At 36.4% G+C, this 55720-nt stretch overlaps 5 protein-coding genes across 5 annotated transcripts; 2 read left to right on the top strand and 3 right to left on the bottom strand.

The window, feature by feature from the left end:
- Positions 1–3249: 3249 nt before the first annotated feature.
- LOC124167938 lies at positions 3250–14324 on the bottom strand. The gene is made up of 5 exons (XM_046546004.1): positions 14183–14324; positions 13856–14032; positions 9970–10137; positions 7352–8254; positions 3250–5154 (listed from the first exon to the last, which is right to left on the bottom strand). The coding sequence occupies exons 1-5, from the start codon at positions 14235–14237 to the stop codon at positions 4976–4978; spliced, it is 1482 nt and encodes a 493-aa protein (XP_046401960.1). The 5' UTR covers positions 14238–14324; the 3' UTR covers positions 3250–4975.
- A 16-nt stretch (positions 14325–14340) lies between these two features.
- LOC124167939 (CDAN1-interacting nuclease 1) lies at positions 14341–19029 on the top strand. Its single transcript, XM_046546005.1, has 8 exons — positions 14341–14486; positions 14563–14667; positions 15022–15161; positions 15233–15312; positions 15395–15444; positions 16732–16865; positions 16958–17063; positions 18376–19029. The coding sequence occupies exons 1-8, from the start codon at positions 14356–14358 to the stop codon at positions 18530–18532; spliced, it is 903 nt and encodes a 300-aa protein (XP_046401961.1). The 5' UTR covers positions 14341–14355; the 3' UTR covers positions 18533–19029.
- A 4352-nt stretch (positions 19030–23381) lies between these two features.
- Positions 23382–31750, bottom strand: LOC124167737. Its single transcript, XM_046545750.1, has 6 exons — positions 31475–31750; positions 31271–31396; positions 28169–28297; positions 25895–26198; positions 25202–25309; positions 23382–25113 (listed from the first exon to the last, which is right to left on the bottom strand). The coding sequence occupies exons 1-6, from the start codon at positions 31564–31566 to the stop codon at positions 25036–25038; spliced, it is 837 nt and encodes a 278-aa protein (XP_046401706.1). The 5' UTR covers positions 31567–31750; the 3' UTR covers positions 23382–25035.
- A 47-nt stretch (positions 31751–31797) lies between these two features.
- On the top strand, positions 31798–35068 carry LOC124167738. Its single transcript, XM_046545751.1, has 3 exons — positions 31798–32030; positions 32274–32358; positions 32514–35068. Exons 2-3 carry the CDS (start codon positions 32275–32277, stop codon positions 33021–33023), a joined length of 594 nt encoding a protein of 197 aa, XP_046401707.1. The 5' UTR covers positions 31798–32030; position 32274; the 3' UTR covers positions 33024–35068.
- A 4585-nt stretch (positions 35069–39653) lies between these two features.
- On the bottom strand, positions 39654–53988 carry LOC124167739 (WD repeat-containing protein 27-like). The gene is made up of 14 exons (XM_046545752.1): positions 53670–53988; positions 53445–53583; positions 53034–53155; positions 51766–51909; positions 51013–51247; positions 47027–47299; positions 45932–46133; positions 45481–45815; positions 43988–44136; positions 43654–43871; positions 43454–43545; positions 42411–42642; positions 41207–41309; positions 39654–39980 (listed from the first exon to the last, which is right to left on the bottom strand). The coding sequence occupies exons 1-14, from the start codon at positions 53814–53816 to the stop codon at positions 39834–39836; spliced, it is 2538 nt and encodes an 845-aa protein (XP_046401708.1). The 5' UTR covers positions 53817–53988; the 3' UTR covers positions 39654–39833.
- Between the last annotated feature and the right edge of the window lie 1732 nt (positions 53989–55720).

Genomic DNA, 55720 nt, shown 5'->3' on the forward strand with positions numbered 1-55720 from the left:
ATTGACCGGTTGTAACTTCATCCATCTTTTATGGACCGCGAAGGCCTAACATCTAGTATTATAAGCCTCGGTATAATTGGCATTGGGATTAAGGAACCTAGATAGCGTAGTAAAGTATCCGAGGTTCGATTCCCGGTCCAGGGGAATTTTTTTAGGGCGATTCATGTAAATTTCGTCGCCGTTCACGCGGCAGGCTCGAAAGATTACAAATTTCCTTGAATAGTGTGTCCTTGCTACCTTCTAAAACTTAACGTTTTATTATAATCGCTTTCTTGCCTGTTATAGTCTTTCCGGGAAAAATCTAACAACTCAAATTGCGACCAATTCTTGATGAGCTAGAGCGCTGAATTGTTCTGGATAGCTCAGAATTTGAATGACGAAGCAATTTTCTTACACATTTCCTATGATCTAAAACATCTCAAGTAATATTCAGAAATAAAAATTAAGCATAGAGGTTAGTTTCAAAAGCGTTGGAGCCCGGATCGAGGCTCTCTTGAAGCCGTTTAATATCCGCCGGGTTTAGATCTTAGCCGTTTTTATTTATTTTTTTTATCCGTGGTCGTTTTTTCACTCTAATATAACTAAAAAGTCTAAAATTGCATTACAATACAAACATATCATTTTTATAAAAAGCCGCGTTTCATTAAAAAGAGGAAAATTGCGGCCCCTAAAATACCTAAAAATTTCAAATATGTTTGATGAGAAATTAAATACAATCTATAGTAAAACAGGCCAGATATCATAAACGAAAGATGTGGTGCGCAATAAGATTATAAATGTATACTTGCTAGTCAATTGATATCATCCTCGTCTATTAGCGCAAGCAAATATAACCTTAAATGCGCATTACGTTTTTCGTTAATGATATCTGAAATGTTCTTTTAAAACTTATTGTAACTTTCTCATCAAACATATTTCGATAAGTTCTAACAACACTTATCTCAAAAAATGTTCAACACTTATATGTCACATCTTTTCAGAAGAGCAAAAAAACGATTAATTTTTTCTAATTGTGCGTTAAAATTAAAACCAAAAATTCATGAAACTGAAAAAGAAGCATACACCTGCCAACAAAGTTGTTTTTTTTGCTTGAATTTTATTTTTCAATGTGATTACACTTTGTTTAAGATACCTGTGTCAACTCGGCCCAATTTTAAGATACGTGTTGTTAGAACTTAGCCGTCGATTTGTATTATATTTTTTCATACGTATCCTAATATAATTTGCGCTGTTTTCTTAAAGATACGTCCGAGGCGAAAGCAAGGAGGAGGAACTCGCCCGTGGTCTCGGTAAAGTTCGCCTCGCAGCGGGAAGGAGAAAACGACATCGGATCTGGCTGCTGCGGTCTGGTGTCAGCGATTTACGGAAGAAACACGGAGAGGCACTCAAAAAGGCCTCGAGAGGAGGGGAGGGATTCCTGTCCGCCTAGAGTAGGGGGGAAGAGGAAGTGAAATATCAGATCAACTGGAAAGAGACGGAGTAGGTTAACGAGTTCGACTGAAGCTTAAAGGGCGAGGAAATGGTATTGGGGAACGGGGGAAAGTGCATTAGAGTAGGTTTTGGGGAAGCAAATGAACAGTTCAGGGTCCGCCAATAGAATAGGATGTTTAAATAAAGTAACTGATTGTTGAAAAAAGTTTATAGTTCTTTCTAAATAATTAACTGAATGCACAAAAACAGCCGTTTTGAATAAAGAACGAGAAAAAAATATTTTCTGAACACTATGTTCACTAAATGTCCTCCATCACTGTTAAGGTATTCTTGCAGCCTGGCCTGGAAATTTTGCATAGCCTCTCGTCGCATTTTGACAGGTATTGTCACCATCTCGTCTGCAAGTTATTAAAATAAGACTTTGCAATATTTCCACTGAGTTTTATTATTACACAATGCGTTTCGTTGTTACAAACAACATTATCAAGTCGACGAAACATGTTGTGTAGCAATAAAACTCAGTGGAAATATTGCTATGTCTTATTTTAATAATATTAAGAACTTCCACCATATGGTGCCCAACATCATACAAGATATTCATCTGCAAGATTTTGTTTGAGAGCGTGGATGGTGGTGGTTGGATAGCTCAGTGGGTTTGGGGGTCCCAGGGCGGGCCCCGCAAAGGTCCTTTTCCCTCTCCTCATGACTCAAGGAGAACCAACTTTCCCTCCTTGGAGTAACTCCCACTCGTGCTAGTCTGTTTCTTGCATTGCAATCGGCAATTGCATTGTTTCTTGAATTGCAATCAGCAATTGCATTGTTTCTTGCATTGCAATTCATTGATGTTCAGATGTCACCCAAAAGTTGCTGCACACTGGCCAAGTTTCGCTCTTGTATAGTGTAAGGGCCATCATATTCTAATCATAGTTTGTTCTACTTGTTGTTTAGGTTTTGGAAATATATTGCCTAGTTAATTTTTCTATTTGGTTTTGTTTGTCTTTGTGGAATTTTCCAATTATGTCACCGACAGGAAGAGAGTTCTTGTTCTCGACGGGGCATACGTCGGTCTTGTGCAAGTCTCTAACATTTCTACGGGAGTGATGTTCAGACCTCCCCCACAATCACCGCACACTGGCTAAGTTTTACTCTTGTCTAGTGTAAGGATCATTATTTTCTAATGTTGGTTTGTACCACCCATTCTTTAGTTTTTGCAAATATATATCCTAGTAAATTTTTCTATTTGGTTTTGTTTACGTGGAGTTTTCCTTCATTTGTGTCACAGACAGGTGGGAAGAGCTCTTGTTCTCAACAGGGCCACTCGTGCAAGTCTCCCTCTTGCGTTGCAACAGGCGTGATGTTCAGACCTTGCCCACAATCACCACACACTGGCCAAGTTTTACTACTGTCTAATGTAGGGTCATCATTTTCTTATGGTTTGTACTACCCGTTGTTCAGTAAGTAAAAGTGTATTGCCTAGTAAATATTTCTATTAGGTTTTGATTGCCTTTGTGCAGTTTTCCCTCATTTGTGTCACCTACACTTGAAAAAAGAGTTCTTGATCTTTATAGGGTGAACATTAATAACCTCCCTTTGAAAACTTTGCGCCACAATCAGGATATTAGGATTTACCCCATACTTAATGCTCCATAAAATGCAAAAATATAAACAAAGAACACATAAAAACCTAATCTCCCACTCATTCATCCCTGATGATTTATAAATTGAAAACTAGAGAGAATGATAGGATTTTGATAGTACAAATATGTATTCACAGGGAGGATAATTTTTTCAACCCAAATATTTTAATAAAACCCAAGGTAACTTTTTCATTGTATTTTATTTTATAAATTCATAAAAAAGTACCAAACTTTGTACAACATCATTCTTTCTTGAGCATTTAAAATTGAGTTCCATGGAAACCACAATTTGATACTATTAAATTAAAAATTGACTCAGAGTCAACACTATAACATGTGAACAACTCAAAGCCGTCTTCATCAGATTTGAAGGAAGAAATTTTTGTACCTAAAGAAAACCTGGCCACCAATACTTGAAACAGCTATAAAACTGCCTAAAGACATGGAAAGGCCAGAGCTGTGTCTGGTTAAATGACAATGTTAAGATTCAAGTGAAATAGAACCAAAGCTCAAGTCACAGAATAACCTTCAATGAGACGATTTTACTAAGAAAAATGTCATCAAATGAAATACCATAGGGTGTACAGCTTGATGAGTCTCAAATAAAAAATGCACTTCCAGTAATTAGCAAAGCAAGAAAATTTTTTTTCACATATTCCTCTAAAATCAGACTGAATCATCAAGCTACCCAAAACATTCATTTCACTTTACTTGGGACCCGTAAGACATTTCAAAATAACTACGTGCAATGATTTCAAAAACTGATGCATGAAATGTCTGAAATAAAATCAGGTCTGTAGGAACTATATGCATAAAGAGAACAAGTAATTGCAGAAAACAACAAGAAAAAATAGCTAAACTCTAAAAATTATCTAATTCTTGGAGAAAACTTTCACTTAAAGTCTAATATAAGGACATAAAAACCTCACATCAACTAAGGTAAGGTAGAGAGCTAAATAAGAACTTCTTTTCATAAACTTTTAGCGTGTGATTCCAGCTGCAATGTAGTGCACCTAATAAGGCTAGATGCAACAAAAACAACTAGAAAAAATGTGCCAAAAATAAGTATTTTAACGGTCTACAATTATTTGCAAAAGAAAACACATCTCAACATATAATCATAATCGTCGCAAAAAATCTGCTGTACTGATAGTATTTTTCCACTGAACTTTATAATACTTGTGCACCTTTTTCATGTAAGAAATGCGGATCTACAGTACTTCAGTGGCATCAATTAAAAGCTTGGAGTATGGCTCAACCAATACAACAACTGAATGGATACTTGGTGAGATACTGTCAGTGTACTTTAATTCTAGGTTCTGTCACTAACTGAATATGAATATTGGTCAATTATAACACATGGAATACATCACACTCCCAAACTATTAACATTGCTCTTGTATGACTAACTTACAATGGCAATTAAATTTAAACTTACTTTTAACAAGAGTAATCATTCAGACAATGCTCATGGCACTCCTTAAGGGCTTCCAACCAGCCAATTCTACTTAAACAATTCCTTTACACCAATGTGATCAATGTAACTTAATCAAAATGAAACATGCATTAACATATTCACAACAATTTCTTAACAATGATATGTTTCATGCTGGTATCTAATAATAAACTTTTACCCTAACAAGAAATCATTCATTCAAATACACATTTTTTTAATATTATAAAGCAGTTTTGTATTTTGATGAATTAATAATCATAATTAGTGCAGAACTACACCCCTTATATATCTGACAGAAATGGAAAAAAACATATAGAAGAGCACTTCAAAGGACAGTAGTTAAAGAGAGATAGAGTAAGAGAGTAACTTCCTTTTGCTTAATATAAGCAACAGTTACGCCTTTAATCAAATGTTGATAATGGGCATACTGAAGTTAATCATAGCAGCACTTTTACTTCGCACATTTACTTTGCTTTTGATTCCCCAAAACCACAGGTTGCACCCCACTGTTCTTCATTTGAATTCTTCGTTTTCTCCTTGCAAGAGCCAACTTCTTCTTAGCTTCCACCATCTTCATTTTTATTTCTTCTGGGGTGCATTTTATGGGCTGAGATGCAGCTATAGCCTGACCTAAAAGAAAAAAAATTGTGGCACTTAGAGGACCTTATAGTACATTGTTGGACACTACAACGGTAAGATGGAGGAAATTTTTTTCTATAAATCATGTGCTACAACAATGGATTTCTTCAGTATTTTTTTATTGCTATTTTTGATAACATTTGAAAAAGGAAAAAGACCCTAATTTTTCAAATTTTTGATCCATCGCTTGCTTCTTGAACCATTCACAGTAAAATTTATGGTGTTCACCTTTTTGCCCAAAATCTTATGACATCACATGCTTCTTCCGAGTGGGTCACCACTTCTCAGCAAATAGCAAAGAAGTGCCTCTCATTTACTTTTTCACCAGGATAAATTAAATAAAGGCCTTTATTATTTTGGGAAAAAATTAATTTTTATACCTTTCCATTTGGCAAAATCTCTCTCTAATGTTTTCTTTTCTCCCTTCCTTGCATCAACCTCTCATGGTTTCTTTATATTAACACTATAGCGATTCCTTCCCATGATAATTAATTCTCCCTGAATGATTAGGAGAACCGGAGGTTTGATGACGTCACCAACTCATGAAAATAGGGTGGCAAATTAAGTGTTTTTTATTCTAAAATTATAATAGAATAACTGAATGAGGTTCCAACTAATCTCTACCTTGCATCTATCAAATTCTTATGATTTGACAATTGACCAAATTCTTATAATATAACACCTTTAACACTCTCACATGTTATGTAATAATAAATAATAAATAAATGGTGAGCAACCCTTGCAGTGAGGATACCTGATGGTATCGTGACTGAAAAAATTAATACAAAGCTCATTGGCGATGGAATGCTCAGGAACTATTTGAGGATGTGAGTCCTCCGAAATTTTGTCCTCATAATGTTCTCATACATTAAGAGAATTTTCAAACTACATTGCCCTTAAACCAAACAAATTCAGTCACATACGTAGTAGTAAGACAATACAGAAAAGACCCAACCATGAATGCAGGTGCCGATAAATTTCAAGCAGATTGCCTTAGAATCCTTATTAATAATTGTATTTCTGTAATGCTTCATCACAGACTTGTTGTTTCTGACCACCTTCACAGCTTTCACAGATGAGAGAGAGAAAAAAAAGGCCAGGAAAGAGGAATGAAAGGGGAGGGACTTTTGGCGAGAGAGTTCTTAAGAGCGTTTCTAAGGAATCAATAGAAAATTATCCAGTGGGAGGCCGATTTTGTGTTGCACCTCTTACATTTTGGTATTTGAAAAGAGGAAAAGAATTTTCTGCACCACACTTTAGCCCACGTTTCACCTAAAATTGATTTTACTCCTGTTGGGATATCTGCAAACACATCCGACATTTTGGGCATAGCAATTGCTTAAGAATACAATGTTCCAGTGGTGTAGTGGGTACAGTATCACCAGAGGTACTACGTATTCAATATTGCTGACAGATGACTGGGTGCTGCACACACAATATGACATTTTTCTAACCTCAAAAACTTTGCAGAATCCATAATGAGGTGCTAGGGGTGCAGCTGGAATTAAGGCCCAGGGGGGGGGGGGAAGCACCAGGGTAAGCGGGAGGTGTGGGGGCCCTCCCCCAGAAAATTTTTAAAATTAATGGTTCAAAATGGTGAGTTTTACGGCTTTCTGATGGATATTTTATTAATCCTTTACTACTCTATAAGTAATATTAGTCCAATTGAGTAAAATGGATTAAACTTTAAAATTTCTCTAGGATTTGGGGGGGATTGTCCCCCAAAATGCCCCCCTCACTGCACCAATGTGAGGTGGTGTATAGTCGCATGACTATTGAATTCTTAAGTGCTTAGCTACTAGTTAAAATTAAACTACTACCTCGCATAACCATTTGGACAGTTGATTTAAGAATTAATATTGACCACCTTTTCCACATTGTCCCACTTCAGTCCCTCTAACCATTAGCTTCATGTGCGATGTATCATGGCCTCTGCTTCCTTGGTGGCATGCAATGCCTCTCGGCAATAATGTGTTTTTGACTAGTGGCTTTTAAATATTTATCAATAATTTTCAAACTTTTGTTTCTTAAGCTAGTGAAAAAAAGCTTACATTGGAGCAGTGCCGTAACAAAGGGCGAGGTCTGGGGGTTCCGGATACGCTTCCTTGTGGGACTCTAGTTGTCACTTTAAATTCATCAGAGCTATTTCCATCAATAATTAAAAACTATTATTATGTAATATACTTACTTTCTACAGTGTCCAAGAAGTTCAAAACATCAGGCTTGCTCAGACTGTCATCCTCCAGCATCCCTAATGAGTCCTTTGGATCACCATCTGCTTTTGGTGACCTTGTAGCTATGACTTCATTTGTCACTCTATTCACAGTGTTCTCCTTGTCTCGGGGGTCGGGAGCAAATTGCTCCTTGGGCTCACCCTGGACAACCATCTCAAGCATTAAGTTATCCAACGAATCGTCAGCTAACATGCCGGTAACATCTTCATCAACAACAGACCCAAGCTTCACAACACCGGGCAAATTACATTCACCATTCCACAACACATTTCCTTTTAATCTGCCTGACCTCTTTGCTGGTGAAGGGGAGTTCTTTTTCAAAGAAAGACTTCTCCGGCCAATAGCAGGACTACTTGGTGATTTGGGACCACTAGAGGGAGTTTTTGGGGTTTTGATTGATATTAATTTCTTATTCACCGCACTTATCTTCGGACTCTCTTCTGCATTAGGAGTTGATGTCATATTTCCTTTCAATTTTTCTAGGGTTATAAGCTCCTCTTCCATTTGTTGAGTGAACCTCATCATCTCCTCTTCCATTGAACTGTCTTCCATCAACACGGTAAAGTCACTGGTATTCATGGCTGATTCCAAATTAATTTTTGGCACCTTTGGAAACTTGTGACCGGGAGGGAATGACTTTAGACTGGTGCAATCCCCCGGGCTGAGTTCCACAATAAAAACATCCTGCTGTTCTTCTTCAGAAGCTTTCACTGTTTCCGTCTCTGGTGCCGGCTTCTTAGTCTCAGAGATTGCAATATCACCAATTTCTTTGAAATCATTACCGAGCTCCTCTGATAATACTGCTTCAGCAACTGCATCAGTCGCATCAACTTTGATCCCTTCTGAAGGCACACTCCCTAAAAAGTAAATAATTAGATGCTTCATTAGCCAAAGGAAATTAAAAATATCAATTCATGACTGTTCTACGGGTGTGCATTAGATGAATAAAATGAATTACCCGAGGTCGCACTCATTGTTGGGCAAGTTAAGGGATTAAGTAAACGAAGAAATTGGCCAGATTGGAAGGCAATGGAGTAAATTAGGACAGAAATATAAGTGCAGATGGAAAAACACAGTCACTCACCCTGCAGCTTTGCTAAAATGAACAAAATTCAGCGTAGATAACAAGCACTCACACACCTATGTTGGCAAAGGTTTCTATTATGCCAGTGATGACATGATAAAAGATACTGAAAATATAAAAGAGGACTCAAGAATGCACGCACCTGAGACCTATAGGGAAATTTGTTCCCGAGAGCAAATCTTTGAGGTGTCTGAGTATGAGGGTGATTTTTTCATTTTGTATATTCATGTATTTTATTGGGACATATCTGGTAACTGGGATATTTGAATACCTTGCAAACCTGAGTGAGTACATCTTCGAGAACTGCATGGAAATTTGTTCCTTAGGGCAAATATATGAGGCACATGAGTAAGTGTGCCAGCAATTTAATGTAAAATTTAAGTCAGGCTTCATTCCAGCAATTTATTCTACATAAGAAAAAGTACCGAAGAGAAATGACTAATACTGGTCAGATGCTCCCTGTTTTCTGTGAAATACATTTGCATCCAGACAATTTGCACCAGTAACTGGTGAAAATTATCAGTTACACATCGTTTTCTTTCCCTCTTTCTGTATCATTTTAACCAAAACTGAGGTTGCTTCACTATTTCCTTACCAGTTAATTCACAAGTTTAAATCATTATTTCAGCGCAGACTACAGGGTGTCCATTCAATCAAAGCGGAAAAACGCATGCATAATTCCCAGTTTTCGAGGGAAATTTTAAAAAATCCAGGTCACTCTTATGATATTACTGAAATGGATACTAAGAATTTCAAATATCCCAAAATTACTTCAGTACTTTTAAGTAATATTACATTTTTGAGTAAACAAGGACAAGGAAAAGGTTAATTAGCACACATTGTACATAAAATTTAAATTTATTCAATGCAAGCCAAGAAGCTACTTCGACCTCGTACGTAGATGTTGACTTCACCTGGCATTGTGTAATGCTTCATGTTTTTTAATCTTACTTGAGTAAAGAGTGCTAGACATTTCGATTCTGTTGTCTTGTCTGACATTCCACATTTTGATGCAGCAGTAAAAATTCTGCTAAGCTACCGCACTTTAATTTACGATAAACACATCTTAGGCCAGAAAATGGGTGTTGAACTGCCAATATTTTATGTGAAATTAATTGGAAATAAAAGATTTTGAAATTCCCAGTGATAACTAATATTCATGCATAATTCCAGTGACTAAAAATTACCACACAATTACAGATTTTCTTGGTCTCTGCACACCCTACAAAACTGATTAGTTACTTCTCTTTTTCCTTACGAGTTAATTCATCAGTTATAAATTACTCTTTAAGCATGGACTATTAACAGATAGATTCACATAAGCCTATAAGATAATGCACATTCCATAATCTCAATTTCCTCAGACAAACAAAAAATTACATTTGCCTTCAAATGCATAACCTCCAGCTGAATTCTAGGAGATGACATGAAAAATTATGGTCAAGTATGGGAACGATTAAAATGCAAAAGACAGAAAGGCAGACTCACCAGGTTTGTTTGATGAAGTCAATCCCTCTGTAAGGGATTTCAATTCATCAGCTAAGCTTCGAAGTTTGTCCGAATAATTCCGATTGCTGAACTTCCTCTTGGGCTTTGGTGACGCATACAACCGAGACGGAGTCCCTTCATTTTTACGGCCAGTCTTACATCCCACTCCTGGAATTAGTCGATAAAATGAGTAATTTTCATTAAAACAAGAACTAAAAATGGATATATACTATGTATGTCCGTGGAATTAAATCTAATCATTAAACTTATAAAACTGAAATACATAAATGAGATTAACCACATTAAGACAGTAACTAATGCCACTGCAAAAGAGAATATTTTACTTTTAGGAAAATATCATAAAAATAAGAAAGCTCAGAAGGACTCGTCTGAATTGGCTGGGAAACTAGAGAGTTGGAATTTTAAATAGATAAGCAAGGATGATATATAGCACAAGCAAAATTAAAAAACAATATTTGAATTATAGAAATGCATGTTAAGATTTTGACTAAATACAACAGAAAAATAAAACTAGCAATAACAATGATTACATATACAGTTCTACGCAATCCCTCAACTTTTCATATACATGCATATCGCCAACAAAAAAACAGAATGAAACCATAGATACAAAAGTCAATATAACCAGAAACATTAATTTATCTAAGAATATTTGTAAACAGCACATTAAAAATATAAACATGCATCTGAAAAGCATTACATTTGAACAAAAACAGATTGAGTTCATTTCACCGATTTTGAAAATTTTCAAGAGCACAACTTGGTTTAGTACCTACCTTAAGGTGGACAATTCTAACTTAACTTCAATAAGGTACCAAATTTGAAATCCCTAGTAGTTCTTATGCTCTATAAGATGTACTGGGATGATGTAAATATTTCAGTATAAATACTTTCCTCCATACTTACACATTTTTCCACTCAAACTAAGCAAAACACTATATGTATGACAACCTATGGGCTATAATCATTCATCAATAAAAAATCTTGTGACAAATGATTTACACCAGTTGGGCCAGGGGCTCTGAGGAGGTGAGCCTCTGGGCTATTTGTGGTAATTACTTGTCATTATTTCCATATCTAACATGTGAGTGTATTCATGATCACAGGAAGTTGAACAAAAAATAACAGCCATAAATAATCATGTGAAAATAATGGCAGATGTTGCTGAGAACAAGTTCTTCATTTAAACTTATGAATAACACAAAGGCATTACTCCTCAAGTGATGTATTTAAGCAGGAAAATTTTCATGCTATGCAAACATAATTAGCATCATCGTCCAGCAGATAAAAATTATCAGTAGTATATCTGCATTAGCTTCAGAGGGCACCAAGATTTTAAGTACAAATATTCACATTTGAGAAAAATGTGCCAGTTCATACAAACAGAGATGCAAACATTTATTCTTACACTCTCAAGGCAATTTTCATTTTTGATCCCATAAAGCTCAAGGCTGATTCAAGAGGGGATCAGGCATTTGGAAGAAGGTACAAATTCTTTTGCTAATATAGAACACTAAATATAATACAGCACTATTAGAAGAAATACTATTTCCACAGGAGTGATAAATATGCATTTAATAACCAATATAAAAGTGAACTAGCTCAAAATATAATAAGCTAACATTTTTACGTGGGATTACACACAGGGCTGCTCTATTGGCACCCTGGGTGTTTTAAGAAAAAAAACCAAAAGCCTATGTATTGAAATCTTGAGTGTCTAAAGGGTAATATTTGTGTGTGCTAAATGTCACCAAGAGATTTTTAGGCAAAAACCAAAAGCCTATACATCAGTACCTTGAGTGTCTAAACGGTCACATTCACCTTTAAATGATCTCAGTGTACTTTCTCAACACCACAATTGAACTAGTAATAGTTGAGTATGCATAAGCAAGCAATTTAATGCAGGATTTATAATACATATGCTCCTTTTCCGTAATAGTTCCATAAACATAAGCATGGAAATACATTCAAAACAATTATGCATTGGTAAATAAGGCTATTCCTGTCACTGGACAAGAGTGAATACAAAGCAAATTATCTTTGGCATAAAATGGCGATTTCTCAAATTAGATAATTCACTTTGTGTATAATGCCGTTTCATTGTATACATTACATAACATACATTTCAATGATTTTCTAGTAAACAACTATGCAGGCAATAACTTTCACTCCAATGCATTTGCTCTTTGCAGTGTTTACTGCATTTCCTATATTTTGCTAACTTCCTTACATCATTACAAAAATAAAATAGGGCGGTTTCCTATGTTTATAATTGCCTAAATTGAAAGATTATTACTCCTGGAGTACGTATTTCATGCTTTTAGATTTTTAAATGGCAATTGAAATATTTTTCGCGATTAAATGAAAAGTGGAAATTTTCAAGCGTGTGAAAATGCGATGGATAAGTATGAATACTGAGAAAAGCACATGTGATGTCATTCTGGTTCCGGCTGCCGCCGTGTGAGGCCACCTTGGTGCAAGGCTATGAGTGCCATTACGATGCAGGCTGCTAGCAGGTAGCAGAGTATCCAGATGGCAGGTAGCGCTTGGCTTAAATAAGGATTATTAATACCCTATCAAATGAAGTAAACTTTCTGACCATAGGCGATTTAAATAGGTGATTATTAAGAGATGTTTCCCTCAGCTCTGTGCCACATGCATGCATTGGTGATCTATGATGATTTAAAACTCCTGATCACTCACTCGTACAGCATCTAGGTCCCTGAGACGTCACTTGGAGTGGCATCGCATGGCCGCCAATCTGGCCTTTTTCAAATGAGGTTAAAATTTACCATTAACATTCATCTAAACTTGGATTTCTAACACCAAATAATTTGTATATTATGAATACACTAATGGTGGATAACGAATCACAATCAATGCCTTTCATTTTCTTTGATGGAGGAAAATAACCTATTCCTCAAATTAGATAATTCAAATGGGGTATGATGCCATTTCATTACATACATAATATAACATATATTTATATGATTTTCTAGAAAACAACAATGCAGAAAATAAATTTCACTCCAATGCATTTTTTCTTTGGAGTATTTACTGCATTTCCTGTCTTTTGCTAACTTCCTTCAATCATCATAAAAATAAAAGTACAAAACATCACCGCAAATACAATCTATTAATACTAAGGTGACCACGGGCAAAGAGGATGAAATTATTGACAAAAACCAACGGCTTTTTGGTACATCACTGGAACGACCACATTTACAAACCTTGGCATCCATATTGCTTCTGTTGAGCATTAAAAAATAGTGGACAAAAACTAATAATTAAATCGATAGTTCTTCGATCATTAGACCTTGATTTAAACATGTAAGTAATCTATACACCATAGAAGCGAAAAAGAGAACCATTTTACCATCAATGGGGAAAAACTATTCTTATCATACGACCTCATTTTGGGGTAATTAGCTCATCGCATAGTGGCAGTTTTGTCATTCACATCCACCCTTAGTACTAAACTTACAAAGACATAGTTTACTATTACAGCAACAAAGAATTGAAATAAACATAGCTGAGAGCGTAATATCAATACCAGGTTGATTAGGCGTCTATTTTTTACTCAAATTAAAATCCAAACCAAAGTAAATATCACAGCATAGACAAACTTGAATACAAGGAATGGCAGTTTGTTGTCCCTAATAATGATAAACCACATACTTAATGAATCTGATCACTATGTAATGCCACTAAGAATTAAAGTCAGATATAATGTGTATTAAAGGCTCACAGAAATCATAGATAAAAGGAAGATATCCACTTAATTAGAAATTCACTTGAAGCGACTTATTTGTCCACCATCCCACGAGAATTTTTCTTATAAGTAAATCTTTAAGCTTTATGTTACCCTTCTTGCTGGGGATCTCATCCGGTGATTTCCATGCCCAAAATACTTGAATGTCTTGAGATAAACGATCATATCGGCTGGGAGAATTCACCGGACTGAACTCAAACGACGCAGATTCGGGCGTTTTCTTGGAAGCCGAAGATTCCGGGGTTATTCGATGGGGAGATTTGCCAATTCCTGTGGTACATTATCAACAAATTAGAACTTTGTTATACCAAACGTAATATGAATCCAAAATGAAAACATTGATATGGTCTACGCATCACAAAAATCGTAAAACCACAGACTTCGAAATGTTTAAAAATGCCCAATTTAGAACATATTTACCTGATTTCTTTACTTTTGCGTGAAATTTACTCCCAGCTTTTGGAGTTCTATCCATTACTTCTCGAAACTTGTCATGTTTACAAAGAGTTCTCGACCATCAGCCTCCATAACAAATTTTACCGCTATTGCCGCTTCTCGATAGTCATTTTTTTAAAGAAACAACAACGATCGCAATGCGCACTACAGGTTTTCGAGGGGGAAGAATGAATTTGGAGCTGTACAACGATATTGTCGGTGTTATAAATAATCACCGACCTTTCGATGGCCGATCTTGCCGGAAGGTTTTACTGGAAAAATATCCAAAGTATGTATATTATGGGTTGTGATATGATCTTAGTTCATTATTCATTAGCGTACTAGCAAAGATGTTTTAACTTCAGCGTTCCTGAATGTGGCTTAAGAGGAATAATGTCCCTTCAGTACCAGCGGCAAATGAAGTATACCCTAAATCGAAAGATGGCAAAAATCGGCGCTTTATATGCAAAGTAAGTGTTTTAGCTTTACTCAACCATTGCTCAACATGTCCCTGATTATCTTTAAATGTCAAAAATCTTGTCGATTTCTGTAGAGTATATGTCATCAATTTTTGCAGACAGGTGGTGTTTGACCCATTCATTGCCATAAAAATTACGTTCCGTTGAAATTGACATAGATTGATTCCTATTCGCAATTATAACAACCGAAGCGTCTCGTCAGTGACGTGAAGGCATTTAGCCCTCAAAGCTATTGTATTTTTCCTAATAATTAGACTTAACATGACGCTTTGCGCGGTAAATTGATTTAATTTATTGGCGGATACGTTTTATCAACGTATTTACTGATGAAAATTATCGTAATAGGTATATCACCTTGGCAAATGCTGGGGAAAGACCTGGCATACTGCTTCGGATGGCAGAGGAACAAGAGCTCTGCCCATCACTCTTAGCTCGTGGAATATTGGAAAAACATTATGAAAATAAGTCGGAAAGTGATAAAGAAGGTACGCTGAAATTATAGTTGGGTTATTATGAGTTTTATGATGGCTCTTTTTTTACATTTAATGTTATTTAGTTTCTAGAAGTTACATCTCTGGATTAATGAAGGACACAAATTTAATTGAAAACCACCAACTAGCATATGAAGTTTATCTGGTAAGTTATAATGTAGGCATCTGTATTTTAAAATGTGTAGTCACAATTATTTATTTACTTAATTACTGTTCTTGCTCCACAGTGTATCATACATGATGAAGAATATGGGCCAATTTCAAATTCCTTTAACCAGTAAGTATCTACCTAGAGTTGTGCAACTACTGCTTACTCGTCACTTATAGGGCATTTGCGATAGAATTTTTGGGGAAAACTCCTCATCTGAGCTGAGGTTTTTATTATGAAGTCTTCCAATGAAAATTATCATTGGGTGTTTCCTGGTTCCTAAAATCAACCCCAATGTTAACCATTTCATGCCGGATGTCCGGTGGAGCAGATGGGCATTTTCATGCATAGAAATCCTGACGTCGGGTATAGCTGTCACGGATTTTTTAACGCAAATGACCGGACATCGGCTCTAGCCTACCCAGCTTAGCAAGTCCTTAGGGCCACTCCTTGGCAATTAACCCGACCTTCTCACTCATTTATAAGCATCCTCACCGCAGGAATCCGTTGTGAGGTGCTCATAATGTCAATAGTTATTTCAATTTTGTGCATGCTACAATTTTTTTATACTTTGAAATGAATTCTACATTTTGTTCTCTGCATAAGCAATTTTTAAACGAAATCTTAGAGTTGAAAATGATGGACTTACGGACTAATAGCCTTATTACCTTGTATTTACTAACTTTGTTGTTATTAGCACTGGAAACCCGTTTAAAATTCCGCAATGCTGAAAAAAATGTTGATAATTATTTTGGAAGAGTAAATCATTGAAAATCAAATACAATGTTTGGTTGAAAAAAATACTGGTAATGCAATAAGTTGACCGTGGATTCGTGCTACGATCGGGTTAGAGGGTGTAGTCCAGTGGCCAGGGTAAGGGATGGGCACCACATTGAGCTGGGTCCCAAATCTGAGGGACGAAAATACCCAGGCAACTAACCCCAAAAAAGAGCTTCATACAGAGAGGTTTGAAATATTGTCATGCTACTCATAGCACGAAAACGTTTTCCTATTATAGGTGTATTTCCTAACTTGCTCTCCCTCTTTCTGTTCCCCTTGGACCCAGATTTTTACATTCATTACTCCACTTGCCTGTCCCAAAGTTATCTCTCGTTAAGCCCTTACTTGACTGTCTTCCTCATTTAACTGTTTACCTTATGATATTGATCCCTTTCTTCTCTTCTCGCACTCTTTCGTCAAATTAGCAATGTCCCATTGCTGAAAAAAAGTTAAACATCTACTATTCATCTTTCATTTCTTCAGAATTTTCACTTGACTATCCCCTGGGAAGTGTTTTCACTGTGAATTCTTGTTGTATTTGTGTATTTTTCATTGTCTCTATAATTAATTTTGACTTTCCCTTAAAATTGGCAATACTCCTAAATGGAAGCTAATAAATAAAGATTTTTCCCCCAGCTCCATTGGTGTTGAATATGAGATGAAGCTGCAAAAAGCAGTGAGAGATCTGAAAATTCCATTTCATGATGAAAATCATCTCCGAGCCTCTGGATATGACAAAACACCTGATGTGAAACTGGAAATTCCTATAGGTTTGTTTGCATTTTATTTTTAGGTATGCACATTATGGTGCCAAACAACTGAAATGAAAATCTTAACTTTGAATTTTTTTGCATTTCTCCAGCTGTGGATGGCTTTGTTGTTAATTGGATCGAAAGTAAAGCATCTTTTGGTGATGAAGAAAGCCATAGGACCATCCTTAAAAAGCAACTCTTGAGTTATTTAAACAGGTATGCCATTGAAAGACATCGTATTGTGTACTTAACTTCATTTACTATTGTGCTCTTTAATCCATTTCTTCTGTATATTCTAGTTAATTGTTCTTGCAATTCTTCTTCGAAATATGATGTAATATGCAGCTCAAATTAGACTTGGGCAATAGGGTAGTTTCCTTCATCAAAGAAAACGAAAGGCATTGATTGCGATTCGTTACCCACCATTGCTGTATTCATAATATACAAATTATTTGGTTTTAGAAATACCGGTTTAGACGAATGGCAATGGTCCATTTTTATCCTCATTTGAAAAGGGCCAGATTGGCGCCCATGCGATGCCACTCCACGTGACGTCACAGGGACCTAGTTTCTATACGAGTAGATAGGAGTTATACATCGTCTAAGATTACCAATGCATGCATGAGGCGCAGAGCTCAGGGAAACATGTCTTAATAATCACTTATTAAAACTGGCTAAGGTCGGAAAGTTTTCTTCATTTGATAAGGTATTAATAATCCTTATTTAAGCCAAGCGCTACCAGCCAGCAGGGTACTCAGCTACCCGCTAGCAGCCTGCGTTGTATCAGCGCTCAACTCGCCTCAAGGTCACCTCACAGGGCGGCAGCGGGAACCAGAAATACGGCACACGGAGAGATTTCCCGACATTCATACTTACGCGTCGCATTTTCACGCGCTAGAAAATTTTCACTTTTCTTTAATCGCGAAAAATAGATATCGTCATGTAAAAATCTAAAAGCGTGAACTGTGTAGTCCAGGAGTATAAATCTTTCGATTTAGGCAATAAAAAAATAAAAGGAAACCCTATACGTCAAAATATTAAAAAGTATTGGTGTATTTAAATGCATAGAGAATGCACAACAATGAATGGCTGTCCATTAAAAATTGTGGTTGATCAACTGACAAAAAAATGAAATATTGTACCCAATAAAAAAATCATTGTCAAATATTGTAATGCATCATCTGATAAAAAGTCGCTGATTACTGCTATTTATCATCTAATATTTTATCAGGAGGAAATTTTTAATGGGGTGACGTACCTTGACATTATGTGATACTAAATAAAAAAATTAATAAGATAAAAAAATTGAGCCCAATGTGATGGTTTTAGTCCTTAATTATCTTTATCGCCAATTATTGATTTTGCAGCCTTACCGTATTCCTATGTTTTATTTTCAGTATTGCCCAGTCGTTGTTCTACCTCCTCCTTATGATAAGATTTAATTTTTACCTGCATGTATAGCATAGTGATGCATATTTCTATTGTTAATTACATATATTTTGTCATTTCCTGGTCTTAATTTCTCTAGGTTTGGAACGGGAATGGTCATCTATTGGTTTGGATTTGTGGAGAACATAGTTCAAGCCAGTGAGAAACAAATCCTTATAAAAGAAACTTTCCCTTCAGAAGTGACTTTAATGAATCCCCAGTGTATTGACCCATCAGTTGATGAGTATAACATATAAATTGAGTTGGGATAGTTTCCATTGTGATTCTTTATGCTGCCTTCAATCTTCACATTTCCTCTGTGAGTCCATTGCACTTAGTGACAACAAATGGATTTATTATCTTCATCTATGAACTCCACAAGGGGGAACACATTTACTGATGCTTTTGAAAAAACTGATTGTCAGTCTGCAGCGTATGATAAGTACTGTTGTTGAGCTTATGAAATGTTTTAGAAATTCAAATATTTACATAGTTGATGTGCTAAAACAGATTGTATCTCTCCGGTTAAGATCCACTGTTCTCATTTTGTGACAGTGTTGTTGACATTTTCATTGTCTGATTTCCTAATTCAATATGTATGCATTCAGTGATATTATGCATTTAATGGTAAGATTTTAAATTTGACAATCAGTCGGGTAATTCAAGTCTTGTACAGCTTTATTTAATACATTTTTTCATGTATTTGACAAAATGTGACCATGTATAGTGTTAATAAAGCAAGTGAACATTCCTATATTAATCTTCATTTAGTTTAAAAACAACTTGGAACTACATACTATTTTAGTAAGAGCACTACTCCACAGTCATAATGGCAGCAAATAGGTTAAGTAAATGTAGTTAGAGTTTAAGGCTGTAAACAGAGATGTCTCCTAATAGTTTGAAATAGGAATGTCATGTTAAAAATATGAAGTTGTTCACGTAATTGCAAAGGCTCTAGTAATCTTTCGAATTTTGTGTGCTTTGGAGATGAGTTCTACTTCAAGCCAAAATGGCAAAAAGGACTCCACAGGGCATTCTAAAAATTAATATCATAAATAATCAAGTATGTAGGTATATCGCTGAACTCATTTGTATATTTCAATGAGACAATTTATTCAAAGGCAAATGAGAGCAAAATAGTCCAATAACTTTTTAAAAAATTTATTAGTCACACATCAACAAGGGTGAACATACTTAACAATGAATGAATCATCAACAAATAACAATTTTCCTTGAGAACCTCTTCGCAAAAAGGAGATGCCATGAAAACCCTCAATCATTAGAAGAGACAATGAAAATGGGTGTCATATTATGCATCATTGCATTTGGCATGATTACACCAAGTGATCGCTGAGCAAATTGTGGCCGAATGCCCAGGCTAATGAGCAAACCATACACTGTTGTTTCTAGAGTGATTGTAAATGAATATTTGTGCTGAAGACTTCCTTTGTTTCAAGGGGAAGCGATCAAGAACACTTCCAAGTAACAGCCAAAATTATGAAGTTATTTCCTCTTACCCCATTGGGCTACAAACTACCTAATACATGCATACAGATATTAATCAAAAGAATTCTTAATGTGTGCACTATCTCATTAGTGCCTTGATTCATCCATTAAATATCAGTTAATGTACTTCAACATTACTACGGATTAACTTATATGAATGGCAGGAATTGTAGCATCAAGACTCATGAGTATGGTGAAATTCTTTCATTCTCGTCCTGTATAACTAGGTGTAAATTTAGTCTTAATAATTGCTCAGATATGAATTTCCTCATTCATTTCACATTTTTTCAAACAATTAATTACATAATCTGTGCTCTTCAAGTTGCATTTTCCTGAGTAAGAAAATCATTGATCTATAAAAATGTTCAATAGCCTGAATAAGATAATATATGTATAAAGAAATCTAAACTGTAAAACAATAATGGATATTCACTAGCATGTAACAGTAATTTCTAACCCTTAAATAAGATGGTATTTTTACTTAAAAGTTAAAAAGCCAACATACTGAAAGCATACATTAATCTACCACAACAATTACATTGGCTGATTGCATTACTGCACTCAAATATACTATTGACACCTCACCATAAACTAACACATATATTTCGAAAGAAATATGTACATACATACATATTTATACTTTGGATTCAAAGGAAAGCTGAGGTTTCTATCAAAAGCAAAGATTTAATAAATGCTCCAAGCTGCCCAAGGTATTGGACAGATATGGGTAGCTGACCATACAGATGCTAACATACAGTACAAAGTACAGCAGACTCCCTATTATCCGGGATAATAATGGAGATAAATGGCACGAATAATCAGAAAACATGGATAACCGAAACTTTCACTAATGTCTTGTAATGTTCATAATTTATGTAAAACAAACAATATATCATTATTGCAGTTATTCTGTTATTTTAGAGTTCTTCCCGGACTCATTGAGAGCTTTCTTTGCCAGTTCGCAATATTTTTAGCGGCAATAACATGGTTGTACTCGTATTATTAATGCTCCATGTAAGGCCTGGTTTCGAAAACCACACATCTGTGCCTGTGTGATCATGTATAGAGAAAAGTGGTTTGCACGAATGCTTCAAAACCACTGCTCGACGTCGGAAACTACACTGTCAGGCACCACGCCACGTAGTCGCATCTGGCACAAGTTGCCCGCGTCGCAACTGCTGCGGGACGTGGATCCGTGATCACGGAGCGCAGTCGTGCACTGCGAGGCTTGGAAAACAGGAGCACGGTGCTCCTGTGAATGCAGCAAGGGTCCGATCACTTCCATTTTACAAAGGGGATTCCACCAGAAATAATAAGCCCGGTGTACACAAGCATTAATGCAGTAATTTTGGAGATTTTGCATCCTATTTTATTTTTTTTTTCATAAAGATCACGGAAAATATTGAGCAAGAGTGAAAATCATGTATGGGTAATCCGCAACACGGATATTCCGCAGCCGGATAATCGGGAGTCTGCTGTATCAACCAAAAATCAAATATTTCAGTCCGCCCATAAGTCACCATGAGTAAGATTACCTACAACTTCTCAAATCAGAGTTTGCAGATGAAAATGTACTTCCCTTCTACTTTATCCATTACACTTTCTTGAATTGTAAGTCACAAATTATTGCTTACTCCTCAGGAGTTACTCAGAATTCTCATATCAATTTCAAGTGAGCAACTGGAACCAAGTAACTGATGATATCATGAATTTTTTTGAGTTAGTTTGAGCATTGGCAAGTGCCCTATATTCTTTTATTTCTACCTTAATACATATATGTGCTTCCAGTGTTTTAGCGAGCAATGAGCTTTGACTAACTTTGAGTTCCTGCTAGCTTTGACTAATCCTTTCTTTTCTCTTTCCCTTACAATATTATGAAGAATAAGTACTCTTTTTAACTTTGATACAGCTTGTACTAATTTGAATTAATGCCCCATATTCTTCCATAAAAAAGCATGATGGCCAGTACATTATGGTTCCTGGATCATATTTAGCACAAAAAGTAAGGACTTTTACCTTATTCCAAAAAAAACAGCGTTTGTAAGATAGTATGTAATAGTTTATTAACCAGTCTATAATCATGAAACTTAATGGAACTGCTGCAAAGCAGAGCCCCAAAAGGTGTCTTCCATTTGGCATACAACTTGCATGTATATATGTAGCGTAAGTCAAGACTGTATAGAATCCCTTTGACTCATCTTCCTACCTACTTGGAATAGTAGATTTAAACATTTCTTGAGATGGAATAGTTAAGAAAAGCCTTAACCAGGGAAGAGAAGGAAACCATATACTTGAGGAGGTGAAGGAGTTCTGCCACCTGAGTATCTGAGTGACCAACGATGGACTGTGCAAGAAGGAAATACATAGTCAGTAGAATAGCCTAGTTAAAGAGGATACTCCTCAAATAGAGGAGTATCCAAACAGCTGGATTATAAGCATTGAGGTTTGGAAGCAATTCAGTTCAGCTCACACTTGCGAGTATATGTACTTCTTTTTGGAAGTAAGTCATGGACAATGATGGCAGCAGAGAATTCAAAGTTGGGAGTATTCAAATGGTGATGTTACATAAGAATAATGAAGATAAAATGATGGATTTGGTGAATAATGTGAAAGTTCTAAAAATAATAGGACAGAAGCCTCCTGAAAACCTTGGGAAGAAGACGGAAGTTAATTAGCCACATCATGAGACATGATGAGCTGATGAAAACTATTATTGAAGGGAAGAACGACTAAGGAAGGACAAGATACAAATGATATGTGTAAAAGAAGAATTATATAAGTGTTAAAAGATTAGCTGATAGAAGAATCAATAGGAGAGCTGCATCAAACCAGTCTATGGATTGCTGACACATGATGATGACAAGAAGAGACCAAGTAACCAATCCAATCAGAACTAAGAGATGTGGCAAAAAAATGAATATAATTGTATTTATTCTTCACCCCCATGCAAAACACTGCACACAGCATAATGTTAACATACTAACTTGTACTCAATGGAATATTTGGTGAGCACTTACTAAGGCATTTGAAGGTAATAATAAAATTCATCGATTATGAGAAGAAATGTGGAATAATGTGACAGCCAACAATAATAGCAATTAAGGGGACTTCTATTCCAGCATTATATGATCTACATTCATAGTTTTTTTACCTAAGGTTTTATGGTCTTTTTCTCCTAATGAACAGCATTTTCAATTTCTCTGATTTTCAGCCCAAATTTTTTTTTCTTTCACTGACTTCATATTAATGGCAAAGCATTCGTGCATATGGGTTAGTTGTGAAATAAAATATACTTATTTCAGGAGTAAAAGTATTCCAATCAAAATTAAAAAGCTAAACAAAATGCAAAATCCACTCCGTCTTCGATTAAAATTCTGAAATTATTAAAAATCACAAAAAAAACTGAACTTAAGCTTGGCCTGCCACCATGCATCAATCTGGTCATTAATTGCACGTATTTCTGCAACCTTCTTAGTTGCTACTTTCATTACCTGCCTCTCCCTCTTTTCTGAATGCAAACAGAACAACACCCAACTTGCCCCTAGAATGCTCTGCATGTTCAACTACTATTTTCGCCCTATGAAGTTTTTCCCAGACCAGATCCAGGCAATTTCCCTGAATCCAAATCCTGGATTTAATTTCCCTGACCAACATGAACCCTGATTAAGGTAGGCAACACTGAGCTTTTAGTTTAGTTTAGCTTTTAGTTGAATACCAATGAACTCACAACCTATTTTACAATGAACGCTGGCAAAACAGTTGTTGTCAAAACAATGCACAAGTTCAAAAGGACAATGGTCTCAACCGCCTCGCAATGGCAAAACCTGTCATTGTCAGGCAAATTGATTGCATACACATGAATTAATTAAAATTAAGCCACTGAAAGCAGTGCCTGTGTCATTACCATGGCACCAAATTAACTGTTTTAGGGTTAAGGTGGCGGCTGAATTATTGATCACAGAAAGATATTCAACAAAGTGGTTGCAGTCATCAAGCGTTCATTCTTATATAATTCAACACTATTTAATGCAAATTTACCAGTCAAAATATCTTGCATGCCTACTTGTGGGAATTGCAAAAATACAACAGAATCATCTCATCAATGCTATCATGCAATCGCCTTTGCTCTCAAAATCTCATTCCAAACACTCAATGTATGCTTATATGCAAAAAGAAAGAGAGTTTGTTAGAAAAGTATTGTTAAGGTACTTCTTGAAACAAAATGGTCATTACTATTTTTATAAATTAAGTAGTCTATGCGCTATATAATTAGTATAGTCAATAAAAAAGCATAACTTATGAATCTTTCTTTCCTTCACTTATTGCTGAAAACTCTCACAATATTGAACCCCATTTCTGAGTCTAGAGACTACCTATTTAATGTTTTCAGTGATAAACTTATTTTTCATTTCAAGATTTTGTGGATTCTTTTGATTTGATACTACCAATTTAATTATATAATATTCTCATAGTGTTGAGAGATTTAAGTTACTATACAGCATTAATTGGCCATGTCATATTCTCTCATAGGAGAGAATTTGGCATGTCCACCTCAGTGTTAAACACCTCGCTGATTTTGAGGTGGACCTGTATTCACAGGCACCAAAATTTATGTTTGAATGGACACAAAATTGTAACAGTAGTTTATTTTTTGCAGCCTTCTATTACTAATGGCAAACTGCCTGCCAAATTCCTAAATAATTCACAGATAAATAAAATTTTCTCAAAACAAAGTGCATACCAACATGCTTGCAAGGCAATTTAATAAACGCCTCAAAGTCAACTCCACAACTCAAGCACATGATACAGTCAGATTATTATTAGCTCAGATAAATTCTTTAATACAAGCATAACCGACTATATGGACACAGACTTAAAACTCTGGAAAACATTGGTCAACAGCATGCATTAGATGCACCTATGTTTCATTAAAAACTTAAGTTAGAGCACATTCATAGAGAGCACACTCCCGCATTATCCTAGAGAAATATTTGAAAATCCAACACATACATATTCCAAAGTAATCAATTTTTTTCAAAATAAACACAAACAATACTTAGTACAAAACAAGTATAAGGTAAAAAGGCACAAAAAATCACAACCTTCCTCATTCCATGTTACTTAAAGACACTCCATAACAGTTACACACGAACAGTACATCAAACAACAGAGAAAAATTACTTCAACTTTACCTTCCTAAATGGATTTCAGGTACAAAAAAGTCTGACGACAAATTATTCACAAGTTTAGCTCATTACCTTTCAAACTTTGAGTGTTTATTAAATTTTTCTTTATACTCAGAGACCCAGATACTGCTGTGGTTTATTCTTGGCTGAAAAATAAGAATTTTTTTATTAGTACATACATATGTATAAGCGAAGGTTTCACAGTACAGAATAAAAAGTTTTGACAATCCTTACCAATGACATGAGTGATGCAGACTTTTGTTTCTTGTCATCTTTGCTCAATGTGTATTTCTTGATATGCTCCTTTCTCCTTTTCATCGCCTGTATGGCTGGAGGGTAAACCTGAAATATCAAGTAAAGCATAGTTTCACTTAAAGCTTTTCAGGAAACTATATAAAGTTCATTATGGGCTAGTTTACACTTGGTGGAATATTACAACCCTCACAGTGCTATCCTTCGTCCTAGGGTACTGGTGAGAAATGCGGAGGATATTTTAATAAAATGTAGCAACTACGAAAAAAGACAATACAAAGCTATTCTATTATGTATCCATATGCAGTTTTTTTTTAATTGATGAGGTTAAACTGGTTAATATTGACAAAATATTTTACCTTTACTGAAATAAGTTATTGCAATGTAATAAGTTATAACAAATTAAATAATGGACTACATAAGATATGATATCTCGGCCCACCGCACTACAAGGCTTAAGACAGAAACAAAAAAATACAACATAGTACCACAAACATTTTCTTGTCACGCCCTTTTGCAAAGAAATATCCATGATGTACTCAACACCCAATAATTGAAAAAAATGAGGAGGAATCCATCAAATGAATCAATGAAGTATAGAAGCACCATTATGACTTGTAATAAATTTTTGCTACAAGGTCTAAAACTCTGACTTGTCTTTCACATCTTTTTTACCTCTCTTTGAGGAGCCAAAACATTAAATGTCTTCATATCTCCGATATTCTTCTTGTCATCATTCCACCCATATGAAAAGAAAGGCCCAGGTAGATCATGTATTCCATGTAGGCTCCTTGTTGTTCTCGACAAAGAGCAGTGAGACTGGTGAGATTTTCCCGAAGCAGATGGACTCCCATGGAATGGCCTCTGCTTTCTCACAGATGGGACTTTTTTATCTTGTACCTGCCCTAGATCTCTCAGTGACTCCATACTTTGAGATCCTTTCCTCGATAACTGCTGTTTATGTGCCATTGCCATGCCACTAAAATGAGATAAAGCACATCAAACTCATTATTTAGAAGGGGCAAAAAGAAAAACCTGTACAGAAAGAGATTTCAGTGAGTTTCTTCAAGTTTCATCAAAACATATCAGGTTTGAAATAAAAGCAATTAATGCTATTTTCTGAGGACAGCGTTCCCCTAAAAGCATACATTTCATGAAATAAGCATGAAAAAGTCAGGGCATTCAGTAACTCTCGAAATGAAATCAATTGATGCTCTTCCTGGAGAGAGTCTCTCGCTAAAACCTAGAATGATTTATGGCATGATTGTGTGTTAATATTTTGCCAAAGGCTTTAAGTAGGTTTCTGACAAAATTCCAATTCTTATAAGTTATGGCTTAGAAGCTTGAAATATGTGTGTATTAGCAATCAATAAATACATAAATATACATTTCAATCAGCCAGGTGATGGCAACAATGAGGAGAATGGTGTGAGCTGTGTCCTCGCCTATTGAAAGCAATTTTCCAGATAAGACTTAGGAATGAGTGTTACAAAATCAAGCAAAATGTATTTTGCATCAATAGTAGACAACTCTGCACCCATCACTTTGCATGCTAACACCTGACAGGGTCATTGTTTTGGGGGTCTTCATCAGTGGTGTCATTGCAAAATTAGCAGTGCTGGAATGCACTTTCCTTAACTTTTTTTTACAGATGAAATACTCTGCGTGTTTTTTTATAACATGATACACGTTTTGGTTACAGAAGTATACATTAAAAATTTTGAGGCACCAAAATTGATAAAGGCATTGTTTCACTATTATGTCTTTTCTTAACCATTGTCAGAATGGCATTCCAGCACCATGACACCACTGGGATTCATTGCTTTCCGCTACCCCTTGATGGCATGCATTACCTCTCAGCAATAGTGCATGTGAGGTCTGATGTGAGTCATAAACAAGTGGCTTTTCCACACTCATCAAATATTTTTTAACACAGTTTGTTATGTTGAATAAAAACTTTCATTGGAGAGCCACCTTTAACACTAACATCTTCAATTTCTCCACAAATTATGGGGATGACAACCCCCATAAACACCCCACCATCTTAATCTGCCACTTACACCTGACAATTTTCTCTCTATTCATCAATGCTGTTCCAACCAAATATAGGTACAAGTTTTTGTTTCCATTGAATGAGCTATAAAGACCTTTCTTCAAAACAGTTTACCTGTATCCTCTATTTTTTGTGTCTTTCAACACATTATCCCTTGTGCAAAAATTCCACAGTGAAAAAAAAAAATTTGCCTTGGCATTCAAACTCAGATCGCCTGATTTCCAGTTGAGTGCTTTAACCACTTAAGCTACCAAGGCATCATTCCCCGCTATGAAAATATGTGAATTATACCGGACAAGATTTTCGCACATATTTTGCATTGCGGGTGACTCCATATACCACATTCCTCCAAATATAGTCCCCCTCTGAATATAGTCTCCCCCCCACTAATTTTGAGGCTTGAGTTTTGGGAAAAAATAATGGGTTTGAATATAGTCCCCCCTTAACTTTTATCACAGGCATTTTTGGAAAAATGGGGGGACTATATTCAGACATATATGGTAGTTATCAGTGTTATCACCATGGCTAGTCCCAGTACACTTGAATTAGTCAAGAGCAAACACCTCTAGTGTTTAAAGTCCGTGCTTTGCTCTCTGGTTGTGGCACAGTGTGCACAATATAGACTGCAAATCACATCATATGCTTAGTAGTCCAGACCATCTTGTCCAGTATAGTCCACAAATTTCCACAGTGGGGAATAACTCCTCAGAGCAGTAGCTTAACTGGCTAAAGCACTCGACCGGTAATCATGGTATCCGGGCTTGAATTCTGCCGAATGATTTTTTCCCTGAATGAATTTTCACATATATTGAGCATTGTGGATGATTCCATGCAGTTACCACCTTGGCTAGCCTTGATATCCTTAAATTACACTTTCCTTAGCTTTGACTCCTTACCCTGCATTTGAGCGTGTCCACTTTGGGGTCTGCACTCCTGCTTCTTGGTAAGTACATGTGCCAATATCATTCGTTTCCTTGGTGACTCTCTCCTCCTGACTGACAGCTTTCACATGATTGCACGGCTTCCTATAAGATGTAATAACATTTTTTTTTAATTTGTGAAATAGATAATCAGTAACTTCTTTGTTAAGTATTATTTGAACAATAATTTTTCACTCACAGTTTGAATGTGAACATTAGTACATAACAAAATTTAAGAAAGTCACTGGGTTCTTGCATTATCCAAAAGTAATTCAAGTTATACATATTTGGTGATATCGGAGTTCTGTATTTTTTTGTCTATTAATGTGTCTCATGCAGTTCATGATGTTCATGTTTGGGTGCTGAAAGTATTTTTTTATCGGTTAGCTGCATAACTTTAGTCTCAGAAACAGCAGGAATAGCAGAACCATTATCCAAATGCTCAACATAGTTCTTACTGGCAACATCAGAATCTTTTCATAAGATTTTGAACTCCCGAATAGAGGCTGATAAGTGCTTGCATTTTAATTTAGCTGTATGTGACACATGAAGTGTAGAACCAATGAACAGACTTTTAAATTCAAGCTGGGTTTGCCATACAGAACCTGGTAGATTAAACAAAAATTTTCTAACACATAATTGTTCATTATAAGATAATATTTCTGTATCTTCCTCTGAGAAATAACACCAACACTATGATGCCATTGATTCTTCATCAGCTTACTATGATACATAAATATCCTTTATTGTCTCTTATCTGCTTCATATGAATAATTTTTTAAATAATTAAATGCAAAAGTTTTGCCACCTTCTGCTGCAGGTTTTGCTTTGCATCTAAACTCCCAAAAAAAGCCTGAATAAAAAGACAAAATATAAAATTATAACTTTTTAAAAATTCTAATGAAATGTAAAATTTTTATGAGTGCATCAATACACACTGGGTTATCACCCAAAATTATAAAATTATTGCATACCATATGATAGTTATCACATTCAGTTACAATATGCTTCACACTGAGGGGACAATCACTATTATCACAACGAGTGGGGTTTTTCTTTGGTAAAAAGGTAGGAGCACATTAGGACAGAGTACTCTATCCTCAACCTAGTAATTGCAATCTCCTCCACCCTGCTTCTTTAAGACTGAACAGGGCCAAACTGACATTGCTGGTTTAATTGTATGCAGTTTGTTACTGCTTACACTATCCCAAATTTGCTTCCATTCTTGCAATGGTAGAAAACACAGCAAAGATCTACGATCATATGCTGGCACTGAAGACATAGGCAAACCACCATTAGTCAAGGCATCCTTTGCAGCAGTGTACACTCTTTCATTTCCTTTTCCACCCTTTCATGTCCATATTCCCTGAAAGCCATAATTAAAGTATGCTGACGTCCATAGGCAGACCTAGGGTGGGGGGGAGCACGAGGGCATGTGCCCTCCCCCCACCCCACCCCCCCCCAGACCCTTAAAAATTTGCAAGATTTTTAATACGGTCCTGTTATCATTGCATTCGTTTTGTGTTATGGGCTATCCTTGTGCACCCCCAGAACAAAATCCTGGATATGGCCTCGTTTGTGGCCCCCCCAGAAATAAATCCTGGATCTGCCCTTGCTGACGTCTATTTCCTTAAGGCATAGAAGAGTGGGAGAGAAATTTTGGATGGACATGAGAGCCCACATGGAATCAGTACAAATGAGGTATTTCAGAGGTTTATACCAGATAGGACTAGTTTGATAGGGTACAACTCTGCCATGAATATCGAGTGCATTGGGTTTTTTTAACCTTAATCTTTCCATGGACAGGAATGGATTTAGGGGATGGGGGTCACAGGGATCATGAACCCCCCAAAATTTTATTGTTTATTTTTTTTTTTATTAGTTGCATAGGTAGTTTTTGTGTACTTGCGAAGAAGTAAAGGGAGTATATATGGAAATGCATGGTTACAAGTCCCAAACATGAGAGAAGTTTTGAGTTGCATTTATCGTACAGTGTAGCACTCCCAACGGTAAAAACTCCCCTCTCTCCACAGGGGTATTTCATACTCCCCGAACCCAGGTCATGACCCCCCTCCCCCAAATTTGATGCTGAATCCACCCCTGTCCAAGGAGAGCTAATGCCACTGTGCAGTGGCATACCTAGGAATATGCTTTAGGGCAGGATGAGATAGCCTGAGGTGGCGTTCCCCCCTCCCCCCCCAAAGCACAGGGGTTTCGGTAAAATTAAAAAAATGACATGACTGGAAATGCATTTTACATCATTATGGCACTAAAAATTTAACTCTAAGCAAATTCAGTTATTACATGTCCAAACTAGACAACGGTTTTAAATATTTTTTTTTTATTTCTCTGAGGCTTTGGGGAGGGGATCTATCCCCTCATCCCCCCCCCCCCCCCATAGTTACATCACTGCCACCGTGAACCAACAAGGTTTCTGACTTCGACCCATCTGTATACATTGGAGTAAAGTTAGATGTTAATTAGAGTTAATAGTTTTGATGATCCACAGAAAATTGCCAGACAGTCAATGAAGAGGAAACCCATTACCAGTTCCTTTGTGCAGTCCATTATGAAGTAGATTGCTAATGTAAGCAGGGTATGAATTAATGAGTGGAATGATGCCAGTTTGTTGTCATTCTGAAGCCAGTAGTCTCTGAAAATGTTCATTCCAACGATGATAATTATAATAATAACAATACTGGTGCAGTGAATATTTTCAAACTGAGGAAAAGAATGGGACCCAACCACCCTGATTGTGAGGAAATCACTGCCTGTGGATTAGACTGTGGTGAGTTCTAACGACACCTACCTGAATCAACCTTTGGGTTGAATCGCTGAGTAAGTGAGTCAATTTTTTTTATTTTGTTATAAAAATCATTATATAAAATGGCATAATATTGAAGCTTAATTTTGTATTCAAAATCCCTAGATCCCTAAATGGACAAAGCAAGAGTTTTTACAAGAGGAGTACTTAACTGATTGATGATTAAATTCGATCATAGTGACATTGACGGAATTGAAGAAAAATGCGAAGCCTGATAATTTTCAAAACAATTATTCCCTGGACCGCTAACTTACCCGGTTATAGAGTGTTTCCTTTCCGATCTTGCACGTACTGCGACACACTCCTCACAGCCACAAACGTCGTTAGTAGTTTGGAAATCCCAGTAATGATCAGCTAAATTCATAGCTCGGCGACTCTCTCTGAGGAAATATGACACTTTTTAGAATATTACTGGCAAAGGTACATACAATGGTTGTCTTTATACAATTGGCGCTCACCGAAATTTAATATTCTCCAGCCACATCTTCTTGGATAACTCTTCATTTGGCTCATAATATTTTATCTTGTACTCAGTGCATCTGTGCACCATTTTCAAAGGTGAGACGATACCACAAAATAAACAAAATCCTTGCAAACCTTCAAAATACGCTCGGGCTGGACTGATGTAGTCTATGATCAAAATAAGTTGGAAATCAGTAGTGTCGTATTATTTCACGATTTCACTCGGTACGCTTCAAATCTGCCTAATCAAAACAAATGTAAACGGCTGCGTATCGCTTTCCGTTTTTGGACTGTTTACACCGGTTCGCTCTGACATCGCCTGTTAAATGCCGTGATTAATGCTCATTGTTTGGGTGAGGCTTTCTATTTAGAAGCGAGCGTTCTATGACAAGGGATTGTGTATCGTGAAAGTACAATTCAGGAGAAATGAAAACACGTTCGCTCAAGGTATACATTGCGTAATGCGCATAGCTTGTACTGAATTCCAACTGCAGATCTTTTTAACTGGAGTACAGCCTGTCTTCGTTCACCTGTGCATAGAGAACGCCCTAGGTAAGTAATGTTTGAATGTATGAAGCCTAATCTTATCATTAATGAAATTAAACGTGGTTAAAGCGTACTTTGCATAGTTTTTGCTCATTATATTGTCTCAGATCTCAAATTTAACTTGTTTTGTGAGAAAAGAAGTTATGAGTTTTTTTTGCCAACCCGTGTTGTTGACATTTATTGAATGTGTGTCAATTTTTGAGGTGTACCCAATAATTTGAGATTGTTGTGCTTTATTATAATTTGTAGAATGTCTGATACAGCTGCACGGACCCACACGCCTGAACCTATTAAGAAATTGATGCAGTTACAAATAGAACGGCTGAAGAAAGAGGTACATCCTTCTTAATTTATTGTTGTACGTTAAAGAATTCTCCAAATTACGCATGGCATATGATGTGCATGCAAATATATATAAACATTGTGGGTGGGTGTATTGTAATTGGTTTATACCTTATGGATGTTAATTGTTATACTTGTATTTCAAAGGATGATGAGGAGCAATGGATATCTGGCGAGGAATTGTATACCGAGGGAAGTAGCGATGAGGACGACACTGCTACACGTGTGAAAAGGAAAGGCCGTGAGGAACGAGCTAGAACGCATAGAAAAATGAAAGAAAACAGAGAGAAATTGGATGTTGCGTCAATCAGAGGTAAACACATGCACAAGAAGGATCAAAGTATCAAGGAAAGTTCCAAAAAGGCTCCATCAAGTGTCAGTGTTCAGAAAGAGATCACTTCAAAAGAAGAGGAGGTCATTGAAAGAAAAGAGGAATCCTCCGACTCCATAGATGATCAGTGTGGAAGGGTGCACGAAACCGTTGACTTAAATTGTCAGGTGAAGGATGAGAATGAAGAAGAATGTTCTGAAGCTACCGGTGGAGCGACCCTGTCTGAGCCAGAAATCTCTTGGAGGCCTAAAAGGGGAAGCATTAAACTTCCCAGCCTTAATTATGAAGGTAGAGTAGAAATGGTACCAAATCCACAAGTTCAGTGAACTAAGGTCCCTCAGAAATTTTTAATATTTCAATGTTACTAATTTGATACGGACGGACAAGAACTTTGCAATAATTGTCTAGAATGTGAGTAGCAGTTTTTATTCACGAATTTTTAGAGTACAATGTAATGATTAACCTCATGATTGCAAATTTTTCGATATTGGGAGAGGAACAATGGTGGAGGGGTCCGTTTAAGAATTATTCTTCTGAAGTTTTATGGACTAAATCCATGGTTTTATATACTGCTTACACTATAGGGGCCTTACGCTGCATTTGTAATTGCATTTAGGAGTCCAGATGTTGCATTTGTTACAAAATACATTGGAAATGTCGACTCCATAGTGCCTGTGATTTTAAGATGTTGTAAAAATGTACTTCTATATCTCGAGGTGACCATAGCGTTTAGGTGAATTACTGAAAGTCTTCATTATTCTAAGCAAGAACCTTGTTTTCAAAAAGAAAAGGAAAACTTTAAAGAATGCAGACTTGAATTGAAAGAATTTTTTATTAGTTTTTAGATAATGTCAACGGGCAATGCTATTTTAGTCTTTCAAAAAACTATTTTTCTAATTTCTGCAAGTGACTTGCACTTTAAACATTGCCTTTTATATTTCTAAGTAATCTGTTTGTAGGCATATTTTTTCATTAATGCATGGAAAGCTTGTTAAAAATCTAATGATGACTTCTAAAAATTGATGCCATTAATGGAAAATAAATGTGATAGATTCCTCATTTTCCTGTACTTATCAGATTGATAAAGAATTATGTTTTACAATTCCTATAATTTAAGTGGAATAAGCAGTATTTTTTATGTATTGTGATACAGAATATTTATTTATGCATAATTTAGAAATCATCTCACATATTATTATTTGTTTAGTAATTGAGGTTGAGTACTTCACTTCTCCTTCTCTCTGTGTTTGATATACATATGTAGGCTCTATTCAGCCTTCCCAGATGTCCTCTGTATTGATCAAACCTTTGGTTGACATTCATTGATTTTCTGTCAACATATTATTTATTTATTTTTATAATGTGCTTTTTCTGCACAATGGCTGTCTTTTGAATGACTGTACAATGGTATTGTAGATTTAAAGAAGTAATTATGTGAAGAACTTGACTAATGAGGTACTGATGTTCTTTATGATATGTAAAAGATTTATATTTTATGTAACTATTTAACTTTTCAGAGTAGTTCTGTCAAAGGATAGTGGTGTTGGATTTATAATGTTACCACATTTTTAAAGAATTAGTATCGTTGAAATAATGTGTTTTCATACACCGTCGAGTGTAATGGAAATTATGGATATGTGGATGTATGGCAAATACTTCTATGGAAACTATGAGGGATGTGCAATACTAATGAATGATTTTTGAAGATTACCATGCTATCATACCAGCAATTTTTGTCTCAAAAAGGTAGAATGAAACCTGTAAAAGGTACAAATTTCATCAAGAGGAACATACAGGTGGACACCCATTTTATTTATTTTTGGTATTAATTCTTCGACATAACGTTATAGTGATTGAATTTTGTTGCTGATGAAAGTAGTGTGATATCTCAATAAGCTTCAGTATTTATAATATTTTCCAATGTGTTGGTAATGTTTATGCCTTAAATATTGATTAAATATACCCTATGTATTTGTTAAACATGTTAAAAATCGTGGTTAGTGCTGTGTGGCTACTTATCTTGATCACAGAACAGTGGTGCATGAATTGTATTTTTTATCAAGAAAAATGCCCTAGTCTTGCATCGTGTGTTCCTATTTTTGCAAGGTTAAAGTTGGCGGTAGCTAAAAATATTTTTATCATCTACAGATTTTGTTCATCATAATTATTTGAAAAGGAGTGGCAGTATTGGCGATGTATGAATGAGTTTACTGCTTTATTTATTGAATGTTATTTTGTTGTTTTTTCTGCTGATTAATGCTATAATTTTCACTTCATATTCATTTTTCATTTGTATTGAAATATGCCAGTCTTGTTGGTCTTCACATGTTTATTTTTATGAAAAGTTAAGCAGCAATAAATCAATTTCAAAATAAATTATTCATTCATCGATAAACTATTTTTTTCCTTAAATAGTGCAATTTCTGCTACATTCTCCTATTCAATTTCTCTGAAAATTTGAGTCAAAGTTCAGGAAGGCATAGGCATTTGCACGTTGGCACCCATGGAAGTTTCTTATGTATCTCCTTTGATGCCATTAGTGTTTTTTTTAACAGTTGCTTATAATTGGTTACACTGTACTATTTACATGTAGAAATATTATTGTTAATTTTACTCTTTTAAGAAGTACATTTATCTCTCACTTAAGAGGAACTTACTCAACAAGGGTAATGAGTCAGAAAAACACTACTGGGTCTCAAAGATCGGTCTCACTTCATTGAAGCAATATCCATGCTTTGCCTCAACAAAATTTCCATTCAAACTCTCTCTCTCTCTTGTGCCATCTCTTTGTAAGCAAGAGAAGGGAAAAAGTAAGATTCAACAACATTTACTCTAATGTATATGAGAATCAACTGACTCTACAAAAGCTGATAATTGTTTTAATTGATTGCCCTTAGTGCCATATTAACTGCTTAGAAAAATAGATTAAAATTCGATTTTATGATGAAGGCAGCATTTGTCAACATCAAAATAGCTCCAAAAAGTGGGTATTGAGGCTGAAAAGTTTTAATTATACCACCAGCAACACGCATTTCTCTTAACATCAGATTCTCTGATCATGATACTTTTTAGGAACATATCTGTAATGTTAAGCAGATAATCCCCGTACTGTGGTTTTAATAACCACTTAGGTCACAAACCAGGCCAATAGAATCAGTCTCGGTCACTTGTGGCATCAGAAATCCATTGGGATTTTGTCACTCCATGGCTGGTCACTGACGAGCATATTGCAGCAGGAACTTTCATTTCTAGTCAATTTGACCAGCTTTATCCTCATGTTTAATTAAATTTTTAATACATATGTTACTCCTTAATTTTGAGAGTGCTAAGAAGCTTGCTTTAAAGTGCCTAGGTTAAAGATTTTTATCATTTACCTGAAGACGTATGTATTTTCTTAGTATCCATAGTGCTAATCACTCATTATTTTTTACGTAAAAGTCATCGATCATTTCAGCTATTCTTTTTAATTACTACACCACGTGGTCATGTGAGATGTCCTTGATGCCAGCATTGTTGATTGCTGTTATCTATGCTTGTTAACATAAAGCTTAATGGCTTCCCCACAGTATGCATTTGGTCTCATGCAATGATTGGCTGCTGCTTTATTTGTCGTAAGTGTTCAGTGTTGGAAAATACCATGGCTGCAAATAATAGAAATAGGGACCGTGATCCCTATCATTACTCCAATCTCTGAAAATTATAGGCTGAAAGTCACCATTTGAGTTGTCATTGAAGTCATTACTGAACTTTTATGCGAGAAAAAGATCATATGAATCAGGCTAATTACTGGCCTTTGAGGGTTTTTAAATGGGAAATGGTATTAGCATAATCATTAATCTTAAAACATATTCCCATTATCTTGGTCACAGGATGTATTCAGTTCAGGTAACTGCTGAAAATTAAGAGAGTTTCATTTAGTCACTAAAAAATTAGGGGTTGCCAAGTACGGAACCAAAATTAGCCGTACTTGGCAACCCTTAATCAGCATAAACAATCAACAACCTACTCCTCCAGCCTCCCGCTCCCCTCCCCCCACCACCTGAGACGGATACCTATAAATATGAATTTAAATTCCCACCTCTTCAGAATCCCTCGAGAAAGTGACCAGCATCGGCTGGGAAACGTTGGGGCAACCCAAAAATTGACGTGGCGACATGGCCCATAAGTTTATGTTCAACATTTCTCCCATATTAATCTGTAGGAGTGAATGAAAACATCCCTTTTGAAATAAATTTCAAGATGCATTGAAATTGTGCTGGTCATGTGTGATGAAGCTGTACTCTGATTTTAATTTTTAATATACTGGAAAAAAGTCTAAGCATAACTAACCAATTTAGTCATTCAGGTAAACTTCTAATTTGCAGTTGGTGAGCAAGAAAAAAGAAGATGAATTCTGTGAATTATTTCTTACCGACTTTGAGATTAAAAGGGTGGAAGAAATATTGAGTGATGAGAAAAAAGAGAAGTCCAAAAGAAATAATAAACATGGTGATGACATTGTGGGAGTTATAAATCCATACCATTTGAGTAAACAGAATATGTTATCAGTGAGAGAGATAGATTTAAAACTTCAGGTAAGAGGGTGATATTTATTCTACGGAGTGATTACTTCTTCCATTCATATTTTGTGTTTTTCATTAATTTTATCAGTGGATTATAAAAACAATCAAAAGTATCATTGGAAAGGGTAAAGTGGAATAAGGTCACTATACCTTTATGTATACTTACTTCTCTGTTGTTTAGATTTTAAATCCTGGTAATGCCATAACTCATAAAGAAGAAAATTCTCTGGTAAAACCTGTGAAACCTAAACAGATTTCTAAGGCTAGCTGTGCAGACATAAGATCATGCAACAAAAAGGATTTGGATGACTTGAGAGAAATAGATAGAATGCTAACTAAAATGAGAGTTGCAGATAAAGCGGTATGAGAGATAACTTTTGAGTATTCACATCTTGACAGAATACATAGTACCCGCATAATGTGTATGTCTTGCCAGCAATATTTTCTCAGTTCACATAATTTTACACACATCTACTGCTGCACTAGAATCACCTTTGACTTGTCAGGATAGAGAGTAATTTGAAATGCATGTGCTTTATAAAAAAACTGCTGGAATTTTTAAAGAACTCTTGAAGGTTTTTTCATTAGATTTTTCTCTATTAATGTTAGAGAGCAGATAAGAAGTCCCTCAGTTAAAAGGTTTTTTCATTAGATTTTTCTTTTTTAATGTTAGAGAGCAGATAATAAGTCCCTCAGTTTAAACCACCAGTTATTATCAGGCAAGGCTTATTATACCTCAGTATTTAGTTTATCGTATTCTTCTCAAGTAGCGCTGAAAAGTAGAGCTAAATTATTGTACTATACCCCAAGCCTCCTTTGAATTATATTTTGTCCATGTCCCAACATGAAGGTAATATGTATGGCTAGTAAATTTTTGAATGCATTTTTTGTTTAAAGTATTGGTTACATGATCCCATATGCGGGATGATTTGAGGACAGCTCCTGATGGACTGTAATACTGCAAAGTTTGAATGAATTCTGAGACCCTGACTTCGGGCCCTCCCATTGCCAGCTTGAGGGCAGACTGCTACGTGACATATTTCTCCCTGAATGTAAAAGTGGAGTGCTACTGAGAGGCTTTCAAATCATCTAAAAACATGTCATTGGCCTTCTAGAACTAATATTTGAAATCCCGCCAGTCATCGATGTGTGCTTAGGAAATTAGCAGCTGGAAAGGCCATTCCGATTGCAACTAGTCTGAGTGCTCTGCGACTTAAAGTCACTTCTTAAAAAATCACGAACATCATGTATATTACATACTTTTTGGACGAATCCTGTTGTTGCCACCACACTTAATTGTATAAAAATATTACAAGCTTGAATATTTTTTTCATAGGGTAACTATGGCCTCTTTTTATGCATTTGCTTAAAAAAAGACTAGAAGCTTAATCATTGTGGCTGTGAAATATTTACGTTGGAGTATTTCTTACATACCTTTGTTGTATTTGCTTTAGAAGATAGTAGAAGCTTAATCAGTGCTGCTATGAAGTTCTTAGTTGTTATTTCTGCTGTGAGATAAACTACCTTTCAAATAATCTAGCTTATTTTGGCTTTCATCTCACGACCTCAAGATATTTAAGGTTTTTTTTTCATATATATTTCTGTATAACCAAGCTTTATGATATTAATCCATTCCAGTAGACAAAATGCACAGAGAACTTGAAATTGAACAGGGAAAGTACAGGGGATATTTGTTGAATTTGCATCATTTCAGAACAAGGAATCTGTTATAAGAGTAAAAGCAGAAGTAAATATTGCCATGTGAATGAATGTGTTTCATTAACAAATAAGGAATAGCATTATGTAGTTGATGACATGATGCACAAGTGGAAACAAAATTGCTGAAATTTGAAATTTTGAAAAAGCACATGCCAAATTAGCTCAGCTTGTATGCCAACAATCTTATTATCCATCACAAGTCAAACCCATAGTAAAGCTGAGGTCTGATGCATTAATATTTATACCTATGGTATATTCCTTCCATACCTATGATATCATCTTCAATATTACTCTCCTGAAATGAGAATTACTCTCTTTTAGCCAATTGATCCTGCCCCTGAAAATGTGATTCTGAGATTGATTCAAAACTGCCAAAGTTCTTCCATCCACAACAAGGAGGCAAGGCGTGTAAATCATAATTTGCCCAAGCGACCGGCCTCTTCAGAGCCCACAATCAAACAAACGCAAGGAATAAACTCACCTGTGCATCATATTCCATCGGATGTCATCCGTGCCCTTGTAGTGGATACTATGATTAGCTTGCCTTCTTTTCAATATCGCTTTCCGAAAAAAAATATGTAGAAGGTAAAATATTTGCATTAGTACAAAGGATCCTTAGCTTCCTACAGCAAAATGTGTTTGCATTTTGTGAAGTTGTTAATGATAAAAAGTTCCTGAATTTTTAGACTTTATTGCTCTATTTATGGGCATTCACAAGTTTCATTTTTATAGATATATTTTATGCGAGTTGATAAAAGAATTTCTGGAATGATTAGATGTATGCCAAAAGATATTAAAAAATCAATGGCTTATGTTAACTCTTTGACTTGATCCATTATCCTGAACAAGTGCATTTCATGTAAAAGTATATAGATGGCCATTTAAGGTAGACACTTCCATTTGAGTCATGCACGGGCTGAAGGCAACTGACATTGGTACATCTGAAAAGCCTTTCAGATGTGCCAGATAATTCTCGCAGTTTCTTGTGTCATAAAGATAAACCTGCAATGAAAAATTGCGTTTGAGTTTTTTGATGTATACATATTTTTGCATTCAAGTACATAATATACATATAGAGCTCAAGTGTAATTTTTTTGGATGGGAAGTTCTATTTTCATACATTAAATGCTATGAAATCAACTTATGTATGCCTTCAGCTCTTTCTTGTAGATATAATCTAATTAAAAAACCTACAAATATCAAGCATGGAGTTCTTCTTGGGTTTTATTATCAAAGAATCCTGATTGGTATGACACAGCTCTCCATTCAATGCTCCTATCAGCTAATTTTTCACACCTAAGTACTTACATATTTATTTTCATTCATATCCATCATTGGTTGTTCCATATATTTTATCTAAAGCCTTCCTTTTTCATTCTTGCCATCTACCTGTTCCTCGGCTATTGTCTTCCTCAGGCCATTATGCCTCAAGATTTGGTGGATTATGTTCACACCTGAACAATGTACACTCTCAAGTAGTCCCTGCCCAGAAATTCAATTGAGAAACTAATTTACCTCTAGATCATTTTACTTTAAAGAATTCCATCATGTCTAGTATGAGTGGAGTAGCTGCAACTCCTTGGGATAACGATTTGGTGGTTTCCTTTCACCTTCCACGATACAGCACTACAGCTGATAACACTTTCAGCCTAACGGTTGTGAATGCAAGTGTGGGCTGCATCATAGGCGGATCCAGGGGGGCGTCACGGGGGCACGTGCCCCCCCCAGACCCTCAAAAATATGCAAGATGTTTTATACGGTCCCATTATCATTGCGTTTGTTTTGTATGACGAGATATCCTTGTGCCCCCCCTCCCCCCAGAACAAAATCCTGGATACAGCCTTGCTTGTGCCCCCCCCAGAAAGAAATCCTGGATCCGCCCCTGGGCTGCATTAACAAAAGACTGAGGGACAAGCATTGATGGCTCTGAAGGACAATTTGTCAAGCAGACAAAAAATGCATCTGTTTTTCATGTCTGTGAGCTAAACATCTTTCCAGGTTGAATGCGTTGAAGTAAGTGCGTTACCCTTCAGTGAAATGAGTGTCGCTGTAGTGATCACTGTGGTCGGTGATATATAAATACTTACTGTATAGTGATACTTTATATCACCTAAGGGATGGAGGCATAAGAGTGCTATGATACATATTCTGATGATGTCTTTCAGATATAAAAATGACACATGATGCGGCTTAGATAGAAGTCTTCTTGCAGGTAAAATTAGACCTACCTTTCTATCTTCTGAGCAAACTGCAACAAATCGGCTACAAGGACTGAAGTCTATACCCATTGAGTACATTCTGTTCACATGTTGATTATATTTCTGGATGCATCTGCAATCCATCAAATTGTATTTAAGTTGATAACTTTTAACAAATATTTAATTTGCAAATGATACTAAATACAGTATGAGTACGAGAGATGACACTTCATGCAACACTTAGATAATCAGTCGAATCCCTTGGTAGCCTTATTTGAGAAATCATTCGATTCATATCCCTATTATTAAGTTAACTTTTTTATTACGTTATATACCTAAGCACATCATTAGCTATTAGGATTCCTCATATAGGAATTTTTATATGCAAAAAATTTTAATGAGCAGCAATATTTACAGCTCCGTATCGATTTTAAGGTGTGTTTTATTCCAAATCAGCTGAGCACTTTCAGCGTAGTCCACTTTTATACACTCTACCATATGACATTCCCTAATGTTAGATGTTTTAAGTCTCCAATAAGGTTGTTTCCTTCATCAAAGAAAACGAAAGGTATTGATTGCAATTCATTACCCACCATTAGTGTATTAATAATATACAAATTATTTGGTTTTAGAAATCCCAGCTTAAACAAATGTTAATGGTCAATTTTAACCTTATTTGAAAGAGGCCAGATTGGCACCCATGCGATGCCACTCCACGTGACGTCACATGCCAGGAGTTTTACATCTTCTGAGATTAACAATGCATGCATGAGGCTCAGAGCTCAGGAAAATATCTCTTAATAATACCTATTAAAAATGCCTATGGTTGGAAAGTTTCCTTCGTTTTTGATAGGGTATTAATAATCCTTATTTAAGCCAAACGCTACCTGGTAGCAGGTTACTCTGCTACCTGTTAGCAGCCTGCATCGTAACGGCACCATTACCCTCGCACCAAGGTGGCCTCACACAGTGGCAGCTGGAACCAGAACGATGTCATGCAGGCTTTTCCCAGCATTCATACTGAACCGTCGCGTTTTCATGCACTTGAAATTTTTCACTTTTAATTTAATTGCGAAAAATAGATATCATAATTTAAAAATCTAAAAGCGTGAAATACATACTCCAGATGTAATAGTCTTTCGATTTAGGCAATAAAAAAATTTGGAAACCACCCTATTATGGTTTTGAACATCTAAACTCTCTTTGAAATATCTATCTAGTGTATAAAACTTACCTAGTCGTTCTCAAATCCCACAGTTTCACTCCATCACACATGGCAGTGCTTAGAAACAAGTTGTAAGCTTGCGATGGCAAAGCCGGAATGGATGGACAAACGGAGCCTGTTTGCTGGATCAAGCTGTGTGGAGGGTTGTGTGAATGGGCATCTTTCATTATCCTTGCCATCTTTTGATGGTTCAAATCATAAACCATTACATTTCTATTGGAACAACCTGCCAGAACCAAATCTTTTTTGCCAAAAAGTAGTCGTGAAGAAAATTAAGGGAATTCATACAACAGAGTGAAAAGGCCATTTTACATGGGCACTCTGACATGTGTACTAAGGCGCAGTTCAAAATTGTGCCGTGCAAAGTGGTGGATTGCGAGAATGCATGGATGTGAAATGGCAAAACAGCCCATCCTAATTTTGTTTGTGCATTTGCACAATTACACACCATAACGAGAAATCAATGCAGTTCTAACCAGCACAATAACATACCCCTTTTAAAATGGCCTTAAGGAAGTTGCTTTAAGCAGCTGAAGGAGAGAATTTTTCCTTTTCCCATTCATCATTTTACTCATTGGAGATTGGAGTTGTTATAGGTAAGGGAATTATAATAAAAGTTAGGGAATCTTCTCCATCCTATCTGGGGATATCATTGTTAGACCATACATGTAGCTACTTTTATGGGTGGTCCTCCTTCAGATATCACAAAGAAAATATTTTTCCGTAGACCCTGTGATCACCCTAATGAACACACAATATTTCATCTTAGTTTTGCATTTCTAAATTCCTAGAACTCAATTTCAATAATGATTGACTAATGTGAAATATGGAGACCATCAACAAGGACATGCCACATGCTGCAAAAAATATCCCCCAAATGCTGCTGCCATCTAATTTTTACTGCTGGTGCAGATATCTAATCCTTCCACGGTCAGGCCCCTACTTTTCCAAAAAAAATACTTATGTTTATGTTTTGAAATATCATGCCAAATTTGAATGATTAAAGCGACCTATTGCTAGTACGTGAATAATTTTGCCATATTAAAGGATACGTGAATGAAACTGATTAGCTGCACAAAAGCAATTCACATGTTGAGTTTGGAATTCTATAGTTTTTATTTTACGTGATGAGCCTTGATCAGACCTGGAAAAAGATTAGTTATTACGGAGCGGTAGATCAGCAGTTCATATAGTATGTATTTTTAATGAAACTAATGAAATTATGGTTTGTATTTTAGTGAAGCAAACATACCATGGCTGTAAAGTAGAGCTCTCATCAATCATGTAAGAGTAAAGGTCCATTTGACCCTTAGATGCAACCACTGCAAATTTATCAAGATAAAAGAAACCTGCTTGGGTTACAGGATAGGTACTCTTTGTGGTCTGCTTTGATTCAGGATTTATACTTAAAATGCATTGTCGGTTCCTCCAGTTCCATATTTTTACTGTTGAGTCATTTGAGCTGCTCATCTGTGAACAGGCGAAAGTTAAAAAAATAAAGCTTTTATGTATGGGAAAACCTTGATTATTCACCTTGACTCTTTCCTGACTTTTTTATTTGGTTGTTACTTTTATAAAAGACTTACCAACCATTTTGAATTCAGATTGAAGCACAGTGAAGTTATGGAGGAGTCATGCCCTGGGATGATAATGCTTTTCTCCATACACATGTCACTAGCACGGAGGACACACAGCTCTGTTGGAGTTGAGTTACATGCAACATGACTTCCATTGACTAATATAGAAATTAGAAACAAAGGTAAAAAAAAATATCAGAATTTTATATTTAAACCTTGCTAAACAATATTTGTAATTATAGATGTCATCTGCATCATTCCCTCTAGTTTTTGGTGATGATTCTTCATTGTGACTACCAGGCCAAAAGTCAATATTTATATCAGAAATCATTTCAAAGGCAGTTAACTTGTCCCTGAAACAATTTTGTACTTTTTATTACATTTGGTTTTGGAGAAAAGAAAAAATTACCCCTGATGAACTGGAACTGGATTGAATCGCAAAAATATTTATTACTATTACAGAGCATGGCAAATCCCAGGGAGCATGGTGGCCCAGTAGGCAGAGCAATGAGCCACTTAAATGCGAGGTGGCTCAGACAAAAGAAATATGTACCCCCTCCAGTGGAAAATAAAAGGAGGGTGGATGCTCCACCCCCTTTTACTTTTGGAAAAATTGAAAAGATGGTAATTTTTAAGGTGGCTCTTCAATAAAAGTTTTTATTTCATCAGATTAAAAACTACGTTTAAAAACAATTGATGAGTATCTAAAAGCTACTCGTCCATTCATATCAGGACTCAGACACATTATCGCTGCTATTTCCAATCCCCAAAACAATGACCTTAATCCACCCCTAGGCCTCTCTACCCCAAATGTGGTCGGTATATTCACATTCCCGTGGCTCAGTGCAGGTGATCTCAGGGGCAGATTTAGCATCAAATTTGGTTGGGGGGGGTCAACACCTGGGTCCTGGGATTATGGAATATCCCCAGGGAGAGAGGAGTGTTCTCCCTTGTAAAGTGTTTAGAATTCCCATTTTTTTTACGCATTTTGGAGCCTAAAATTTTGTTTTTATTCTTGAAAACGGATGAAATTGAAACATTTTAGACATATAAGGATACAAAAACTATTGAACTTTTAAAAATTAAAAACTTTTGAGAAAATTTGGGGGGGTTCATGACCTTTATGGCCCCCACTGGATCCAACACTGGTTGAGCCAAAAAGAGTTGAGAAAGAGAGTAAGAGATAAAAAATTGTATTTTAGTTATGACAAGATATGGTATATGTATTGCATAATTTGTGAACAAGTGTAGTAGACAGTGTTGTAAAATGGACACAGAACCAGTTTTTGATACAGAACATTTGAGGCAGGAAGTAAAAGAAAGACCTTGTTTGTGGATGCGCCAATAGAAAAATGAAGAAGCGAAAATGGGAAGAAATTACTTTGCTGACTGTTATTTTATCTTGACATCTATACAATGTTGGTCGAGGTTCTGGTTGTGCTGTACCAGACCAGTACTGGTATTCGTCTTGGCCGTGTTAGTGCACGTCCACCCTTAGTTACCTGAATATACCACCTTGATGCAGGTGCCTGTAGTTTCACAAATCTTTGTGTTTCTCACAAGCTTCTGCGGTGGGCCATATTTCAACATGCTTCCCTGATCACAGCAACGTTGTTGGTGATGGAAAGAAATACTTTTCCTGGACATGGAAGGTTTTGCTTCCTTCTTATTTCCATTTGTAATGGGTTTGAACATAGTGCTTCTAGGATGCGATCCATATCCAGATGACTTGATTTTGTCATTCTTTTTCTTTGGCTCAATTTTACCCAAAGCATGCAGAATTTTATTTCTTGGCTTCATGTGGTAGAGAAGAGGAGAGGTTTTTGAGATGGGCTCGCTGTTGATCAGGAAGAAAGAACAAATATTTTTGAGTAGACAACCTCAAGAATAAAACACTCCTCTCAATGGCATGTACACAGGTCAGTGTTGGTCATTTCAATAATTTGATCTAACCTTGATAAGAATGAAATTTTAGATTCCAAATGCATGTCTGCAATAGAAGAATCTTCATATGCAAAATTTATTTGATACAACCTCGGCTGAGGTTGACTTGTTTTTACCCAGCAGTCAATTTCATCCAAGCTCTCTCCTCTCAGAAAAACATTTTCAATTAAATTCAGTTGCTCATTAGCCATTCCTTTTACCATTTCAGACCCTGGAATGTAAAATAAAGCATATTTTATTTCATTTTATAGTGTCAAATCAAGCTTAGCATCCAGGGGTGTTTAGAATAAACCCTATACTATGTACATATCTTGCTATACTCAAATGGACGTTGCCTTTTCATTTGTTCCTGATGGAATGTACTCCCATCAGAAAAGAGAATTAAAGTGGTTATTACACAGCACTTAATTACTATCCACCCAACCTTGAAATGACAATGAAATTCTTTAATTGCACAACTTGAATTAGGATTGCTACTAAACTGCTTACTTATTGGTAGCAATTTAAGTATTGTTTCTTTTCAAAGAAATGGTAATCTTCTTCAACCATTTAACTCCAATTATGTATTTATTTGAAAATTAAAAGGGCAGTTCATCCTTCTCCTCCTTTAACCCTTTTGCTGTTACGGGAAAATCCATTTTCATGTCCAGAATGCTCAAGCCCAAATTCTGTAATTTTAAGTTTTTTAAAAATATTTTTTGCAAAGTTATTTTTTGAAATAGGATGCTGAAATTTTGACTTGGTCTTCAGAAAAGTTTACTGTTTAAATAAAAATAAATTTGAATTCTTGAATGGAAAATAATTGTACCGTACTTTTTTATATGGTGCCAATGTATCGGCACCTTGAGGGTGTAAGAGTTAATCCACCTCTTCCCCAACAACAAATTGAAAAGGCAGCTCCCCTATTGAATTTATATTTGGAAATTTCACAAGTTTTTAGCCTTTTGTGAGCATAGTAAATCCCTTAAAATTATAAAGCTGAGAGCCTCTATGCATATGTATTTTTAATGTCCAAACCAATACTTATCTCAAAATAACCCCCTTGGTATCATATCGCTCAACCTACAAATGATCATGTCATATCTCTTTAATCAATCCACTTACCTAGAAATGATATGCTGCTTATCTTTTCACAAGATTTACAATCATATAATATGACTCCTAAACTGCAGCATATAAAAAGGATGGATCCTGGAGAAATTATAGAATCAAACATTTCCTGTGCAAACTGTGAATCATCTTGTAGATGTTGCAGGTCTGATTGATTTGAATTGTGTCTCTGATTGTAAATTCTCATGCTGAAAATTTTACATTCTTTTTTAACACCAGAATTTGCATCTGAATTTGTTGGAAATTCTTGCTTTTGTTGAATAATGCCTTAAAGAGAAGCAATCGAATCAGTGTTGCCAGCAATATTTCTTGACTCTCTAGCTTGATGTCTCCAAATTGAAGAGTACATATATAATAATGAAGAGTCAATTTTAGTGATAATTGGTTGAAGAAAGAACTGATTGAACCAAGGTGAAAAACCTTGGGAATGAACAGTTCGAGATGAAGTTCTATGCACTAGTACTTGATCCAGGATCAAATCTTGGGGAGAGGGAGATCATGGCAACGAAATTGTAATCAGAATTGCTATGGTTTATTATGCCTGAGGAGTGCATATCCAGGACCAAGAGGTGCCAGAGGGAGATATATCCAGAAGAAATATGAATGGCTATACCATTTTCCCGAACTGAAGGCGGCTGGGTGGAAAATAGAAAGTAGCCAATGGGAAGCGCTGCCCCTTCCACCTCTCCGTTCCCCTCCATCCCCTTCCCTTTTCCCCTCCGCTCCCGTCCATCCGGTCGACCGGTGTTGCCAGCCTTGGGAGTAACGGTACTTTCGGGGGCAGCAGAACGAGCGCTCGGCGATCTCCAAAGATTCGGCTTGGCAACACTGCCAGCTGGAGAGCGATGTGCACTCAACGGAGTTCGGAGAGAGACTGCGGGCTCTTGCACACTTTCTCCTGTCGCTCTTCTGTGATTGGCTAGAAGAGTGGGTGGGTTGCGAGCACGCTCAAGGTCAGCCGCCTTCAGTTCGGGAAAATGGTATAATACACAAGTACCTATGTCCACTTGATGTCCGGGAGCTATGCAACCCTCTTACCATCTATGTCATGACGGTTGCTTGAAATTGGGATACGACATCTCCTTGGTGAGGTTAAGTGATTTGCTTAGGCCTGGGCTAGCATGTAACAAGTGGGGGGGCTTTGGTTGCTTCAGCTCTCTCCTCCCCAAAATTTTTCTCTTGTATCGACTGCCTACAATAGATTTTGCTGTCGAGACCGACTAAAAGCCCAGACACACCTATTTTATGTGACTCTAGTTTGCAATGTACGAGGGAGGTTTTTTTTTTCAACCTCCGATAGCTCAGCAAAAACACCATACAAGCGACAGGCGGGTACTGTGCAGGTAGGGCAATTGCATAGCCTTCACACCACATGCTCAAGTCATTTCTGACCGTAAGTTGTTATATTAAGGTTAGTTGCAGTCTCATTAACTACACTGCCTCAATTGATCCTCCCACCAAGTGTGCACTGTGAAGCAACAGCCAGAAAACTCATGGAATGGCTTCAGGACTGACATGTACTCACCTTTATGCCGATGAAAGAGAATTTTTCTTTAATGCAATGTGGCTAGAGTGTGAAACAGTGAGAAACATTCTGTGTATTCCCATTCAAAGCAAAAGGAGAGACATGCTGACTTCTTGAAGTGTTCTGATCCATGACAACGCCCGTCATCTCAGCGCTGATACAGCCCAACTGCTCCCTGAGCAATTTCAATGTGACATTTTTGATCACCTGCTGTGCAATGCCAACCTAGTGCTGGAGGACTTCCATCTTTACGTTGAAATGAAGATGTGGCTAGATGGTAAGTGTTTTCAAACGGGTGATGAGCTCAGGACAAAGGCATAATAGGGTAGTTTCCTTCATCAAAGAAAACGAAAGGCATTGATTGCGATTCGTTACCCACCATTAGTGTATTCATAATATACAAATTATTTCGTTTTAGAAATACCGGTTTAGACGAATGGCAATGGTCCATTTTTATCCTCATTTGAAAAAGGCCAGATTGGCGCCCACGCGATGCCACTCCACATGACGTCACAGGGACCTAGTTTCTCTACGAGAAGATAGGAGTTATACATCGTCTGAGGTTACCAATGCATGCATGAGGCGCGGAGCTGAGGGGAACATGTCTTAATAATCACTTATTAGAACTGGCAAAGGTTGGAAAGTTTTCCTCGTTTGATAAGGTATTAATAATCCTTATTTAAGCCTCGCGCTACCAGCCAGCAGGGTACTCAGCTACCCGCTAGCAGCCTGCGTCGTATCAGCGCTCAACTCGCCTCAAGGTCACCTCACAAGGCGGCAGCGGGAACCAGAAATACGCCACGCGGAGAGATTTCCCAACATTCATACTTACGCGTTGCGTTTTCGCGCGCTAGAAAATTTTCACTTTTCATTTAATTGCGAAAAATAGATATCGTCATTTAAAAATCTAAAAGCGTGAAATACATACTCCAGGAGTAATAATCTTTCGATTTAGGCAATAAAAAAATAATAGGAAACCTCCCTATTCATTGGAAGTCATTGGCTGCAACATTCCATGAAGAAGGTAGGGTAAAGCTTGTCCAGGGGCACAACCAATTCCCGAGGAAATTATTTCAAAAGGATACCACAAGTGTGCTCAACATTTAGCAATGAAAAACTGTTTAATCTTCACTTCGTCTTCTGATCATGACCCACTGGAGGTTGAAAAAAAACGGCCCTCGTACATACATAGTTACATTTCATAATGTGTGCCATTAACCAATAATAATTGATGACCTCTGATGATCTTTATGCATTATGCAAGTAAAATATATGCTTTAATTAAATGGATGGTTTTTGGATATTATCAGATGAGCAACAAAACATTAGTATAGGCGATCCACACAGCACTCTAGATCCTCCCCAAGCAAATTTCTGGAAAAGTGCCTGGGTGATGTTGTAGGCTCACTGGCAGAGAAGCATTAGCATGGGCAATAAAACGCACAATAAACAGGAGCAAACAACTTTATCAACCACCCACATTACATCACTCACCACGACGAACACACAAGAAAAAAATGAATAGCGCCTTATAACGCTTACCAACCTTGTTGGCTGATAGCCGACACAAAATGAAACCCCAACAGATGTATCAACATATGTATATTGGATTATCACAATCTTAAAATTTATTGAGAACCTGATATTAATTATTGGCGATTGATGATTGCCCAATTTATTAGGTCTCAGGTTTTTACTAAAATGGGCTGCCAGCAAAGGGAAGAGTTATCAAAGTTTAAATGCCCACAGTGAGATCTTCTCATGGAGTTTGTACTTCTGAGGAGGAAAAACCTCATCAGCTACAGTCAACAATCTTTCTTTAGTGAAGGAAAAACTGCATTGGCTATGACTGACACTCAGCATGAAAGAGACAAGACGTTCTACGACGTGACTGAAAAACTCCAAATAATGCTCTATTTTTTGTGAATAACGCTGTAGGAGCCTATGTTAAAATTTTGATTTTTAAAATTGGTATAGGAAACTTGGAAGCAAAAACCTTTAAATTTTAAACAATGAGCAAGTTTTAGAACTATGTATGTATCATGAAGATAATTTCTTTCGTTTCTCAGTGGAACCTTTACTAGTTGGTCTAGCTGGATCTCACTGGATCCAGCTGCGTGTGGTATAGTATCTAGCTGTCATTAGCAGTTTTCAATGGTTGAGGTGCCATAAGATGTAGAATTTTCCATCACAAAATGCCTAATTACTTGATGGTACAAAAAATATCATTTTTTGACAAGGTGTCATTCATTAAATTTCTCCTTAATTGAGGTTTAAATTGGGTGGGTGCCATTGGCTTTCATTTTCCTTTTTTTTAGAAGTATAAAGCGAATCACATATATCTTTAAAACTGACTTCTGTCACTTGTATGTCAATTGCGATAAAATGAAGACGTTTTGCAAAATTAAAAGAGCTATGGTTTAAATGGAGTTAGAGAACTTCTCCAGAAATTTACCGGTGTTATTTTCATCCTCCATGTCCATGGGTAGGTCAAAATTTTCCTCACATACAGTGAAGGTAAGGAATGAAGCTGGCAAAAATTTCTCGTTAATATGGTAAATGCGAGCAACTCCTTTGTATGTTCCAATCAGCAGCTTATTTGGTATACCACTAAATGAGCAGCAATGAATTGAATCATTGATCACTGTTGATGATCTGTAGATCACTTCACCTGATGCAATATTCCAGACCTACTGATAGAAAATTAATTTTTTTTTAATATATATTTTTATTTAACTAAATTGAAACAATAATAATAATAATAAAATGCCTTTATTCGGGCGAGGTTGAGACTGGAAAGTCCCCTCTTCCACCTAACAATGAGACTTAGCAACCAAACATTCAGCAAATAAATCAATATTCAGCCCTGATGATGAGTGCCGAGATGGTACTTGAAACGTTGGCCGTTATAAAAACATTAACCCGGTGGGAATCCCGAGAAAAATTAATTACATTGATTGCAATGCATTAGCAGTATTTTAAACAGTAGCACCTAGAGTTTTGATTTCATCCAACACATTACAGAGGAACTTGGCAAATTATTGAGATTTTGTGGGCTAGATCATTAAAAGGAAATAAAGATCTTATGAATAGAAATGGATACTTAATGACTTAGAAAGCAAACATTTTAAAAATAAAATAATACATATTCATACAAAAATATGCTTGGATAATTCATGAGAAATAATAAGCGTCACCTGAAATTGACCTTGAAGTGATTGCTGTCTTCCAAGGTGACAAAAATGTCTGCATGCTGAGAAGAAAATGAACACATGTCTATTTTTTTAGAATCTGTGTCCAATATCTTGTAAAGGCTAAATCCATCTTCAGCATTTGATTTGAAAATGTTTTCCTGAAAGAAGTAAGTTCAAATTATCCTGTGGCTTCAACTCCAAGATATTTAAATCTAGCCCCCTCTAAACAAAATGAAGTGAATGGAGGCATAATTTTTGTTTGAGGATAAATTCAGGCCAATTTGAGATTATCTTTGAAAGCTTGTTAGCAATGTAGGATGGAATTTTGAAAAATCATATAAGAACTGTTTCTGTAGCCCTTTCCTGCTGGTGCCTACATTTGGAAAATGTTTTCCGTTGTACGAGTGGCATGAGAATAATTTAAACCTCTCTGTACGGATCTCTTTTTAGTGGGTAAGTTACCCTGGTACTTGCATCCCTCAGATTTTGGATCCAGCTCAGGATTTGGACCCGGGGTGCCCTTACCCTGGCCACTGGTCTATAGACCCTCTAACCCTATCATGGCACGAATCCGCGGTCTTGTGTTACCAGTGTTTTTTTCAACCAAATATTCCATTTGACTTTCAATACATAATTTACTCTTCTAGGGGAATTACGAACATTTTTTTAAGCATTGTAGAATTTTAAACATATTTCTAGCGTTGATAACGAAAAAGTTACTGAACATAAGGTACTAAGGCGATAAGTCCAGAAGTCCGTTATTTTTAATGCTAAAATTTCGTTTAAAAATTGCTTATGCACAGAATAAAATGAAAAATTCATTTCAAAGTATGAAAAATTTTAGTGTGCAACGGATTCCTGCGGTGAGGATGATCATAAATGAGTGGAAGGGTCGGGTTTATTTGCCGAGGAGTGGCCCTAAGGACTCGCTGAGCTGGGTCTCAGGCTGGGCCTTACTCCAGCAGACAATTGCTACCTCAGGGGTCACTTCCCTTCCCTCGCGTTGAGCAGAGCCGATGTCTGGTCGTTTGCATTGAAAAATCTGTGACAGCTATACCCGAAGTCAGGTGTTCTGCATATTAAAATGCCCGTCGGCTCCACCCGACGTCTAGTGCAAAAGGGATAGAAATGGTAGATCATTTTGTGAAGAGAAAGATCCTGAAATTTTTCTCTGAATACCATATTGTCGGCAGTAGGATATTGATTGAATAATAGAGGGATCTAAAATTCTTAGCACCATATACACCGCTTGAATTCACTTTGGCAAATATATATAACCTACCTGTAGGAGCAGAATCCATAACTCATTTTGCAGGCAAAGTACTAGCCACTTTAGGGACCAACTGAAGCTGCAACAGTGCACAAAACCAATATTTTCTCCAACAACTATGCCTTGTGGAGCCTCTGAAAAATATTATACAATACCTTACCAATCATTAGCTGCTGCTTACATGGACGTTCAGATTTATTTATTGAATGTTGGCTCGGCAATATATTTTTATCTTTCCAATACATTGAAGTGAAAGTTAACAATAGCAGGTTTTGCTGTTGCTACTTTTCACCTACTTGATGTCAACTTGTATTAACTCAAGATTTAACTTTTGTTCACATATTTGATGAATTAGCATTTAGGTAATTACTGAAGAAATTTTCTTGAAATGTAAATTTTATTAAAAAACTGCATGCTTTATACCTGTTTTTACTGAGTATTTGAATGGATGGAGTTCCCATAAAATTACTCGATCATCACTACATGAGCAGAGGGCAAATGTGTCATTTGGAGAGAGAGATAAACAGGAAACTGGTGCCTCATGACCAAGGAGCCTTATAGCCTACAGCGAAAAAAGACTACAGCTATCACCATTCACTTAAATTTTTCTCTCAAAACTTAATTTTAAAGTAGTGGTACTTCATTTACATTTGAAGGATTGTTGATGCTGTGAACGGAAATTCTCATTCCATCATTGTCAACTTTGATGATGTGTTTATCAGTAAATATGGGCATATATTTGCCAATTCCTCCTGGAACTGATAGCTTTGATGACCGTGATATCTCAAGAACCATTTTAGTATACCAAACTATTCCAAACTTGCTGCTAAATTAAGATTATTTTTTTACGCTACATGGAAATGTAAGCATGCTGAAAGAACTCGCGCTTATCCATGAAGTTTGTAAACAAATATATTACGTATTTTTTAAGCCGGAAATGAGCTGTTGCAGTCGTAGCAACCAACGATCATATGGTAGGAACTATAGTAAACAACTGCCTGGTAACCGAAAGAAAATCGAAAACAGACCGAAACATTCGATTATAAGCATCCATAAAAACCTAAATAGTCTCTTCCTCATTACCTTCCATCATTTACAGTGCCTAAAACACATGATTAATGTTTCAAAAGTTATTATCAAGTTTTAAATGTATTTGACAAAATTTTCTTAGTTTTTTTGCAGAAAATAATGTTTAATTGTCCATTGTATCCCCATGGTTTCTTCTAGAATGAAAGCAATAAAGTTGAAGTTAAATTTGATATAGTGTAAATTGTAAGTTCTCCGAAATCATTCTTCCTATTAGAATTTTTCAGCCGAGAACAACTGTGGTGTTTGCTTTGCCGCCTACTTTGATGAAACAAAAGAGTGACGTTAATTTTTAAATCGAATGGAGCTCCATTCGACCTGAGATTGGGGTGCCTGTATTCCAGTATTCATTGAATAGTATCAGTTTTTTAAAACTTGTTACGTGGTTTTTCTAAGTGGTCAACCGGCCTCGATAGCATGAGAATGTTGCGCGGTGGAGATCGATGTGTAGTGCCATTAGGACTGTCGTGTTGCCGTGTTACCATTGATTCCAGTGTTTGCAGGTGAGGTCATCAACTATTCCTACTACGTAATTTGGGTCAATTTTTGCGAGATAACGTTTTGGAAAATTTAGTTGCATACTTCTCTTCACTTTCTGCTTTGCTTTCATCCCATCGCGTCTGTTTGCCTTAGCCAATAGCCGCCACACGTCCATTTCAGCGGAAATTTTATTTATTCCCTATCACCGGAAACAGCTCGTAATATCGGGGTTTTCAATAAGATAGCAATTGCGAACGATTATCCCCCAGATAGGGGCAACCTACCCGGGTGGGACTCGAATCCGCGACTTCTTGTTTGGCAAGTGTGGACTTTTCCCCTGCCGCCAACGAGGCCTGCAATGTTTGATCTGGCTACATAAAAAATTGCAAGCCTCGCTGCAATTTACTAAACTAGTTCAATTTTATTGCTGATTTAGCTTACAACAACATATATTAACTTTGTAGTTGATAACTCCACTTTTCGTGCATTTGCTGCCATCTCCAGGTTATCCATATATATCAAAGGTTATATCATTCCAAGGAAAAAAAATTTCTTTGGGGTGTCAATGACACCCCCTTCTAACATTAGATTTTGCCACGTGCCCTCTCCCAGGTTAAGGAAGATGTTTTGGTGGTGTAAATGTAATTACCCCACCAAGCCATCTTCCTCATTACCATAGTACCATACCTGACAGGCAATCGGGAGATCGGGTTTGGAATCATTGACTGAGCCAAACGATTTTTGCATGGCAAATTTCATCCTTTGCATAAAATTTCTCCCCTGTGCCTGATAACTTTGTACAAGGTTATTAGCTATGTGCATTGCTTTGAACTTTGTAAGTCACATATAACATCAGTGCCAATCATCATGCCATATTATACCTCTCCCTCCCCTTTTAATGTTACTACCACAATATGTAGCACACTCTGACCCTTGTAACGTTTGTCATTACTCACGTGGTAGTGACCGCTGTTTGTCTTTTGTACATCTTTTTTCCATCATCAACCGTAGAGGGCAGGAGCCTTGTGGGATTACGAGAGGATAGGTGATGAACTGGAGGAGACGAAGTGGCAATCAGTTGCCGCGAGGCCAAGAAGGTAGTGCCTCCTGATCAACTCATTCTTTGTTTTGGT

This window comes from Ischnura elegans, chromosome 11 (genome assembly GCF_921293095.1).
Source record: "Ischnura elegans chromosome 11, ioIscEleg1.1, whole genome shotgun sequence".
Taxonomy (NCBI): domain Eukaryota; kingdom Metazoa; phylum Arthropoda; class Insecta; order Odonata; family Coenagrionidae; genus Ischnura; species Ischnura elegans.

Excerpts from the sequence above, each read along its gene's own strand:
- LOC124167738 (XM_046545751.1), top strand. The coding sequence starts at position 32,275 with ATGTCTGATACAGCTGCACGGACCCACACGCCTGAACCTATTAAGAAA. Across the intron at positions 32,359-32,513 it reads TAGAACGGCTGAAGAAAGAG|GATGATGAGGAGCAATGGAT; the intron begins GTACATCCTTCT and ends TGTATTTCAAAG.
- LOC124167737 (XM_046545750.1), bottom strand. The coding sequence starts at position 31,566 with ATGGTGCACAGATGCACTGAGTACAAGATAAAATATTATGAGCCAAAT. Across the intron at positions 25,310-25,894 it reads TTTTGGCTCCTCAAAGAGAG|GTTTACCCTCCAGCCATACA; the intron begins GTAAAAAAGATG and ends TTGATATTTCAG. Across the intron at positions 25,114-25,201 it reads CTGCATCACTCATGTCATTG|CCAAGAATAAACCACAGCAG; the intron begins GTAAGGATTGTC and ends CTTATTTTTCAG.
- LOC124167739 (XM_046545752.1), bottom strand. The coding sequence starts at position 53,816 with ATGGTTCTTGAGATATCACGGTCATCAAAGCTATCAGTTCCAGGAGGA. Across the intron at positions 47,300-51,012 it reads GGAGGATGAAAATAACACCG|GCATTATTCAACAAAAGCAA; the intron begins GTAAATTTCTGG and ends CTTCTCTTTAAG. Across the intron at positions 39,981-41,206 it reads TTTGCTCAGAAGATAGAAAG|GTTTATCTTTATGACACAAG; the intron begins GTAGGTCTAATT and ends TTTTCATTGCAG.
- LOC124167938 (XM_046546004.1), bottom strand. The coding sequence starts at position 14,237 with ATGGATAGAACTCCAAAAGCTGGGAGTAAATTTCACGCAAAAGTAAAG. Across the intron at positions 14,033-14,182 it reads CGCAAAAGTAAAGAAATCAG|GAATTGGCAAATCTCCCCAT; the intron begins GTAAATATGTTC and ends AATGTACCACAG. Across the intron at positions 5,155-7,351 it reads CTTCTTGGACACTGTAGAAA|GTCAGGCTATAGCTGCATCT; the intron begins GTAAGTATATTA and ends TTTTTCTTTTAG.
- LOC124167939 (XM_046546005.1), top strand. The coding sequence starts at position 14,356 with ATGCGCACTACAGGTTTTCGAGGGGGAAGAATGAATTTGGAGCTGTAC. Across the intron at positions 15,445-16,731 it reads ATTTCAAATTCCTTTAACCA|CTCCATTGGTGTTGAATATG; the intron begins GTAAGTATCTAC and ends TTTTTCCCCCAG. Across the intron at positions 16,866-16,957 it reads GAAACTGGAAATTCCTATAG|CTGTGGATGGCTTTGTTGTT; the intron begins GTTTGTTTGCAT and ends GCATTTCTCCAG.